Source organism: Pinus tabuliformis, chromosome 3_1 (genome assembly GCF_031772625.1).
Source record: "Pinus tabuliformis cultivar Carrire ecotype Pingquan chromosome 3_1, CPIR1, whole genome shotgun sequence".
Taxonomy (NCBI): Eukaryota; Viridiplantae; Streptophyta; class Pinopsida; order Pinales; family Pinaceae; genus Pinus; species Pinus tabuliformis.
This window is the reverse complement of record NC_142301.1, coordinates 843,858,654-843,930,742: the sequence shown is the minus strand read 5'-3', so window position 1 is coordinate 843,930,742 and position 72,089 is coordinate 843,858,654. Positions and strand designations below refer to the sequence as shown.

The 72,089-nt window shown below is 36.5% G+C and overlaps 2 protein-coding genes across 2 annotated transcripts; both read right to left on the bottom strand.

Moving 5' to 3' along the window:
• Positions 1-63,832: 63,832 nt before the first annotated feature.
• On the bottom strand, positions 63,833-65,659 carry LOC149190167 (uncharacterized). Its single transcript, XM_089410447.1, has 4 exons — positions 65,079-65,659; positions 64,674-64,755; positions 64,115-64,564; positions 63,833-64,033 (listed from the first exon to the last, which is right to left on the bottom strand). Exons 1-4 carry the CDS (start codon positions 65,657-65,659, stop codon positions 63,833-63,835), a joined length of 1,314 nt encoding a protein of 437 aa, XP_089266573.1.
• Positions 65,660-65,695: 36 nt separating this feature from the next.
• LOC149190166 (uncharacterized) lies at positions 65,696-66,982 on the bottom strand. The gene has a single exon (XM_089410446.1). It carries the CDS (start codon positions 66,980-66,982, stop codon positions 65,696-65,698), a length of 1,287 nt encoding a protein of 428 aa, XP_089266572.1.
• Between the last annotated feature and the right edge of the window lie 5,107 nt (positions 66,983-72,089).

Sequence of the window (72,089 nt, the reverse complement as noted above, 5' to 3'; positions counted from 1 at the left end):
AATTACACATGAGAATATTGCAAGTGATACAATCCCATTCATCAACCTACTCTCTTTATTGGCAATCATTCCATTCACCACTGCTACATGGTCCATAAAAGAAAGAGAATTTTCACTTCCACATTTTAAATATAGGGTTGTTTGGGCCTTAAACTAAATGAAATTCATGAGTTCCATGTACAACGTTGCAATTATATGCATGTGATTCATCTACATCAACCACCTCCAAAAACTTTCGTTTCATATGTCCTCCATTTAGTGATTCCTCTCTCCTTCATGTTCCCTTTGTCATCATTATATAACATCATCGGGCTATAATATTTCATATCCAAGGGATTAATTTTGTCATAAAATTCATCTCCTCCCTGCATAGTGCAACTTTGATACACACACATGCACACACACACACACACACACATGCACACACGTGCGCGCACACACACACACACACCATTGTGCTCACCTCCCCCATGCCCATTCTTAGATTAGTTACAAATATGTAGCATAATGATTTTTCGTGTGCAACAAATTCAAGCCTTGAAATACATGGGTAATTTTGAACTATCCCACACAACCATATGATGAAATCCGATGTTAATCCATCTATATATCTCATTTTCCTTCAAGTGATTGTAAAATATTTAAAAGTAAGAAAAAAGAGACCAAGCAACAAAGATTCTCTTGAGGCTCTAGTGCCATGAATGTCTCCTTGAAACAACACATAAGGACCTTCATAATGTATCTTTTACCTATTAGAGGGATGTGAGTGTCACGACGAAACCAAAACATAGGACCTTGCTAAGAATGCATCTTGATCCCACTCCAAGAAAAAATGTTAGGGCCATGGTTTGGGTTCTTAGCCTCCAAATGGGATAATAGTACCATGAGTAGGTTTTGAGAAATGGAAATGGGTCTCAATAGCCAAACATGATTAAGAAGGAAAATAAATGGATTTAGCCCTAAATGAACCTTCTCAAGCTCAAACACCATGGTTATGAGAGAAAAGAACCTAGACCTTGGGCCCTAAATGTAGCTTCTCATGCTTAATCACCATGAACAACACTTACAACCCTGTAGAATCCATCCATGATAAGCTCTCTTATTAGAGTTCAATCTTCTCAGCATATGATTATTGTGGAATGTTATTCAACTTCAATTTGATATCTTTATTTTAATGAGTTCCTTGGCTTAAATTATCACTTTTAGGGAGACTTTCATATATGGAAATTGTGAGCATGGATTCCATGTATTTCTTTAATTTTTCCATCTTTTTATTCTATCTCCTTGTTGATGGTGTTGGACTCGCCAACATTAAGGGGATCTCCCCAATGTGAATTTCTAATTAGACTAAACACCATTTGGTGTAGGAGTCCCATCTAGTATAAAGCCCGATTTTCGAATCCTTAAAGATTTGCCTTGGCTCTAATTGTCATCAAGAGAGAGGGATGAAATGGTGTCTTCAAAAAGAAAGAAGGTGTGCCTGGTGAGTTTTCAATTGTAAATGTGTCAAGGTTATTCTACTGCGAAGAGGGGAGAAAAGTGAGCCTCTAAGTGGGAGGTAATAGTACCACCCAAGAAGAGACACACATGAACTGAAAGGATCCGTCTAACATCCAACAGAATAGTCCACAACGAATGTGATGGTTGTTATAACCAACAAATGAAGAAATATTGTCTAATATCCTATGGAATAGTCCACAAGGATGGGACAAAAATAACAACTATTACAACACATTCTCAATAAGATAAGTAATAAAATAACTGAAATAGTTCAACTATCTTAGCACATGTGAAACAAAACATGAAATAAAAACATCTGCAGAATAGTCTTACAAACATTCATAACCAATGCATGAAGAACATGCTACCCTTGAAGGCTTCTATTATTAAGTAAAAGTTCCAAGACACATGTTTACAATGTACATCACTAGATCTAGTAGTGGAGCATTGGAGCCACTCCTTACTCCTCAAAGAAATAACTGATCTCTCTAAAGCCTTGCAGGAGGATCCAAGGTGAAAATTCCTTTGCTCATACAATGAGGGAGTATATATAACCATGGGTGACTCTTTGAATACCCTCATGAATGTTTGACATTTCGTGACTTGTCAACTTACATGACTCTTTAGATTCCATGTGTGTCCTTTGGACTTCCACTTTACAATACATTTTGAATAAATTATACATGATCCACAATAGTGATGTGGCATATGAACACTCATGACATGACACTATTGACATGGAATTCTTGATTATGTGGCAATGTCAAGCCACTATTGCTACTAAGTTTTGGATGTCTTCTTGAAGATTCTTTCTCTTCACCTTCGCATAGCTTGGTGGTAAGGAAACTTTAACGGTATCAAGCCTTGGATAGTGGTCACAAACTAGTGTCCCTTCGCTTTCTCTTGATTGATCAACTTGTAAGTTTAGGTATAGGAAAGTATTTAAGCATGCTTCCCTCTTTATTCTCTTTCTCCATCATATTTCCACGACATGATACGGTACCTGTTCCTGCAATTCAATCATGACGAGGTGACATTAATCTGAAAATTCCCTAGTCTAAGATGATGCATTCTAATCCACCAACTGAGCCTGAAACAGGCGATAGGTTGGGAAGAGGGTCTTAATGACTGTAGAGTGTGCACTCCCATCAACCATGGTGAAAGCTTGAGCTTTAAGACTATGCAGTGTGTAGCTCAGGCATGTCACAAGGACAATACTGCGTAATTTCTAGAGCCAGTGGGACAGGCTGAGGGAATGGACATTAGGAGAGCCAACTGCATAGTTTTGGGAGTCAAGGGAGGTTGGGCTACTACATAGCTACATAGTTCAAGGGCTTAGGGGATGAGCTTGAGGCTTGAGGATGCGATGTTTAAGCCAGGCTGGGAACATGATTGTGCAATTCTGGAGGTCAAGGGTAGGGCTTGGGCACATAAACTACATAGTGCAACAGTCCTGGGAGGTAGGAAATGTGCATTTCATAGTGCCAAGAATCAAGGTCATAACTAGAGTATTGAGATTTCACAATGCACAACTCAGGAGAGGCTCGGTGAAGCTAGTTTTCTCGGTCGAGAAGTTTTCCTAAAAGTGTCTAAGTGTGGGATCAGTGAGATAAGTGATGAACCTTGACTGTGATCACACACTTAGAATATTTTAATGAAATGACAACATAGATCATCCAAATATCTCAATAAATTATTTCCCTTCGTGTGACAACTTTACAACAAGGTACAACAAGTGTGACACTTAAGATAAACTTTGGGACGACCGTGACAACACTTGTGCGATAGTGATCAGAACTTTGTGCATGAGTATGATAAATGTTTACATAGTTAGAACAACTCATATACACAAAGACATACCTTTGAAACCATTAGAATAGGCTTTAATACATTGTGTGACAACCAAACATGCCAAAAGACAACAATTTACCTAACATGCAAAAGGGAACAAAACACTTCAAGAAATATCATGAAATACGCTTTGATGTTTGCAAAAACAATGTACAATACCAAGGAAGGATCCGAAATTGAGTGTAAGCCAAAATTTTGGAGGGTGTTTTAGTAAATACAACATTTAGCGACACACTGGTTCAACTCCAACTTCTCTATCTCACTTAACTTCTTCTATGCAAGGCGTCAGTTCTTCAAGGAGTATTGATTCATCATGCATATTATGTTGATCTTCCCACTTACCCCACAAATAAACCCGGTCCCCTTTATACCTTCTCGGTTGAACACAACATAAGATTCAACAATATCACAATGTTTTGAGTTGGGAAGGGTAGTGTAGCTCACAAGCTTAAGATTTTTAGAGTATAATTTTTCATCTCTAGTGTTGCTCCGCTGCTAGCAGGCCTGGATAGTACCCCAGTGGAGTCACGCAGGAACACAAACATTGCTCTACTGCCAACGAGCCTAGACAGTACCCTGATAAAGTTTCTTTCTTCACCTCTTTGGGCAGGAAGTGTTTTTGTTCTTTCGCCTTTATTTATTTATTTTAAAGAGAAATGTGCATCGAAACTTATTTATTTTGGGGCGGAAGAGGGATCCTGACTTATTGAGAGCATAAGAGGTTGTTCCTTAAGAGAAGCATATATAGATCTCTGATTTGGGTTTGCCTATTTAGATTTTCCCCCTTCTCCGCTTCTACTAGTTGGATAAGCATGAAGACACCAAAACATAAAGACCGAGTGTAGGCATGAGGTTTCCAGAATAGACATGGGTTCATGGTTGGACCAAAACTCTCCTTATGGATGGATCATATTTTCCATCGGAACTTCATCAGCCAAAAGATATAACCAACACAAGGGAGATGGATAGAAGGTTAGCCAAATGTTGAAGTGTCATAAGACACTTTAGAGTTCGGCCACACACATACTTAGAAGCCACAACAAGTATATGTAACACTTATTCACATTGTGAAAACAAAACAAAACTCAAGCAAACAAGAAAGAAAAGACTATGTACACAGTGTAGGGCACAACCCCAGCTCTTCATTGAAAATAATATTTTCAGTATTGTCCATTGAAAAGGAGAGATTCATTCTTCTTGTCAAGTGATTGAAGACAATAAATGTGTTGGCCAAGCCTTTCGTGTGCTGTGAATGGCCCAATCCACAGGGACTGAAACTTAGTGTGTTTACCTTTTCCCTCGTGGGATTTATCCCACTTCAAAACTAAGTCACCCACACTGAAGTCTATCTTCCCTGCAGACTTCTTGTGAAACCACCTCTTGATACGATTCTAGTGAAGTGAATTTTTTTCTTTTTCTTTCAACCTTTATTCATGTAGCTTGCGAAGGGTGTCCATCCTACGCTGCACTAACAAACATGGCTGGGCTTGGGATTCTTGTGAGAGTTGGAGGGAAAGAAAGTAGATGTTGGGTGTGATGATCACTTCTTTTCTATAAACCAAGAAATAAGGGGAGGTGTTGAGAGAAGGTTTTGGCTTGACTCGGCCATTCCATAAGGAATTTATCAAAGCGGAGTGCTAGTTTCGCTACTCAGAGAATATGGTATTTTTTAATGCGGATTAGGTTCTTATTCGTGGATTCAACAAGACCATTCCCCTGTGGATAATAATTGGTTGAATGTTTCAATATAATACCATTTTCCAATTCAAATTCATAAAGTATTAGCGATGAGAAATATGTTGCATTGTCGAAAACAAATGAAGTAGGAATGTTGGACCTGTAAATGATGTTCTGCTGCAGAAAGATGATGACTTCCTGATCATTCATCTGTTTGAGCAGAACTTCTTGTATCCACCACGTCAAGTAATCTATGGTAATAAGGATGTAATGGTGCTGCTTCGATGAATGTGGAAATATTTTCCCAAAAATATCCAAGCCCCACTGCTGAAAAGGCTCTTCCACGGTAATGGGGCAGCTGACTTATTGTTTCTATTGGCACACCTCTGATAGAATGGACACTTGCGGGCATAAGCATGAGCATCTTTGAATAATGTAGGCCAATAAAATCTAGCCGCATGACCTTATGCATCGTTGTGTTTCCCACAAATTGACCCCCGACTGGTCCGTCATGGATATCACTGGGACCAAATTTGACACCCAAGTTCAGTGCCACATTCTATATATGATCCGAGTACCTAACAGTTTCCTCAACTCTTTTTGAATAAGAGGCTTAAGCATTGGATGTACTTTTCTTAATTTCTGTTGGGATGGCTTGGACCCTTCTTTTATTGGTATCACATGCTGGATGATTCATGTGTCATATGTTTTAATCTCATCGTACGTCCATGGGAACACATATTGGTACTCCTTGAATAGGTGGATAAAGTCTTGCCGCTCTTGTGGTTTACAACAAGTACCAATATTGACATAATTCAGATCATTTTTCGTTCCCAAGTTAATTTGCTCTTGCGACAGTGTGGAACTGTAGGTCTTAGCATTAACATGTCCCCGGAAGAAGTTCTACAACTCATACAACTTTTCCAATGATACCACACCCTTTGGGATGAAGCTTCCTTTACTTGCAATGACTGCATATTGCAATGCCTTTTTGTGCTCGTCCTCATCGATCGCTGTGTCTTTGAACACATCAACGTTCACCATGAAGCACAATATCTGTTGGTCATCATAAAAAACATGTAAATTAGTGATATTATCAGGGATGGATGGCTTATAAAGAATTTCAACAGAAAAATCATCCCTCAATGGTGACAACCTAGTAGCGGCATTTTCTAATGCATCCATAGCTGCATTACACATTCTTGGAACAAAAATGATATTAAAAGCTTGGAAATGTGAAATCAGATGCCATACCTCTTGTTGATAGCTTCTAAGATGAGGTGACACACAATGTATGGTATTGCGTACCTGTCACACCATAATTTCTAAGTCACCTACTACTTTTAGGATGGAAACATTGAGGTCAATGGCTCTTTTCAAGCCCAAGATGAGTGCTTCATATTTTGCAGTGTTGTTAGTGCACTCAAATTCCAAGCGGCTAGAGATAAAATGCTTTCTCTGTAGTGATTTTATTAAAATGCAACCAGCTCTAGAGCCCTCCTATGTTTTGGAACCATCGAAGTACAGAGTCCACATATGATATGTACAAGGGATGGGAACTACACTAGTACTATTATTACTACTGATAACTATACAAATATCATTTTCACCAGTTGGACTAGGAAGGAGCTCCAACTGTGTATTTGGTGGGACTAGGGATGGTTGTGCAAGATAACACCCTAGTTGAGTTTCTAGGTAGGAATTGCCGAAAATTAGTTCTACGAAAGCCACTAGTTCATTCTGTCCATTCAAGGGAATGATAGTGTATTTCATGTATATTTCTGAATTCACTTGGATATGATTATTTCTGCCCTTATACGGAAGCCATAAATGTGACCAGTCTATAGAAAAGTACCCTTGTATCTTGTTGGACTAGTCTCTGCTCAACAACACTCCATATGCTTCCAGAATGTCCATAATCACTATGTTGATACATTGGTGGACTTGCCCATCAGATGATAAATGAATGGTCACATCTCTGAGTTCACTAATTTCATGGAAATGAGTTCTATCCAGTTGAATAATCTATGCATCTACTTTTTTCCATTGTGCGTTGATTTTCTTGGTGATAGATAATGGCATTACGTTCACTAATGCACCAGAATCAACCAAGAAATTGTGTACATTGAAATTAAAAATTTCAAAAGTTAACAGAAAAGGAGGGTAGAGAATATTTGCATCCATTGTTAAAGCATTAATTACATACTCAAGAGAACCAAAATATGTACCATATCCCTTGTTAGAAGATACCTACAGTGGACTACTTGAGTGCACGTAAGAGGATGTCCCGCATGATTGTGATCTTTGTTAACTCAAATATTGAAATGTTCACACGAACCTTCTTCATGTCATCAAATATGTTGTAATCTACATTGAGAAAGACTGCGAAAGTTTTTGGGGACACAACTTGGTTTCTAACTTCTGGAATGTCGGTCTTATCCTTACCACTTACGAAAGCACTTTTCATTATGACTGCTTTCCGAGACTTGCTCTGAGTGTTATGCACCGAGCTGACGGGTGGACTGATCTTTCTTAACTATTTTTCTTTGATTTTCTTATTTGTCATCTTTGGTGTTGTAGAAACCGATCCTTGGCTTCTCAGATTGTATCGATTGGTCTGCTTGTGGGTCGGACCATCACTCAGAGGCTACTTGTTGGAAATACTCTTTTGGGTTGTGAGCATGCAGTTGAACATGTTTACCATGTACCCCACACTCAGAGTGTCTTCGATTGCAACAGCTTCAAGATTTTCTTTTGTAAGCTGAGTTTTCTCTTCAGCCATTACCACATCAACAATATGCGTAGCAAGTATGCTTATGGCCTGATTACACTGTGGGCACATTTTCTCAGAATGACATTTTTGATGATGTGAACAATATTGATATGTGCCCAAGTGTTCAATATTCAACACAACATTGGAGCTCTACACAAACTTAGCGCGTTGGTTGTTTCTAATGTTGGAAATTGCATTCCTTCTAAATAAGTTGAAATTGGGAGGCTTTCTACTCACGGTGGTCTCACTTGAACTTTTTTTTAGCTCTGCCATCTCATTTGACAGAGTCTTGACAAGATAGGTCAAGCTCTCAAGATTAGATGATTATTTCTCTTTTGCCTTGCTCACAGAGGCCTGAGACATTTTACCCGTGTCTTTGGAGTCTTTTGTTGGTTCATCATCCGTGATGACTCCAATTGTGTGCAAGTCCTTCTCAACCATGATAGTCTCTTCATAATTTTCCATTAATGTTTGTTCACAGTTCGCTTCACAAATTGCGCAATACATGTTGACAAGGCATAAGTATAGTAATCTATTGCAATGGTGTCATGAGGTTTCATGTTTTCTAGGAATTTATTCAAGATGTGGTTGAACCTCTGATTGAGATATTTCAATTTATCCTTTTGCTCTATCTTAAGATTACCTAGCTATTTCAATAACATGGCAGGGGTCTTATCATCAACAAATTTTTCAAGGAAGATTTTCTTAAACCCCCTCCAATTCTGGATGGAGTTTGAAGGAAGGATGTGATACTATACAACTAATCTACCATCCAAGGTACATGGAAAATGTCTACATGCAACATCATTGTAGCATACCTCAAGTGTCTACAGATGTAGGTAAAACTTGTCTAGATGGTATTCAACCTTCACTGTTTTATCAGGGTCATACTTCATTAAGAGATTCTTTGAATTATTTGGCATCTTGTGTAAAAAAAACCAGAAGTGCAAGTGGTCCCAGAGTCATCCAATCCAGATCTTGGTTCACCATGTCTTCTTCTTCGCTCTCCTCCTATTCTTTTTCAAAATATGATGAATCTTCTTCCTCTTCCTCTTCTCCGCCTAACCCACATAAATTTGTGTCTTATAGTACAATGTTATCTCCATCACCAGCGTGAAAGAGTGGAGGCTCTTCTGTGTTCTCCACAGAGTCTGCTAATTCTTCAAGGGTGGAAAGAACCAAATATTCAAGAGTAGAAACCACTATCCTTGTGGGGGTGGTTTTGTTCTTCTTCGGAGAATATGGAAGACTGAGTACTCCTGGAATCAATCCAAAAACTTTTGCAAACTGACAGGTTATAAGACAGATGACCCAAATCTAATCGTATGGGACTACACAAGTCTGTTTAGGCTTGGGTTAAGAATAGTCACCGACATAAAAAAAATGAGTAGGGGAGATGCAATGAATGTTGTTGCCTTGACCAGAAGAGGAGATGTTGGGGTCGGTGGGGTTATTATCCATAAAACATTGGCTTCCCTCCTCTAGAGCCAGAAATGTTGATGGTGTTGGACTCGCCAACATTCAGGTGATCTCCCTAATGTGAAGTCTCAATTAGACCTCACACCATTTGGTGTAGGAGTCCCATCTCGTATAAAGGCCTAGTTTCCGAATCCTTAAAGATTTTCCTTGCCTCTAACTATCAGCAAGTGAGAGGGATACAATGATGTATTCGAAAAGAAACAAGGTGTGTCTGGTGAGTGTTCAGTTGTAAATGTGTCAAGGTTATTCTATTGCGGTGAGGGGAGAAAACTGAGAGGTAATAGTACCACCCAAGAGGAGACACACATGAACCGAAAGGATCCATCTAACATCTAACGGAATAGTCCACAGTGGATGCGACGATCGTTACAACCAACAAATGAAGAAAGATCTGTCTAGTATCCTGTGAAATAGTCCACAAGGATGGGACAAAAATAACAACCATTACAACACATTCTCAATAAGATAAGTACTAAAATAACTGAAATGGTTCAACTACCTTAGCACATGTGAAAGCAAACATGAAATACAAACATCTACAGAACAATATTACAAACATTCATAATCTATGCATGAAGAACATGTTGGCCATGAAGGCTTTTACTATTAAGTAAAAGTTCCAAGACACATGTTTACAATGTACATCACTAGCTCCAGTAGTGGAGCATTGGAGCCACTCCTTGCTCCTCAAAGAATTAACTGATCTCTCTAATGCCTTGCGGGAGGAGCCAAGGTGAAAAGTTCTTTGCTCATACAATGAGGGAGTATATGTAACCATGGGTGACTCTTTTATTACCCTCATGACTGTTTGAATTCCTATGACTTTTCAACTTACATGACTCTTTAGATTCCATGTGTTTCCTTTGGACTTCCACTTTACAATACATTTTGAATACAATATACATGATCCACAATATTGATGTGGAATATTACCACTCATGACATGACATTGTTGACATGGACTACTTGATGATGTGGCAATGTCAAGCCATTGTTGCTGTTAAGTGTTGGATGTCTTCTTAAAGATGCTTTCTCTTCACCTCTGCATGGCTTGGTGGTAAGGAATCTTCAATGGTCTCAAGTCTTGGATAGTGGTCAAAAACTAGTGTCCCTTCGCTTTCTCTTGATTGATCAACTTGTAAGTTTAGGTACAAGAAAGTATTTAAGCATGTTTCCCTCCTCCTTCTCCTTATCTATCATCTTTCCATGACATGATAGGGTACCTGTTCCTATAATTCACTCATGACAAGATGACATCAATATGAAAATCCCCTAGTCTAAGATGATGCATTCTGATCCACCAACTGAGCCTAGAACAAGTGATGGTTGGGAAGAGGTGTCAGCACAAAAATGTCATTAGGGAAAGACTAGGGCACAAGGGGCCAACAAGGGTCTGATGTAATCTAGTACAACATCAGCATTTTCACCCTACCCCAAAAGATAAGGAGTCTCACCTGAGGCGTGTCGCGACCGAAAATAAGACAGATTTAGAAGGATATCAAGGATAACCTAGAAATTACTCCCTATATGTCTTAGAACATGCATTCATCATAACATTATATCATTTTAGTTATCAGATTCATACGAGGAAAGACCATCTATATAAAAAAAAATTAGTAGGCCCATAAATCATTACAATACACACACAAGATGCCATACAACTGGTTCATTTTCTCATTTATATTAACCCAACAAAAGATTCATTACAACATATATTCGACATAAATTCGTGATCGGATACATGAAATACCATGGATACAAAATTCCTTAGATCTCAGATCAAGCCCTGCTCTGACCTCTCTGCCACTGCTCCAATCCTCGGATCCTATTCTTCTATGCCTTCTGACTCCTAATAGATGCCAACCCTTTTTGCATGCTATTTTCTCCTTTTATCTACTCCCGTTCTCCTCCTTCTTCACACGACTGTTTCTTCTTACTCTTGACACCTTACCGCAACTGCACTTCGATTGCATGGTCTTTCTTCCTTTCCAAGTTGTCCTCTCTACAACTTGACCATTGCTCCCACCACCTGTTTTTCCCTCTTCATACCTTCAAAACTTTCAAAATTCAAAACAAAGACCCCAACAAGCCCCGACCATATTTCTTTGACTTGTCCGTGAGTTAATCTATCTCAAGTGTTGTGGGTCTTGTTGTTGTTTCTATGGGTATTTCTATTTGTGGTTGCTCCTATCCTTCCCTCTGAGGGGATACTGCTTCATCTGCCATGTGCTGAGGGGATACTGCTTCAGCTACTTCTTATGCAAGTTGCTAGCTTCCTTTTCCAAATGAAGGCCCCAATTCAGGAACAATTGTTGTTGTTTCTTACCTGAAATTGTTGTATTTGTTGAGTGTTGCTTGCCATGCAATCGCTATGGATTCAGCTTGTTTGATGAATTCTTCTGTTGTGTTGGATGTTAGCTAACTTGACCTGCTGCTTTGTAGTTTTTTCCACTATTCTTTGTTGCTGTTGTAGACCTCCTTCAAGGCAAGGACATGTAGGCGGACTAAAAGTCTGAGGTCTCAGATTTTCTTCTTAGTTTTTGCAATTCCTCCTCTATCTGTTCAACTTGTGCCTGAATGGTGGGAATTTCTTCATCAATATTTTGCAATCGAACAGAGTCTGTGCATCTTTTTCTATCGACAATTAAATTTTGGAGTTTTTCTCGCAGAGGATAAACATGCTAATTCTTTAGGGCTAGGCTGCCCGACCAGTCATGCACTTTCTCCATTAGGGCAAACCCATATGCAAGTGATTCTTTTGCGGTGGTGACGGTATTGATCTTCTCATCTATTGACCAGACATATATCTCAACCGGATCGGGAAATGCTGATCTGACTTTTTCTTGATGTCTGCATTCGTGGCTACCAAACTCAAGCACGCTACCTTAGTGTGGTCACAACAGTTGACTAACGTGTAGGATGTAATATCCTCGGGAGCTTCTATGATACCATATGATATTTTCGGCCAAAGTGACCGAAATTTATCTGTACCCTGATCTACTTGAGCCTGTAGATCAAGGTTTACTTGTCTTAGTTGATCCCTTTCTTTTATGACCTCTTGTAACTGTATTTTCTATTGTTCATGTTCATAGACGAGGTCATCATGTAATCTCTCTGCTCTCTACGCAACCTGCTGGATGAATCCAAACAACTGCGTCGATGACCAATGTTGCAGAGTCACTTCCTGCATTGTGTTCAGATCTAGAAAGTTTCTTTGAATGGGTAGGCCGCTGGCAATGGACTTGTTTGAATGGGATGGGGGAGAGTTCATTTTCTGTGAATATAGCATGCACTGAGGGGTAGGTCGAATGATAATTGGGTTTGGGATTAACGGGAAATTTATAGGGAATGTAGTATGGTATTGCTTAGTTCCGGTTGACTGCGGAGTGGACACTGTTGGCTCGTCCCCTGGTAGTGGGACTGACCCTAGAAGTAGGGATATCGGCGAGGATGTGTGAGCGTAGTTGCCTTGGAGAGGCTCACTGTATTGTTGCGTGGATTCCACTTCCATCTCTTCTGTTACCACATGCATACCAGGCAGAATGGATTCGGACAGGGTCATGGAAATGTAGGTTGTATTCGGGGATGGATCCTACGACCCTAGTGAGACTGTGGATGAGGATGGAGAGTTTTCTTCAATGATTGATGATGTAAATATTGACTCACCGGCCTTGCCAGTGAGGTCGACAATTGGGACTGTAGGGGTTATCTTGGGTTTCTTGGTGACCGACTTTTTAGTTCCCCTTTTCTGTTTTGGCCTTGGGATTGTTGGCCTTGATTGTGAATGAGGGACAACATTAGGAATTGCTACAACTAGAGGAGTGGTGATTATCAGATTAAACAAAGTAGAGCCTTGAAAATATATGGATTGTGTTACCTCACTTGAGGATTCAGTGAAGTTCACAATCATTTACTTGAGGGAAGACATTCATTGCTCCATTTGAAGAACCATTGGCTCCAGTTCATCCTCTTTCTATCGCTTCCTGCTACTTTTGTCGTGGACAGTTGTGGCCTCATTCCTTCAAATAAATATTTATATTTTCCCTTGGTGATTTCGCACGCAACCCCTGACCATGAACCAACCTCGGTGTGGAATGATTCTTCTGTTAAGGAAAATTTATGTAGCCTCATTTGAAATGTTTCTGGGTGGACGCATCTCGACCTGAGGTATGTGTGCCCATGGGTAACCCCAAACCAGATATCCTACGAAAACCTGTCCAAAAACTGTCTGGGTATTCTCTTTGCCATCTTGATTGTGATCAACATCATCCCATACCAGTCGCTAAAGGCCACATCATTTATTTCTTTGCTATTGGGGTCCCCTGAAGCTCTCCGTGGATTGTATCTGAGTGCTATAGGCTGATCATCTCTAATTTGAATCATGTCCCTTCCTTTCAGCGGTCACCATTTCCACATTGCTAGCATCATTAGTATGTAGCCAAATATGAAGTTAGTGCTTCTCTTGTAAATTTCCTCACATGCTTCAAAAATTTCATTCAGTACAAAGGCTGACCAGTTAAGCACCTCCCCTTTGTAGCAGTGTTCCACAACCGATATTGCGTCTAGGGTACATTCATTCTTGGAAAAATGTCTCATTGTTTTCCCTGCTATTGTGTAGAAAGTGAATCTTATTTCGTCCTTGGTGATAAGATCAATCTTCACGCCTTTACCCCCATGCTTTGTCTTGTATTTCTCGTAATAATATTTGTCGCCTTCCTTCTTCGCTTGCTTTATTCCTCCTTGGAACGTCGTAGATACTGCATTTCCTCCTGCAGAGAGTCATGTCAGTCACTGGATATCATCGACATGAATCAGGTATTCTTTGTCGAGCCATAGTGATCCCCCATGCATCCCGTTGGCTAGGAGATTTGTGCATTCCATCGCAACCAATTGTGTGTCAAAGACTGGTAGGCTCCTGATATTAATCAACGTTGATCGTTGGAGGCCTCTAAAATCCTCTTTAACCTTTGTTGTCATGCTACCATCTCCTTTTGGGACTTCCTCTGTGTATACTTTCCCATTCAACGCTGGAAATTGGAAACAATCTGAGAGATCATTATCCACTAACGTTGCTTTGTCATACATTCCATACAGATTTTCTAACACTCTAATTCTCTCCTTGAGTTGGTCCTCCGGGGTTGAGATAATAACTTTTGTAATCTTTCTGCAACTCTGGCAGACAATTGTTATCGAAGGTTTATATTTTCTACGCCTCCCTTGCTGTTGGTTCTCAGAGTGAATTTGAAGTTCTTCTGTCACCTGTGTTTGAAATTTTGTAACTCCCTGCATAGCCATGCAAATTAAGTAGATGAAACTTGACACAAATTTTTTGACTGGACTTGGTAACTAATTACTACGACAACTTTCCCTATGCTTCTTAGTTGTGTTATGTCGTCGTCGGCTGACCTGGATCTGACTTGTATGACGTAGCATGGGAAAGGATAGAGTGGGCCGCATGGTTAATAAAGTTTTCATAATGGTGGGTAATTATTAGCTACTTTCTTCCCCAACGGGAAAATATTTTACGGAACTTTGTTTGACAAGTGTATTATTGCTTACTTATTATGGAAAAGATAGGTAGTATGACAGAAAGACTGGTAGAACATGTGACTATCCCCTCCCCGACCACAAGTGGGTTGCAGTGACATGGAATTATTGCCGCAACCCGATTGACACGTGCTATTTATTTTTGGAAAAATGAAAAATACATGGACTGTAAATGAAGATGCTACTGACTCATGCGACTCACTATGCATTTATTATGGACTGATTATGTATTATTGACTAAAATCTACTTGCGGGCTTGTTTCTGAGACCCCTTCAATTTGATGGTGCGATTTTGGACTTGTGGAAAGGCTTCAGGTGTGCGTCGTTCACCCATCCTAGTGACATTATCCCATCTAGTTGTGCTAGCTTCGCCGCCCCAGAATCTTTGATCTCCACAACTATGAACGACCCCAACCAATGCATTTGTAGTTTTTCTGGAAACTTCTGAAATTTACTGTCATACAATAGAACATGATCCCCTACCTTGAAGGCTTTCTTTTTTATGTGTCTATTGTGCCAAGCCTTTTGTCTTCTTTGTTCAACTGATTGGTGGAATTCAACTAAAAACCTCGACTCATCCAACTCCATCAGTTGTTCCATCCTCTCTTTTAGAGATGCATCATATTTCATTTTGGTGGCCTGAAAGATAAATATGCTTGGGACGATGAATTTTGTTCTACTACTGCTTCTCTAACATAGACTAGTTGGAACGATGTTTTCTTGTGTGTCCTTTTTACTGTTGTTCTGTAGGCCCATAATGTTGTTGGCATCCATTCATCCTAGTCGTCTTGGTTTGTTGGTACAATTTTTGTTAGACCCCTCTCGAGTATTTTATTAAAGGCTTCAACTGTTCCATTGGCTTGCGGATGGTACGGGATGCTTTTGTGATGTTGGACCATAAATTTCTTTAGGAGAGAAGTGACAATTTCATTATTAAGCGTCTTGATCACTGGTTAGGCTCTTTGGACATACAAATCTGGATATTATGCACTCAAAGATGAATCTTGTTGTAGTATCAGTTGTACAATCCTTGACTGGCACTGCCTCTGCCCACCGAGTAAGGTACTCTGTAGCGGTTATGATGTATCTGGCATGGGAATGACATGCTGGCGGTGTGATAGGGCCAATGAAATCTACTGCCCATTTCTCAAATATTTGTACCATGTGAACTAGATTCAAAGGTAGTTCATCCCGATGTGATGGCTTCCCGACTCTCTGACAAACATATCAACTATTTGCATACTCCTTAGAATCCCTGTGGATGGTAGGCCACCACAACCCGACCCGTAGAATTTTCCTTGTGGTATATTTTTCCCTGACATGGCCTCCTACAACTCTAGCGTGGCATTCCCATAGCACTTCTTGCCTCTCATGTTAAAGGAGATAATGCCTCAGAACATGTTCAAGGCCCAACTTGTATGTATGTCCTGCAATTAATTGATAATATGTCGATCTCACTATTAGGTGTCTTTTCTGTGTTGACATGTATTCCTCCGAGCATTATCATGTTGTTAGTAACACAACAATCTCCTCTAAGTAGTCCGGAATGACTTCTATTCGGAACAAGTCAGCGTCTAGTAGTTGGTCGTTTAATGGTCCCTCATTCTCTCCTGACTCTAACCTGGACAGATGGCCTGGACCCACATTTAACCTTCCCAGCTTTATGACCACTTCAAATGTGAATTCTTGGAACAATAACAACCATCGAAAAATCCTGCCTTTCAACACTCACTTGTTGACCATATATTTTAAAGTTGCATGGTCCGTGAAGAACTTGAATAATGCTCCGAATAGATAGTGTTTGAATTTTTGTAGGGAGTAAACCATGGCCAATGCTTCTCTTTTTGTTGTTGTGTAGTTCTTATCTATTTTTGACAGTTTCCTACTAGCGAAATAAACTGGGTGATCCTTGTTTATTTCCCCGTGTTGCACTAGTATTGCTCCTGATGCTATTCCTGATGCATCAATATGTACATGAAATTGCTTATTCCAATATGGATATATAAGAATAGGGGCACTTACCAATTTTTCTTTTAATTTGTTTAATGCTTCTTGACAAGCCTCCATCCACCTGAAGGCTTCCATCTTCTTCAGTAGTTTCTCCATAGGAGCCGTAATTGAGGCATAATTTCGGATGAATTGACAGTAATATCCTGTATGGCCCAGTGTTGATCGCAGTTGCTTTACGTTATTTGGGGGCTCCATATTTACAATTTCCGCAACCTTTGTGGGATCTACACACACCCCATCTTTGCAAACAATATGGCCTAGTAAAGTTCCGAATGGAACTGCAAAGATGCATTTCTTGAGATTTAAGGAGATTTGTAACTGCCTACACTACTCAAACATGACCTGTAGAAGACTGGTGTGTTTCTTTAGTAAATTGTACACCGTCCAGTTGTCCATATATACTTCTAAGAACCTGTGAATGTAATCTCTAAAGGTAGCTTTGACAATCGGTGAGAAAACAACTAGTGCCTTCTTTAGACCGAATGAAATTACATGATAGGCATAGGACCCCCGTTCTGTGGTGAACATAATTTTCTTCTTATCTTTTTCCGCTATGCAAACCTGATGATAACCAGAAAATCCATCATTGGAGGAGTAGGATTCATTCCCCGCAACGTTGTCCATAACCTCATCACTAAACAATGTTGGGAATGGATCATGTACACATGCATTGTTTAGGCTCCTTTAATCTACACAGACCTTGATTTCTGTGGCATATTTCTTTTCTATATTACAATCGGGCTAACCCATTCTGCTTCATCCATCAAGAATAAGAGTCCAGCTTCTAACATTTTTTCAATTTATTTCTTGACCCTCTCTTTTACTCTAGGGTTTAGCTTGTATGGTATGTGCTTCACTAGTCGTGCATCTGGTTTCAACATAATCTTCATCTCTCCGATATCCCATTTTTATTCCTTTTAGTTCAGCCACAGAGCCTGGAAATAAATCTTCGTATTCACACAACAGATCGAAAATTTCCTTAGTTGTCTGCTCATCCCAATAATCTCCAATGGATGCCATCTTAGGTTTATTCTCTGAGCCAATATTATGCTTTCGCAACTTCACTAGGAGTAAATGTGTAGCGTCCTCTGAAGGTTTTTCTTGAATATCTCGTTCTCCTTCCATTTCTTGAAATGTCAGGTGTCTAAGTGCCTCTAGATCATCCTCCTCCATATCCGCGTTTACTTTTCCACAAGACATGAATTCTAGATACGTTGCTTCATAGAAATGCTGTAGGAATTTCTCATCAACGCAAACTTCCCATAGTTGTCTGGGAGTAAATATGATCCTTTTAATGGCATACAAGGTTTTAGTCAGGCGTCGATCACTATCTTTGAATGAGAAACTGGTGCTGAATTGGTTAGCCATAACATCCTAGTCTATTGTTTGTCTACGAATTTCCTCCTGTATATACCATGCTTGTGGAATTGTACCCAAGGTATGTATGAATAAATGCACCCAGAGTTCCTTCGGTATTTTCTCCTGTTCCCATTTCTCTGTGAATTTTTCTAAATGTTTTATGGGATTTGAGTTTCCTCTATACTTCAGCTTATCATGCGGTTGGTCTCCTTCTTGTCTAAACCTCTCCCTCATGGCTCACTTGATATTCTCCCATTCACACAAAGTGTTGTGATGCGCTCTCCACCACCTTGCTAGGGTGGCTTGTAACGCAATATCTAATAGCAGGACTTTGTGATCTTCCCTTATGGTTCTGTCCACTTTTTTCAGAAAAGTGTCCACTGATTCGATGCCATGAAAGGTTGGATAATTTCTTACCTTTGCCCTAATCCAGTTTACTCTACATATTTTGGTGCAACATCTTGTATCCTCCTTGTTGCCATGCATCCCAAGTGGCTTCTGAACTTTGTATGCTCCTCCAACTAAATGATCCTCTTGTTATGGGATTTATGTAGTCCTCTCTTTTCCCAACAATTAGTCTATACAGCTGATCCAACATTCCCGATTCATCTCAATCATCCACAAGTTTGGTGAACCTTGGTCCTTGATATGGATCTAGTGGTTGTATTACCCACATCCCTTCTACTTCAAAGATCATCAACTCCTTCTTCAAGTCAATGATGGCGTAGTTATCATATGCCCAGTTGATACCAAGAAGTGTTGGGTAAGGGTCCTTATCACCCATTATATCTATTACTTCAAATTCAGTATAAGTTTTTACCCCTGCCACATCCACTTCTACATCTTCCAACCTACCAATGGGCAAGATGCAATACTAGTTTTCCATCCGTAGTTGTATTGGTGAATATTTAAGTTGTGGCTTCCCCAACGCTTCCCATGTTTTTCTGGGCAGAATATTTACGTCGGACCCCAGATCTAACATTTTATCTTTAATATGAAATCCCGCGACTTGAGCATCAATCCGGAATTCTCTACCGATTCTTTTCTTGTTCCATCGTACCCTTCTCGAGTGTCTTTCAGGCAGGTTTGTCGATATTGTTTCCCCTTTTTCTTCGTCTTCTGGCAACACTACTTTAGAATCCTGCGTAACTCCTTTAACATCTGTTCATTATCAACATTCTGCAAAAATAGCCTAAACCATTCTTCGATTGGTCGAGTGTTACCAGCTATGCCTGAGTCCTGTTTCTTGACTCCTTTTGTATTTATTAACCCATCAAACAACTTGGCCGCTTCTTGATATTATTGTTTTTGTTGGGTGGGGTTGTATGATCGCTTTTGGGATGCCAGCCAAACAATTTTAGGCTAGTCTACCATATCTTGATGATCTCATGTCTTCTTACCTTCTCTGGTAACTATATCTATATTAGTTAATGGAAGCGTGTCAGCAGTTCGTGGTTCTGCATTGATCAAATTATCCCCCCTATGTCTAGTTCTCTCTTCCCATTTTACAATCAACTCGGGACAATCCTCTATGGCATCTGCATCGACCCAACATTGTGAGCACCAAGGCCTTCTTGGAAGCGGAAAATCTCTGGCGACATGTCCCTCCTGATCACAATTGTAGCACCTTACAGGACCTCTACCCCTTGTTCTTCCTCCTCTCATACCTCCTCCTCGTCCCCCACGACCAGATTCATTGATCCTGAATGTGGACTTGTCTAACCGCTCTGTTAAGGCATGTGGTGCATTGTGGATGCACAAATTTCACAGTAGTTGTTGTTAGGTACATTGGAATACTTCTGTAGTATTGGACATACTCACAACAAATGTCCATAGTTTCTACAAACTTCACAGTAGTCTTGCATGTTTCGACCAAGGAAATATCCTTGCGATCCCACCAACTCTTGCTGTTGGTGGGGCCCCTGATGATCCTGTAATTCCCATTGAACTATTTGTGCCTCTCAACCTTTGGCATTCAGTCGCCACATGGCCTTCCACCAGGTAGTGAGTACACCATACATTGGGTCTCACCGGTCGAATTGGTTGTAGGTATTTTAATTTCTCTGTCATAATGGAAATTTGATTTTGGAGGCCCATAATCGATGGGTCTTGCGATCCCATACCTCCTCGACACTCATGTAGGTACCCTTCCATGGATTTTATGTGTGATGCTTACTCTAGGGAATCTTGGAGATTTCCAATATTTTGTTGTGTCAATGGTGTTCTTGTAAGGGGTAGGAGCACTTTAATGAACCAATCCCTCTGATGATTAGGATCTGTGGTATAACTTAGCTTGCCAATAGCATAATATAAACCTCTACATCAATTCCCAAGCAATCTCTCCTTCTTTTTTCTTGATCTCCCATAATTCAGACAATCCCTGTTGATCTATTTGTGGTACCTTGAATTCTTGAACGAAGCCTCTCTTAATGTCATCCACTGAAGGATTTTGGTTTTGTTTTGTCCATTTGATAAACCGCCTTAGAGCTCTTTCTCTTAGTGTGATCTGGAACTCAATCGATTTTACATTATCTGGTGTTTGGCGTGCTCTCCATATAGCTTCACACAGATACCAATGTTGTTCTACGTCTTCATTCCCTCTACCAGCAAACTCAGGATATCTAGTAAAGGACCCTGCCATGTTGATTCGAGTGTGCGCTAAGAGAACAAATCCTTGGTTTCCAGGTTGCTGAGATCATTGTAACCCTAGATTAATAACAATGCTAGGCACACTTCTATTAGATGTATTAAAAATCGCCTTATATTTTTCATGCACACTATGTACTTGTATTAATTTAATCAACTTAGCAACAATTTTGTCAGAGTTTTTGTAAAGCACCAGGGGAAGGTCAGGGTGAATGCTACTTGAACTTTGGGGATTCTGCTGCTAAAATTTATTTGACGTATCATCCTCGACGAACAATCTTCTCATCACATCACACATCTCACCTTCCGTCTCCTCTTCGTAATTGTCATGAGTGCTTCCTTCCGACATCTTACCCGCAACCTGTGAGGGAGAGTCCCTATCATTCCCCTAGCTCCTATCTGGCCAGTCAACAACCCTCTCTTGTTCTGTGTCTTTCTCCATCTCCTTTCCCTCTTTCAGAATCCTTCACATTGCTCCTGCTTGGTGGGGTCCCATACGTCTCTTCTTCAGCGCTTTTACTACTCTTTCTTGCCACTTTTTTGCTAGTAGCACTCTCCTTTGTGCCTTGATATCTCTATCTCTCCATAGTCCTTCTATATCCATTCCTTCAACAGCATATAATTTTTCCCAAATGGTAGCATTCTCCCCTTAAGTCCTTCCCCGAGTACTGGGTTTTTATGCTACCATATTTTCTCTAGGTAAAGGTAACAATCCTTCTTCCACCATCAACATCTTAATCCACAAAGGCACTTCGTTCACTAGTTTCCCTCTCAATCCTGATTTGAACACTGTGTCTGCCTTTGAGAAGGACTGATAGTTCTCTGCTGTGAGTTCAACTACATACCCTTCTATAGTAATTTGTATCTAGAAATCTACTGCTCTCGTCAGCTCACTATCCAAATGTTGAAGCGTTACATGGTCTACATGAACCCCGTCGCGACGAGCTGGCGTAGGTCCTTTTGGCCGACTCTTTACTTTTAGCCTCATCCAGTTACACAAGTCTTCCAGAAACTTACACCAGAAGATCTCGTACTGATCACTCGAAGTCTCTGAGTACAAAATCTCTTTGCTTACCTTAGCAATAGGTTGGCTTCGACATGTAGCCTTCTTTTATACAAACCGATGTACTCAGTTATCCCACCAGTCCTGAATCTCCTTCTTAAATATCCTTGATACCATATGCCAAACCAGTTCTTGTGATTTCAGGTCCCGATAATGGAACCATTTGTTGGCACAAAAATGTCATTAAGGAAAGACCCTGGGTTAAGGAACAAGGGGCCAAAAAGGGTCTACTGTAGTCTAGGACAACGTCGACATTTTCACCCTACCCCAAATGATAAGGAGTCTCACCCGAGGCTTGCTGCGACTGAAACTAAGATGACTTTAGAAGGATATCAAGGATAACCCATATATTACTCCCTATATGTCTTAGAACATGCATTCATCATAACATTAGATCATTATAGTTATCAAATTCATACAAGGAAAGACCATATATTTAAAAAAAATTGAGTAGGCCCATAAATCATCGCAATACACACACAAGATGCCATACAACTGGTTCATTTACTCATTTATATTAACCCAGTAGAAGATTCATTACAACATACATTCGACATAAATTCGTGATCAGATACATGAAATACCATGGCCACATAATTCCTTAGATCTCATACCAAGCCCTACTCTAACCTCTCCGGCACTGCTCCAGTTATCGAATCCTATTCTTCTATGCCTTCTGACTCCTAACAGATACCAACCATTTCTTCATGTTGTCTTTTCCTTTTAGCTACTCCTGCGTTGCTCGAACTGCCAGTTCCGTTCAGTTGTCTTTCCCCTCAGCTAATTCCCGTCCTCCTCCTTGTTCACACAGCTATTTTTGCTTACTCCTGACACCTTGCCGCAACTTCCCTTCGACTATGGTCTTGCTTTCTTTCTCAACTGTCTTCTCTGCAACTTGACCGTTACTCTTGCCACCTGTTTTTCCCTCTCCATACCTTCAAAACTTTCAAAATTCAAAACAAAGGCCCCAAAAAGAGGGACTCAGTGATTGGGCAGTGTGTAGTTCCAGCAGCCAAGGGAAAAGCTTGAGCTCTAAGACGACGCAATACGTAGCTCAGGTAGGTCATAGGGACAAGACTGCACAATTTCTGGAGACAGTGGGACAGGCTGAGGGAATGGACATTGGGAGAGATATATGCATATTTTTGGGAGTCATGGGAGGTTGGTCTACAACGTAGTTCAAGGGCTTAGTGGATCAGCTTGAGCCTTAAGGATGAAAAGTGTGTAGTTTAAGTTGAGATGGCGACATGACTACGTAATTTTGGAGGTATAGGTTGGGGCTTGCGCACAAAAACTGCAGTGCAACAGTACTAGGAGGTAGTAACTGCACGTTGTGTAGTGCCAAGCATCAAGTTCATAGGTAGAGAATTGAGACTACACAGTGTGCAACTCAGGAGAGGCTCGGTGAAGTTAGGTTTCTCGGTCAGAAAGTTTTCCCGAAAGTGGCTAAGTGTGTGATCGATGAGATAGGTGATTAACTATGATGAACCTTGATTGTGATCACACACTTAGAATATTTTAATGACATGAAAACGTAGATCATCCGAACATATGAAAAAATTATTTCCCTCCATGCGACAACTTTATGACAAGGTACAACAAGTGTGACACTTAAGATAAACTTTGGGACGATCGTGACTACACTTGTGCGCCAATGCTCAAAACTTTGTGCATGAGTACAAAAAATGTTTACATAGTTAGAACAACTCATATACATAAATAAAAACCTTTCAAACCATCATAATATGCTTGTATACATTGCGCGACAACCAAACATGCCAAAAGACAACAATTTACCCAAGATGCAAAAGGGAACAAAACACTTCGAGAAATCTCACGAAATAAGCTTTGATGTTTCCGACAACAATGTACAAGACCAAGGAAGGCTCTAAAATTGAGTGTAAGCCAAAATTTTGGAGGGTGTTGCAACAACTACAACACTCTTCTACCCTATATGTTTCATCTCTTTCGTATTATCTTTCAAAATTTTCATTTCCACTTCATTTTCTTCTTAAAAATATGTCAAATTAACCTTCTTCAACACATATTATCAAAGTCCTCAAGTTGACTCCCATGTTTGGAGACTTATTTCCCTAAGATTTCAATTTCTTCATGGGTCATGTATGAGCTTTTTGGATGTTTTTCTATTGTATATTTTTTTACACTACCCCTTTCCATGTGGGGAAAATATAATCTTTACATAAAATTATTCTTTATGTTATCATTTTTACACTTTTTGGATCACCTCTAAATGATCTCACAATAAAAATAGCCCAATATGTCATCTCTTCCATTCCATAAGCCTCACTGTATTCTAATGTGTCAAGAAAAAAGTTGTTATAAACTTCCCCAAACTTGTTGATTTTGGCACCTTTCAAGAGAACAAACTTGTATGTTATGCCATGCATCTAATTTTGTAAATTAGACTCTTAAATTTGGATATGGAATACTTTGTTCTATCTTGTTTCCAATTTCACAAGGGTCACTCAATTTGGATCTCTTTAGATTCATATATAACTATCTTATGGAGAAATCCTATTTGAGACTAGTTTTAGGGCTAGTCGAAAACCTTAACTTGCACAACTTTTAACTCCAAAAGTATAGTGAACCAAAATAGTAAATTTTGACCTAATATAATTATCTATGTTAGATCTACGCCCTAAAGCTAGTAAGATATCTCATTTGAAGGAGTTAAACAAAGGACTATCTCTTTTGAAACCAAATGTTATGTACCAAGTACCCAAATAGCATAAAAATAGAAATAATAAATAATTCCACATCTTAAGAATGATATACAATTAACAAATAATAATCCCCTTTTTAGGGGGTAACCTCTTTTTACAATATATCAAATTCACATGACAATATGTTCATTCTAATGAATGCCCCGTATTTACAAATACAAGATAAATAGGGCATGATGTATTCTACACTCTAGGCTGACCTAACTATTTCAATGTAACAACCCTAGTAAAAATTCATGTAAAAGAAATAAATAAATAAATAAATAAATATATATATATATATATATATATATATATATATATATATATATATATATATATATATATATATATATATATATATATATATATGTAGGCAAAGGCAAAGACAAAGGCATTGAAAAGGAAAAGTGGCATTAATTGGAATTTATTTATGAAAATAAAGGAAATTAGGAGAAAAGGAAGGTGAAAGGTCACAGGTTGCATGTGAGGAGGAAAATAAAGGAAAATAATGGAAAATGAATAAAATAGAGGCCTCATTATTAAAAATGCTTCTAAGGATCAATTCATAGACTTTTGTCAATTCAGTTTTGGATCTCTCTCTCTCACACACTCTTGGACACTTAGATCATTCTTTGAGCACTCTAGAATTGGATCAATGAAAGAAAAGGAATGACCAAGAAGGAAAAAGAAAGCAAAGAAGAGAAGGATCATGTAGCCACAATGGAATTATTTGCAGGTATCGATTTGCATGTGTGATTTCTTGCTAGTTTTGGCATGCATGGATATGCATGTGTGGTATTGGTTCTCTTGCTATCATTGGCATGGGTTTTTCTAGGTATGGCAGTGTTCTTCAGCCTTGCATTTCCATTTTTAGATAGCCTTGGTGTGATGGGGTTCTCATGTTTTGGTTGAGTTGTATTTTTTAATGGATTCGAAACTGAGTGAGGTGGATCTATAAAAGGAAGAACACATGGCCTAGTGATACCTGAACTAGTTGAGGATTTTGATAAAGCCTTGGCCTATTAACCCCTGAACCAGACTGTGGGTTGTGGTAAAGCCAGATTTTTTGCTGCCTCGGTGGGCCTAGGAATCCTTGGATGATGAATGGCAGGATATACGACAAAGTCTGGAGGGTGGAGTCTCTATTATGGCCTAGTGATCCCTAAATCGGACTGTGGATTGCGGTAAAGCCTAGAGACTAGGAAACAATGAAATTCCTCATGGTGTAGGTGGAAAAATTTGGTGGCATCCATGCTTGTTTAGGGCCTAGTGATCTGGTGTGGATTGTAGTAAAGCCTGGTTCTATTGATGAGGGTGAGGTGGTGTAGCCTCGAGAAGCCCTAGTTGAGTTTTGGTTACGAGTCCCACATTCATGCTTAGAATATGGCATGGGGGTGATTGGCTGAAATAAATATTTGGTTCAACCAATCTATGGTACATGGAAGTCCCAAACCTGGTTGGCTTATGAATTCATTAATAAGAATTCCTTCTCCTTCATATTTCATGTGTAAATGTATTATTTCATATGTTGTATTTAGGGCTGTTGTATCCTTGTTATTTATGTTGGTTATATGCTAGTTATGAGCATGTTTTATGACAATGATAATGTATGGATCTCTTCATGTTTTGGTTGATAAATGAATGAACAATAAATATATGACCTAATAGATGATAATTCACATAATGTGATAAGGCATCAATGCTTCCTTACGACTCTTAGATTAGTATGAGACGCCTATGCTCATATTTGTTATTATGGCCTATAGTTTACATGTTCATAATGTGTTCGATGAAATTTATTTCATGGTTAGGCTTGGTTAGATTAAGTACTTGATCAAGTTTTGTGTTAGAGGCTTTGTCTTGGTGTCATTTATTGTCTTGGAAAGTCTCATCAAGTTCTGGGCAGTGTTTTGGAGACTAGGCCTGAAAAATTGGCTTAAAGCTCCCAGTCTCTAGCACAGAACTAACTGAAAATGATTGCAATCTCTCCCTTGCATGCAATGTGGGAGCGATTTGACGGTCCCAGTCTCATGCATTCCCATGCCATGGGAGCGACTAGGGGTTTAATTCATTGAAAGGCTAGGTTAACAAAGGGGTTGGGCACTTGGAGCGGTGGATTAGCTCCCGGGGGTTGTGTAGGAACTGAGGGAGGTCTGTGAAGTTTTGGTTTTTCGGTTCCGCTTCATTAACTGAACTTATGGAGTTGAATCATATCATAGTGACTCTTCGTCACATGTTTACCCCAATGGACCTGTTACCTTTGGTAAATGTGGGAGGAGGGAGCTACATTCAATATAATAATAACGAATAAATTTTGGACCCTACCTATATTTTGACCAAAAAAAATGAGTCAACAAGTTTCTTTAGGGTAAAATATTATGACCATGTTTTTTGTAAGATTTTATTTTGTGAATTCTTGTGGTTGTTTTCATTGATCTAAAAGAACTAAGCTTATGCATTTCAAAATAGTAGAGTATAGCCTCTCTTTATTTTCAATATCATTCTTCGTATAAGAATTGGATCATGAAGATCTATTGTGTTGAGTTGTCTATTGGAATATCTATAATAATTATGAAAGTTTTCATTAGGTTTTTTTGTGGGATCTAGAGATCAACATAAGAAAGGTGAGTTGTTGGCCTTTATATCAACACCAACTTATAAATAATAAAACAACAGAACTACTCTAAATATGTGGGTTGGATTAGAATTGAATAGAAAACTTATGACAACACTTATTTGGGTCAAGAGAATGTGTAGTTTGAAATAAATTTTCGATAATTAATATTTCATTGCCATGGATCAAATCAATATAAAAAAAAACATTGAACATAACAATTCAATGAAGAAATAAATGTACCAAAAAATTATATGATAATCAATCTTAATTATTTATCCACACCTTGAAGGATTCAATTTTTAAAGGGGAAATAAATAGATAACGGGAAGAAAACCCATTGTTGAAAGAGAAAATTAATGTTTCTTAAGAAGAAATTACAAAAAAAAGGAATAGTAATATCAATCACATAATAATAGTGTCTAACTTATTCCTTCCATGACTATTTCTACTTACAGTCGAGGGATCTTCTGAAAATGTCAAATTTGATCAAGCACCCCATATGTTATCTTGTTCAGTAAGGTAAAAAATGATTAACTTAAATACTTTTCATAACTATCTTGATTCTTATGGACATTCATTAGAATGTTGGGGTATGTTTTCACATACAACACCATTTGAACTTGAACCATTTCATAGTCATGGTTATGTCATCGTATTTTTTCAAATTTTATGTGTACCATCAATTCAACTAGTGTTGGTTGTTGTTAGTTGTTCTCTGGTGTTCTCCTAGTTGGTTAATTATTTTTGTTACTTGTATACTAACAAATTTATTTAACATGCATGAGCCCGATCCTTTATTTCATCTATTGCTGACTTTTCTAGTAGTAGAATTGAAGTGTAATTGCTTTATGTCTTAAAGGTTATGATGTATTTTGTCCAAATTTTCATAATCCTTTATAGTGAAAGTGATTTTTTTGGCCCATGTATGCATGTACTTATCATTGCATCCTTTGTTTGACAGTGGAATATTTTTATAACATAAGAATAATGGATGTTATGCCTTGTTGACGACTTGTTTGAAAGCTCTCCCAACTTTAAACATTCATCCCAATATTCATTAGTGAACTATGTGACTTCCATATACCATTGCATAGTATTTACCCATTATAATGTACTAATCATATTTACATGGTAAAACCCCAATTGGGGAAACATCCAAAAAAAGGTAATAACATCTTTATTATCTTCAAAAATATTCAATATTACAAAGAATATCTCCACAAATATTTCACCCCTTACAAAGATATGACTTTGATATTATTTTATTTATTTTATGAGACTCCCTAACCTTTATTATATTCCAAGAGATATGGAAAAGATACGACTTTGATATTTTGTTATTTGTTTCATGAGACTCCCTAACCTCTATTATATTCCAAGAGATATGGAAGAATTACATACCAATAATACACGTGGGATAATGTGATTTCACCTCTTTATATAATAAATTATTACAAGGGTATTTTCTCCATGATGAATGTGGGATATACTTCTTTTACATAAAATTAGAGTTTCTTTTGACATAACCTAGACATTATTACCTTCCAAAGGGATACATTCCAACACTCCTCCTTAATATTACTAGGGATATGGAACACTTATGGATGAATATGATTTTACATCAACACTCCCCCTTGATGAAAACATCCTGCATTTTCATCATATTTCAGTCATATAAGCCACCTCCATCAAGATGTGGTGAAGATATCCAAAAATTTTGAACATTGTCGCAAGAAATGAGTAACACTTTTGAGGAAGTATGAACATTGTCACCAGCAAAGAGAAAAAATTCTAAGTATGAACATTGACACCATTAAAAATCAACACCTATGAGGAATTATAAACAAATAACACTCTTGAAGAAGTCTAAACACTGGCACCAATAACAAGCAATAATTCTGAAGAAGTATGAACACTATCACGAGTAAAAAATCAGCAGTTCTTAGAAAGTCTGAAAAAAAAACCACTCCTAAATAAGTATGAATACTATCACTAACAACAAACAATACTCCTGAATAATTCTAAACATTGTCACCAGTAAGAAGGAAACACTTCTAAGGAAGTCTGAAAAAATAACACTCTTGACGAAGTTTGAACACTGTCACCAACAACAAGCAATACTCCTAAAGAAGTCTAAGCATTGTTACTATCAATCATGATCAAACACAATAATATGCAAAAATATATCTTTCAATATTAGTGGATGATACACAATGATATGAAGTCCTTAAGCATCTATGAAATGCACTCCATGACTATTTATCACTCCAACCATAGTCTATCATGACAGTTAGCACTAGTCCACGACTCTTCCTTTCACGTCTTCGCTGCAAAGATTTAAAATCACAATTTCTATGTTTCCAAGAATTTTGATTCCTCGGTAAATTCCTCTGATTCTTATGAGGATGATGATATGGAATAGCTGTAGGATCATGTTCCAATTTAATAACACGAGTATAATAATCGTGTACATCAATAATACTTCCAAGGAAGTTTGCAACAATATTATCAATCATCTCATCAGGGTGTTCATCATAGTTAATAGAGGGAAACTCTTCCAACAACCTAATTTAAACTCCTCTTGCAACAAATAACACTTGTAGAGATTCATCATGATTAGATGTAGGTAGTGAGGAAGGAGTAGTATTATATCCATGACATGCACTACATGTATGTATCTCAAGGGAAATAGGATTAGCAATGACCCATCCAATATTCCCAAGTCCACCTCTAGTATATCCCATCTTGCTCAATAGTTGGGAGAAAATACCTATAGTGTGATTTTCAAAGTTGGGAGAAAAAAACATAATTAGTGTCCAATAAACCATATGATGAAATAAAAACATCAACATCAACGGTCTTATAATAAATGGAATATAAGAAATATCAATAGTAGATGTATCTAGATGCTCAACATCATAGTCTTCTTCTCTACATTTTGTAGATGACTGGATTCCAAATCTGGTTATGTTTGCAGTCAGACTTGTATCTTTTGAATATTTGCTTCCTTTTTAGTTAGTTGTATCAATAAGGAGTGATGATCTTCCTTTAAAGCTTGATACTAATTTTTTAAGCCTTATTGCTCTACCTACAACTAAGAAACAATAGATTGCAAGGTAAGAAATTCTCCATGAAGCATATCAACGACCTTCATCTCCAAGTAATAGGTAGTAACATCTTCAATCTTGTCATGTAGAAAGTATAAAATTTTCCACACAACAATTGGGTTATCTTCAACTATTATGTGAGCCTACATATTATCTTAGATATTTTTCCCAATTAAATCTCTTTCCTATTTACAATGATCCTCCCATATAGTTAAATATTTGGCATCATTTGGTTTCTTGCTACCACAATGACTATGCAGCAAAGGTTTTTACTGCTAAAAATATCCATTAGCTTCCTCTTCAAAACAAGGTAGTTAGTGCCAATAAAGTTAGGAATTTGAAAAACATCTGAAGTCATGATGAATAAAACAATAAACTAAGAATTCAAGGCAAATAAGTAAAGAGGATCCCAAAAAAATATATTATGATACCCTTGCTTCCACCACCTACAACAAAAATCATCACTACAACAATCACAAAGAAAGGTGTAAAGAAGTACTTGTTCAAAGGTCAATAATAAGTCTAGACAAGACTAATGGTGTTGGAAATAATACTGAGAGGGGGGGTGAATCATTATTATTAGATCAATAATTTAATTTTCAAAACTGATTTGTATACGCTACTTCAGCTTAGTGAACTATCGTGTATACACAACTGTACTTACGCAACCAGTGTATATGCAGAGATCTTTTGATTTACCCAAATTATCATGCATTGAACTTTAACCAGTATATCAGGAATTCATTAGACAATGCAGTAAAAACAAAATAAAGCATCACACATAAGCAACACACATGAACACCAAGATATAAGGTGGAAACCCAATGTGGCTGAAAACCACTTGTCACTGTCGTCTCTGTCTTCTTTTTAATAATAAGAAAATTATGTTTACAATTTTTGTATTGGTGCAGTCTTATACCAGTACGCAAGCTTCTACCTGTAGAAGGCTACAACCTTCTCTCATTCTCCAGTTTCTACTGGAAGGGAACTACAACCCCCTAGCTCTTGTACTAGCTGATATGTTTACTAGTACCTAGGTACTGGCCTACAGAAGGCTACAACCTTCTCTTTTCTTCCAGGGACCACATTTCCTAAATTTTTACACTAGATCCATCAACAACATCATTCAATCATCAAATATATATCTGCATCAACCAATCTCCTTTTGAACCAACCACAACCGAGTCGATCAATCACTTTGACAACCCATCAATCTGATCATTCTGAATGCTGTCACCAGAATACAGTAACCAGAACCCAGAACACTGCAACAGAAAATAGAAGCAACTAAAACATATTTTATAAGGTATATGCCACTTCCGTGTGTCGAACCTGCGTGCATACGTGCTTTCCTCAAAGCGAACCAACGTACAGATCTACAAATCAAATTTATGATGTATACGCTGCTTTGATATGTAGACCCGGTGTGTATATGATACATTTCTAAAGTGAACCTGCGTACATATCTGTAAATGATGATTTAAACATAACAACTATTCCAGACTTCAGTCATACCTAGATCATCATATTTACATACTATAACATGCGCCCGTTATTCAGATACATGATCAAACCACATAAAGATAATTCACTTCAAGCCTTAAGATCTTGATACATCATTAGATCTTATCCTTCATCAAATGCTAAGGTTCATCCTTGGTTCAGATCAAGCACAACACCATAAGCCAATAACCTGCATATTAGATCTCATACTTCATCAGATATTCGATACTTGCACACCTTGGCCTAATGATCTTCTCCTCCTTTTATAGTTTGTAGGCCTTTCTCAATACCATGGACCAAAACCACTTAGGACCAATACCTTGGACCAAATACATAGGGTCAATACCTCGGACCCAATACCTAGGGTCATACCTCGGATCCAATACCTTGGACCAATACCATGGATCAAAATACCATGGACCAAATACTTCGGACCAAACATTTATTTTTTCCAAGGCATACTCGCTTTTCCTTCTGTGAAAGTGCATGTGTACGTATACATGACTTGTATATAGTTAACCTGCATGTATATGTAGCTTGGTTAGTGGTGAACCTGTGTATACCTCTCTTTCTTCATTCTGTGAAGACTGATTTGTAATTCTTTGTTGTTTACCTGCTATACTGTGATCTTTGATCTGAGTGAGTTGCCTTCTGAACTGATTCCTTGAAGTTGCCCTGCATTTCATCACATTTGTAAACACTACTGCCATGCATTTTGTCACATCTGATATCTCTTCTGTAGATTCATCTAGTTCCCATATACACGAGAGTTGTTTTGCTACAAGAGGGTTGCCATCAAGTACAACACATACATCATAATGCCAACATTATCTTAGATAGTTTTCCCAATTAAATCTCTTTCCTATTTACAATGATCCTCCCATATAATTAAATATTTGGCATCATTTGGTTTCTTGCTACCACACTGACTATGCAACAAAGGTTTTTACTCCTGAAAATATCCATTAGCTTCCTCTTCAAAACAAGGTAGTTAGTGCCAATAAAGTTAGGAATTTGAACAACATCTGAAGTCATGATGAATAAAACAATAAACTAAGAATTCAAGGCAAATATGTAAAGAGGATCCCAAAAAAATATATTATGATACCCTTGCTTCCACCACCTACAAGAAAAATCATCACTACAACAATCACAAAGAAAGGTATAAAGAAGTACTTGTTCAAAGGTAAATAATAAGTCTAGACCAGACTAATGGTGTTGGAAATAATGCTGAGAGGGGGGGTGAAACAGTATTATCAGATCAATAATTTAATTTTCAAAACTGATTTGTATACGCTACTTCATCTTAGTGAACTAGCGTGTATACACAACTGTACTTAATGCAACCAGCATATATGTAGAGATCTTTTGATTTACCCAAATTATCATGCATTGAACTTTAACCAGTATATCAGGAATTCATTAGACAATGCAGTAAAAATAGAATAAAGCATCACACATAAGCAACACACATGAACACTAAGATATAAGTTGGAAACCCAATGTGGGTGAAAACCACCTGCTATTGTCGTCTCTGTCTTCTTTTTAATAATAAGAAAATTTTGTTTACAATTTTTGTATTGGGGCAATCTTATACCAGTACGCAGGCTTCTACCTGTAGAAGGCTACAACTCTAGCTTCTACTGGAAGGGAGATACAACCCCCTAGCTCTTGTACTAGCTGATATGTTTACTAGTACCTAGGTGCGGGCCTACAAAAGGCTACAACCTTCCCTTTTCTTCCAGGGACCACGTTTCATAAATTTTCAGACTAGATCCATCAACAACATCATTCAATCATCAAATATATATCTGCATCAACCAATCTCCTTTTGAACCAACCACAACCGAATCGATCAATCACTTTTACAACCCATAAATCTGATCATTCTGAATGTTGTCACTAGAATATAGTAACCAGAACCCAAAACACTGCAACATCAAACAGAAGCAACTAAAACATATTTTATAAGGTACACACTACTTCCGTGTGTCGAACCTGCATGCATATGTGCTTTCCTCAAAGCGAACCAATGTACAGATCTACAAATCAAATTTATGATGTATACGTTGCTTTGATATGCAGAACCAACGTGTATACGCTACTTTTCTAAAGGGAACCTACGTATAGATCTGTAAATGATGATTTAAACATAACAAATTCCAGACTTCAGTCATACCCAGATAATCATATTTACAGACTATAACATGTGCCAGTTATTCAGATACATGATCAAACCACATAAAGATAATTCACTTCAAGTCTTAAGATCCCGATACATCATTAGATCTTATCCTTCATCAAATGTTAAGGTTCATCCTTGGTTCAGATCAAGCACAACACCATAAGCCAATAACCTGCATATTAGATCTCATACTTCATCAGATATTCGATACTTGCACACCTTGGCCTAATGATATTCTCCTCCTTTTATAGTTTGTAGGCCTTTCTCAATACCATGGACCAAAACCACTTAGGACCAATACCTTGGACCAAATACCTAAGGTCAATACCTCGGACCCGATACCTTGGACCAATACCATGGACCAAATACTTCGGACCAAACATTTATTTTTTCCAAGGTATACGCGCTTTTCTTTTTGTGAAAGCGTGTGTACGTATACGCGACTTGTATACAGTGAACTTGCATGTATACGCAACTTGGTCAGTGGTGAACGTGTGTATACCTCTCTTTCTTCATTTTGTGAACACTGATTTGTAATTCTTTGTTGTTTACCTGCTATATTGTGATCTTTCATCTGAGTGAGTTGCCTTATGAACTGATTCCTTGAAGTTGCCCTGCATTTCATCACATCTATAAACACTACTGCCAAGCATTTTGTCACATCTGATATCTCTTCTGTAGATTCATCTAGTTCCCATATACACGAGAGTTGTTCTGCTACAAGAGGGTTGACATCAAGTACAACACATACATCATAATGCCAACATTATCTTAGATAGTTTTCCCAATTAAATCTCTTTCCTATTTACAATGATCCTCCCATATAGTTAAATATTTGGCATCATTTGGTTTCTTGCTACCACATTGACTATGCAGCAAAGGTTTTTATTGTTGTAAATATCCATTAGCTTCCTCTTCAAAACAAGGTAGTTAGTGCCAATAAAGTTAGGAATTTGAACAACATCTAAAGTCATGATGAATAAAACAATAAACTAAGAATTCAAGGCAAATAAGTAAAGAGGATCCAAAAAAAAAATATTATGATACCCTTGCTTCCACCACCTGCAACAAAAATCATCACTACAACAATCACAAATAAAGGTGTAAAGAAGTACTTGTTCAAAGGTCAATAATAAGTCTAGACAAGACTGATGGTGTTGGAAATAATATTGAGGGGGTGGGGGGGGTTGAATCAGTATTATCAGATCAATAATTTAATTTTCAAAACTGATTTTTATACGCTACTTCAGCTTAGTGAACTAGCGTGTATACACAACTATACTTAATGCAACCTGCGTATATGCAGAGATCTTTTGATTTACCCAAATTATCATGCATTGAACTTTAACCAGTATATCAGGAATTCATTAGACAGTGCAGTAAAAAAAGAATAAAGCATCACACATAAGCAACACACATGAACACCAAGATATAAGGTGGAAACCCAATGTGGGTGAAAACCACCTGCTACTATCATCTCTGTCTTCTTTTTAATAATAAGAAAATTCTATTTACAATTTTTGTACTGGTGCAGTCTTATACCAATACGCAGGCTTCTACCTGTAGAAGGCTCCAACCTTCTCTTGTTCTCCAGCTTCTACTGGAAGGGAACTACAACCCCCTAGCTCTTGTACTAGCTGATATTTTTACTAATACATAGGTGCCAGCCTACAAAAGGCTACAACCTTCTCTTTTCTTCCAGGGACCACGTTTCATAAATTTTTAGACTGGATTCATCAACAACATCATTCAATCATTAAATATATATCGGCATCAACCAATCTCCTTTTGAACCAACCACAACCAAATCGATCAATCACTTTGACAACCCATCAATCTAATCATTCTGAATGTTGTCACCAGAATACAGTAACCAGAACCCAAAACACTGCAACAAAAAACAAAAGCAACTAAAACATATTTTATAAGGTATACGCTACTTCCGTGTGTCGAACCTGCGTGCATACATGCTTTCCTCAAAGCGAACCAATGTACAAATCTACAAATCAAATTTATGATGTATACGTTGCTTTGATATGCAGAACTAGCGTGTATACGCTACTTTTCTAAAGTGAACCTGTGTACAGATCTGTAAATGATGATTTAAACATAACAACTATTCCAGACTTTAGTCATACCCAGATAATCATATTTACAGACTATAACATGCGCCAGTTATTCAGATACATGATCAAACCACATAAAGATAATTGACTTCAAGCCTTAAGATCCTGATACATCATTAGATCTTATCCTTCATCAAATGCTAAGGTTCATCCTTGGTTCAGGTCAAGCACAACACCATAAGCCAATAACCTGCATATTAGATCTCATACTTCATCAGATATTCGATACTTGCACACCTTGGCCTAATGATCTTCTCCTCCTTTTATAGTTTGTAGGCCTTTCTCAATACCATGGACCAAAACCACTTAGGACCAATAGCTTGGACCAAATACCTAGGGCAATACCTCGGACCCGATACCTTGGACCAATACCATGGATCAAAATACCATGGACCAAATACTTCGGACTAAACATTTATTTTTTCCAAGGTATACGCGCTTTCCTTCTTTGAAAGTGCATGTGTACATATACGTGACTTGTATACAGTGAACCTACATGTATACGCAGCTTGGTCAGTGGTGAACCGGCATATACCTCTCTTTCTTCATTCTGTGAAGACTGATTTGTAGTTCTTTGTTGTTTACCTGTTATACTGTGATCTTTCATCTGAGTGAGTTGCCTTCTGAATTGATTCCTTGAAGCTGCCCTACATTTCGTCACATCTGTAAACACTACTGCCATTCATTTTGTCACATTTGATATCTCTTCTGTAGATTCATCTAGTTCCCATATACACAAGAGTTGTTCTGCTACAAGAGGGTTGCCATCAAGTACAACACATACATCATAATGCCAACATTATCTTAGATAGTTTTCCCAATTAAATCTCTTTCCTATTTACAATGATCCTCCCATATAGTTAAATATTTGGCATCATTTGGTTTCTTTCTACCAGACTGACTATGCAGCAAAGGTTTTTATTGCTGAAAATATCCATTAGCTTCCTCTTCAAAACAAGATAGTTAGTGCCAATAAAGTTAGGAATTTGAACAACAACTGAAGTCATGATGAATAAAACAATAAACTAAGAATTCAAGGCAAATAAGTAAAGAGGATCCCAAAAAAATATATTATGATACCCTTGCTTCCACCAACTGCAACAAAAATCATCACTACAATGATCACAAAGAAAGGTGTAAAGAAGTACTTGTTCAAAGGTCAATAATAAGTCTAGACAAGACTAATGGTTCCACTCCTTTTCATCATGTTAATGCTTGCTACACGTATTGGAGTAGTTCCAAGTGGCAAAAATAAGTTATTGTATTTTGCAATAACTACAACATATACCCATTTCATTGGTTGCACATACATTTAACACAATGCTTTGGATGTAACCAAATGATTACAATGTTGGAAAGGTTAAGGGTGCTCAGAGGAGCATAAAAAAATATCCCAACAAAGATCATGCTTCCATAGTGTGTAGATACACTCCAGGGAAAACACTCGAGGCTGACCTCCTCTATGTTACATGGCAGTGATATATAGAAAGGAATTGTGTAGCAAATGGATGAATAATAAAATAAAACCATGGGACTACTCTGGTTTCATGTGCAGGCATTACCCCAACAATTACTCCTTCAAGTGAGCACAAGGGAAACAAACCACATTGATAGGCATAGAAGTTGGATGTAGAGAGATTGAACGATACCCAACTCATCATTTTTTCTTACATCTTCTTGTTTTTAGTAGAGATTAGCTTTGCAACATAAACCTATTAGCAACCTCAAATGAAAAATAAATCATCTAGAGGATTAAAATTATTAGATATGAAGTTTCCCATTTAAAAGAATTTGCAACAAACACTTCTATGAGAATGTACAACTTTCATATAAGATTGTACGATGTATATAGAGGTGAGCGAGAAGACTGAATAACTAGATCATTGAAAAACAAACTCCTGCAATAAAAGATATCAGTTTCAAAAGAATTTGTTAGGGTCGGTGAAAAACACTGGATTGGTAAACAAATTAGTCCTGGTAAATACCAAGCCTAAAAAAGTGCCTAAAAAAATTTTGTTTAAAAGAAAAATTAACCAAAGCTAGGTTAGGAAAACTAATTAAAAAAATGAGCAAACCAAAGCTAAATTTAATAGACCAATATTTGTTCATAGCTGGTTTCATTGTTTTAGAGCCAACAATGAAGTAATTTTTTTGAAAAAATACAATATCGTAGTGAAGATTCCTAGATCTAAAGAGGAGCCTTAATGGGCACTAGATCTTATTGTAAATCTACAAAATAATAAGTGCTCAAATTGAAAAAAATATTGTTATAATTTTTTTACCAAGGGAGGTAGAAAATAGTAGCCCATTGTGATACCATGTTAGAACACTGAGAATATGAAATAATCATACAACAATACAAAACATCACAAAACCCTACTAATCTAACCTCTTATGAATAATAACAACACTTAATTAATAAAAGAAAGGAGACAAGAGACAAAAGAACAAACACACTAGATTTACGTGGTAAAACCCCAATTGGGGAAACATCCATGGAAAGTTAATAAAGTCTTTTTTTTTATATTTAGAAATCTCCAATCTTATAAAGAACACTTCCATAACTTCCATAAATACTTCACTTGTTAGAAAGATAAGACTTTGATATTTTTTGTGTGTTTCATGGGACTCTCTAACCTCTATTATATACCAAGATATTTGGAAAAATTACATCACAATAATACATGTGAGATAATGTAATCTCACCTATTTATATAATAAATTATTACAAGGATAATTACTCCATGATGAATGTGGGATATACCTCTTTTATATAAAATTAGAGTTTCTTTTGATATAAACTAGAAATTATTACCTTCCAAAGGGACACATTCCAACACCTTTATGGTTGACATCATCATCTTGATTCATTACACTGATAGGCATTTTTATTATGAGGTTCTATTTACTGACATTGTAGAGATTCATTGTCGTCCACCACTGTAGAGATTCAGATGATGTTATGCAAGGTTGTTGTCATGATTCAGGTCATCATGGATTACACAACCAAGTTAAAAGATGATTCTGTAATTATTAGGACACTTATTTTATCTCTCTTTTGAATATTTGGCTCTACCTCTACCTGCTCTGCATTTCCTCTAACTTCTTCCTACCCCCTTCAACAAATATAACAATAATATCTCGCCCAAGAAGAATCTATCTATCCATATCATATCTTTCTTATGTTGTGTCTCTGCATAGGACAAAGCAAATAATCAATTAGCAGGGTCGAACTAAAATAAAATGATCATAAAATCTGGAAACTCACTTGGATTCAACATCTAGAATCTAACATAGCTCTCACTGCAAATTTGATTACTGAGAAACCTGGAGAAGGTTATGAATTTTCAAATGATATTATTGAATTCTTCTCTCTTTCTCTACTCGAATAGATTTTAAGAACCGTGACTATATGGAACTGGAAACTAGAAAATAAATCTCACGAAATCAATTAAATTGATAAAATTAACTGCAAAACCCCTAGAATGTACATTCAAGAGCATAATATATGCACTCTCAACGCATTTCCAAACGAGAAAAGATGAAATTCAAAGTACAAGACAACTATATCAGAAACAAAAAGGATTGATGTTCTTGTATGATTTCTAAACAATAAAACACAAATGGAAAAAAAATCATTCAAACATTTCAAGAGAATAGGAAGTTCTTGAGCACTTACTTTCTAAAGAAAAAACAATCATGGAATCAAACAGAAGATAACGTGAGAAAACTATGCTAATCATGGGAAGCTTGAGTCAACCAACAAAGAGATGAAAGTGTTCAGACACAAGCCAACATATATTGTTAGATAATTCGAGGCCATGGCATTCAAGGCAGATAACACATTCACCATTCTTCGCCTCTTCCTTCCTTAGATCCCTTTACCATAAGCGGGGAACTCTCCTCTCCAAGATTAGCGAGTGCTCAAGAATGACGGTCTCGACCTGGAAATAATGGTATGCCCCAACCACTGCCACGAACACCCCAGCGTGATAACTCAAAGCTGGCCCCATGATACTTGGCAAATAAAATTCCTTACATTGATTTGAGTATCTCATTGAAAACGTAAGGGAGTACTTAAATGGCCATGTTAGGCCAGCAAACTATATCACATACAATTCCTTTCGTCTGATGCTTTTTATTGATAATATAAAGGTACTAATGTCAATAATATCATGCGTGTGACCTTTTTGATTTTGTGAATTTACTTAAAAAAACATTTCTTGTCTTTATGGGAATGGCAGATAAAAGATGTTGATGTTAATATGGTATAATATGGTAATGGTAATATGTGTAGTTGATGATGTTGCATGTTTTTTTAATTAAGTGAAACAATTATTGCATGATTTCTTTAATGGAAAGGATCTGTGCAAGAGTATCAATCCCGATGAAGTTGTTGCTTATGGTGTTGCGGTTTAAGCTACAATTGTTAGTGAAGAAGGAAATGAGAAGGTTCAAGACTTTTTGCTTCTTGATGTCATTCCACTGTCACTTGGATTGGAGACTGCCAAAAGAGTGATGATTTTTTTGATCCAGTGGAACACAACGATTTTGACGAAGAAAGAACAAGTCTTGTTCACATACTCTAACAATCAGCCTGGTGTTTGCCTCCAAGTGTTTGAAGGTGAAAGAGCGAGAATGAAGGACAATAATATTTTGGGTAAGTTTGAGTTGTTTGGTATTCATCCTTCCCAAGGGGTGTACCTCGTATCACTATTTGCTTTGACATTGATGTCAATGGTATCTTGAACGTCTCTGTCAAGGGTAAAACAACTCGGCAGAAGAACAAGGTTACCATTACCAATGATAAGGGCATGCTAAGTAAGGAAGAGAGAGAAAAGATGGTTCAGGGTGTAGAGAAATACCAGGCTGAGGATGAAGAACTAAAATTGAAGGTAGAAGCCAAGGAATCACTATGCATACAACATGAGGAATACCATCAGTGATGATAAGAGTGCAGGGAAGTTGGATCCGGCTAACAAGAAGAAAATTGAGGATGCATTTGATGGAATTATCATCTGGTTGAATGGAAACTAGTTGGTTGAGAAGGAAGAGTATGAGCGCAAGTTGAAAGAGCTAGAGTCCACTTGCAATGATATCATTGCAAAAATGTAATAAGGTGAAGGTGGAGCTTCTAGAGTTGGCGACGAGGGCACAAGTGGCCTTGGTCCCAAGATCAAGGAAGTGGATTAGAAATATTTCTTCACCACCTTTTATGTGTTTTTGTTATTTCATTTGAATTGCTCGAATGGAATTTTTGAAATTTAAAATATGGCCATTTTTGTGAGACTCAGGGTTGTTTTTTTTGGAGTATGTAGTATATTGAACTCTTTCATGCAAAAAATTGTTAAACCTTGTATTTTAACTATTTTTTTGTCATTTCAAAATATCTTTATTAAATTTTCAGAAGAACCGTTCAATCTTTAATTAAATGGAAACTTTATTCTACTTGTACCAGTTTCCTTTGTCCCATATTCATTCAATGGATAGGATAAAACCCAATTAAACTAAATGTGTGTGCTTCAATCAAAATTATTATATATAACAATCATGCCTATCATGTTATATATACATTTTTATACTTATTATTCATTTTTATACTTATTAACTCTTAATAAAAGAGAAAATATAGGATTACACAATCAATTTAATAATACAAATGTTGTGAGCATGTATAAATGTTTTGAACATGTTCTTTCAAAGATTACATTAACCAGAGCAATGACTTACAAAGGTAATTGAGAAGAGAGAAGGGAAAACTTAAGGGAGATTGTTAAGTTTGGAGGGGACAAGATGAATATATATAGTTTGGCTCTATGATATATTATTATAATTATGATTAAAAAAAAATACGAGTGTAGTTTTTGGATTTGACAAGTCCACACGCTAATAATATATATTCCAAACTATTTCTTATATGCAATAAAGGATTTGTGAGAGTGAGCGTGCAATTGAATGCAGTGATGTCTGTTCCACGCATCTTTGAGAAGTGCAGTTACGTTGCAGAGGTCTTCATTTGTTATATCGTTGGCATTGCGACGCCCAAGTAACAGATGTCTAGAAACTTAAAAGCTGAGAATATTAAAAGTCTTGACGCAGCGTCGAAGAACATATTCGGTGCAATCGTCATACATTCGAAAGTTCAACATATTCGATGCCATCATCGTACATTCAAAGGTTAAATTTCACAGCGGACACTTAATGAATTACAGGTGCATAAGTCACACATTAAAACATAACATTTAATGTTATGGGTTAATGCTAACTTAAAACTTAGCGTTAGTTTCATGTAGATGAGAAAAACCAATTTGGCATAATTTTAACCAAACTTTATATGCATCCCAAAAAACGAACTTTGGTTATTTTACTTTGAATACATTGAAAAATGAAAAAACCGCAATAAGACTTCAAATCTGATTATCCAATCAAATTAAAATTAAATAATTTTAAATATATTTTTTTAACAAAAACTTTGTTTAATTGTGCAAAATAAGATGTATTTTAAGAAGTCAACTCAAATTAATAGGGAATCAACGCTCTTGCTAACGCTATAGTCCCTCAGGCAGGGACTAATAAGGGAGGTCTTAAATTAAGAAAGGAAAAAAGAAGTCTTTTAAATTATGGAAGGAAATATAAAATATTGAAATTAGTGATAAAACAAAATAAGTATGGATTAAAATAATTAAGAATGAGTAATAGAAATGGTATGAGAAAGTTTATTTAGGTCTATTATTTACAGGTGCTATATAAAAGTTATGTATGTTTATTTGAAATTGTTAATGTATATTTGTTTAGAAATTGTGTATGTTAATTCTTTAATTTTGGATTTACCAAGTGTCAAGAGGGATTAAGTCTCTTACGAGACAAACTTTTTTTGAGTGCAAAAATTGTGAAAAGGTTTGTACCTCTAGATATCTAATTCTTTTTTATTCTTCTCGGCCTTTGATAGATCCTAAGTTAAGATGGATTTAGATTAGTTATTAATAATAAATAGGTAATATTCATTTTACGATAAATGTATTGTTAATTTTCTTCAATTTGTTATAACATGCTATGTAAACTAGCCTATATCGATATGGGATTTATATCTCAATGAAAATATTACATTTAATTCTATATTCAAATATAAATACACTTTAAGGCATTCATTGAGATGGGTGCACATGACCTCACCAAAGTTTTCATCAAGACTACAGTTGGGGTTGCCACAACACCAACTAGGGAGAAAATTGAACATTCCATGACACTCCCCACTTATATCAAGCATGGCATGTCATATTGGTTGTGTGAGTAAGTGAGGTGACATTTCCATGCATGAACTGCATGGACGACTCATGAGGAGGATTTGGAACACTTTGTTAGTTGAGTGGGTGTCTTGGTTAGTATATGAGCATTTGGATAGGCACATGGTACACATGGATGTGTTGAATTTTGTGGATGGCATGCACAATAAGTGCAACAAGCCCATCACATCATGGTTGTCAGCAACTCACAGGTTGCATGACATTGACACATTTTTGAGGTGGTTGGGTTGGTTTTGTGGGCTAGAGTGAATGTAAAATAAATGAACACAACATATCATGGGTACGTTAGAAAAGTAGGAGCACACAATGGAAAGTTGACTCAATACATATCAAAAGAGATTGGGCAAGGGCACACATTTGCAAGATGTTGGATAGGGAAGCCCACAAAAAACTAGGGTTTCCTCATAAAGAGGCATGATGAAATGGGTTGATCTGAGTTTGAACAAGGAGACATAACCAATCATTAAGAAGATGGAGTGCACCTATAAATATACCACACCATGAGTCAAATAAGGGGAGAAAATCACAAGCAACAAACAAATAAGAGCAATTCATAAGGAGCAAGTGAACAAGAGCAAAGGAAAGACATAACGTGATATGAGTGTAGACTATACCACAAGGGATAATGTAGGTCGTAGCAAGTAGTGGATCACATGAATAACCAAAATAAATGGGAGATACATTGTATGATGGTTTTATGTGGTATACATTTCCCAAGTCATGTGAATTGGGACAGTGTGTGCATAGGGAGTTGCATGACTTCGTCCTTTGGGACGATCATGTAGACCATTTCCTCATTGTATTTCTTGTATTGTTACACCTAGGGTTGTAAACACCTTGTAACTATTGTATATGGGTGTTGGATTAAGTTTCATCACCCACACAAAAGCTACTTGTGTTCAATGTGTTTTGTTGGACACTTTGCATTGGCATGATTAATTGATTAAGTGTAAAATTATTGCAAACAATGCTTACTTTAATAACAAAAGTAAATAAGTAGGCATAATACAAGCAAAGTATAGTCGAGTTTCTCACACCACTAAGATGAAAGGTGTTAGTGTTGCATGCCAAAGGTCAATAGAGCACACATATTTGTATGGGTCCTCTAGCATTATGAGAGGTGGTATTAGAGCACGTTTGACAAAAGATTATTTGATGCTCTTCACCACTATGTCCCTATGCCATGTGGTAACATAACACTTTGGTAGGATGTAGAGTGGTATAAGAGTAAAAAATAAGGTTTGAAAGTGAGACACTCTTTATTATTGTCACTCCATGATAGATGGTATTAGACCAAGATTGCAAGTGATAGTACTACAATTGTCATGATACCTAGAATCAAAGGTTGGATCACTTTTCACTAGTTACATCGAAGGTGTCTCTTTACGGGGTTGGCCTGGTTAGAAACTATTCATCCCAACCAATAAGATTCATCCATTTTCATCTTCCTCCATCAAACCATTTTTTATCACGTGACACTCTGAACAGTGTTAAGGTACCAAATTAGGTAACATGTGGGTATTGCTATTGTTATTATACTCATTCTGTAATGTGTAGGCTCTCTTTAGTATGAGAGCATTTGCATTTATATAATTGATGCAATTAATTTCCTAAAGCATTAAGTGAATGAAACTTTTGATGCAAAGTTCAAGTAGTTATGTTTTTTCCTGGAAATGGAAATTTATGGTCTGGAAAGACAACCACTCCCCCATCTCAAAGCCCAACAATTTCAATATCAGTGGCAACCAATGGTCATGCTAGTTAAGGCACAACTATTGGCCCAAGACTATCAAATGCACCATCTCCAACAAATCCACAAGGACATTCCCAAAACTCACAGGCAAATTTTCAGACTAGCCAACCTACTCCAGCAATGTCAAGTGTTGTGTAGGTTTTAACCCCATATAGAAATTACCTGCATACAAATTCTAAAAAATAGAAAATAAACAATGGCGAGAGCATAAAACATAAAACAAATATACACAAATATTTTCCCTTGGATCCCAAAACCAAGACTACCAAATTGATTTTTCATTACATTCCTTTCAATGTTACAATACATATGTATGCATGCCGAAGCATCCATAAACCTCAATCCATTAACCTTGGATTAGAACATAACCGTAGTTCCCTTGACCAGATCTAAAAAATACCATGGAGAGAAAACCATCATGCTCAAAACCATGTGTGAAATCCATGCACAAAACCATAGGTAGGTCCACCCACCTAATATAGGGTCAACAAAAAAAAAAATTCTCGAGGCGTTGCCCCGGACCCCGTGTAGGGGGACTATGCCCCACCTGTGACCACCCCACACACCGGGTAGTCATGGAAAAAATATAACACACACCCAAAATGTTGGAGATTCACAGACAAACCAAAATAATGGGGCTTCTAGCAATCTAAACAAAACTCCAAAGGTGATTGTTGCATTGTCTATTCCAGCTCCAATTATGCCAATAAGTACATAATGAGTTCCAGGTACCGATATATACCGAAGAGGGATCACTTTTTTTGTGATGAAGTGGTTTACAAGAACATTAAAGCTTAAGGTCATCATTGATTTACATACATGCACCTCCATTGTTTCCTTGATTTCTTAAAAGGTGTGCCAGACTTAGTTGTCTTGATCACATAACTTTTGACAAGTATTTTCACAACATTCATGGTACAACTATTCTATCTGTAATCCATTTTTTGCTCATCTTCACAACAACTTACTGATAAAAGTTGTTTCTCCCAAGTGCCAGTGATATCTTTAGTTGATAGATACCTCATAGTTTCCATGTTTAGAATTTATTCCATGTTTTTTTTTAAACTGTAAAGAAATTGAACTCCTTTGCTATGTACCTTATGTTTGCAAGGATTTCCATGGCTCTGGGACATTTATGTTACTGTAACTTTTTTCTTAAATTTAACCTCCTACTACATTCTTTAGAAGATATATAGAAACTAAAATTTTGATTGTATTTCATTGTCCATCTATTTCGCTTGATTATTTCCTTTCACAATACCCCACTCCTCCAATTGATGTTCCTTTGCACCTTTCGGTGTAATTGCTAGTATAGATTTTTTTAAAGTTGACCTCGATAACACATTTTTTGTTTTAGGGCTCATTTTGACCTCAAAATTTCTCTAATTCCTTCTCCTTTTATTTTTGTCATATTATTACTTCCCTTGCTACTTATACTTCGCCTCCTCTATGGATTTATGCTCCTTATTAGATTCCTCTTTGGGTTTGTGCTCCTTTTTTTGTCTACTTTAGATTTTTGTCCCTTGTTAGGATCTTCTTCTCCCTTCTATTTTTGTGTCTTCTTTAGCTTCTCACTCATTTTCAACATGTTACTTGGCTTTGCACTCTTTATCAACCTCTTCTTTGACCTGATGTTCCTTGATAATTTCCTGTATGACTTTGTGCTCTTTTTCAACCTTTTCATTTCCCTATCTTCTTGAGTTCCTCCACTTTCTTCTTCTTTTATTCTAGAGTGCATGGGTATGAGTTCAAAGTTTGGATTTGTACTTCCTCTTCAAATGTGCCATATTACTTATGCCAATTTTTTCTTTGTTGGTTGTTCTTTGTGTCCTTATGTTTGTGTCTTTATCTAGGATGTTCATGACATTTTTATTAGCCAAGTCCAACAAAATTTTATATATTAACTAGCTATGTGATCGTTAGAGGACCCAAACTATGATCAAAGGTCCTAGTAATTCTTTTGTTATTAGACTTCCCTATGTCCCACTTCTACCTTTTGGGTTCTTAGAACCATCATTGGCATCCCATTTATCTCTTTGTTGTCTTATTATCATAAATCTATGGTGCCAAGGATAAAAACCCCTCACTGAGATCAAATGTACACTTTTTATGAACAAGGGAATATCAAAGGGATCTTTCTAAGATGTTGGATTAACCTAAGAAAGTCAATGGAATGTGTGTGTGTGTGTACGTTAGTTTTTTATAGTTTTTTATGTTATATGACTATATGAGAAGGAAGATGATATTTTTCTATACTATTAAAATTGGAAGAACTTATAAGGGTTTATATTGAAATACAATTGACTAAATTGAGATAAGTTATATTATCATTGAGAGTGAGTTTTTCCCTCATCTTGAGGTTTTCCCACCACAATTTTTTCTATCAATGATTTGGATGTGTTTGTTTTCTACTTAAATGAATTTCACTTAACGCATTAATTTTATTTTTGTAATTCATATGAAAAAATATATTTTGTTATGTGGATAATAAGCTCAATTTATGGTAAAATGGGGACTATGACTATATTGATAACCAACATTTAGGGAGCATTCCCTTCCCAATTTGAAATCCTATCACAACCAAGAGAATTGTAACACTAGACACTAATCATGTGAACTATGAGTAAGTTACAGGGGAAATCCCATTATAAATATACCAGGGTGGTAACACATTACTAAATGGAGCAAGGATATCTTTTCACAACACTGTAAATTTTAGTTGACTTAGATCCTAAAGATTATAATATTTTATTAGGCTTGGTAATCCATTTTATTCTATATTCATGGATATATGATCACAAAAAAAGATATAACATATCAACTGTGCCTTACCCTAGATAGGATGTAAAAGGTAATTGAACCAAATATGGTGCTAGTTAGGAAGTGACCTTAGTCCATGATAAACAAAAGTACATGTCATTATGGAATCTAGTAATTAATAACCACCAATTCTACAGAATATCAAGTGATCATCCCACTATTTTAATACAATTCCCCAAGGTGGTTAAACTGAATCTATAATACCCAAAGGTGTGTGTGTGTGTTTCCTTATTTGGTTGATTACATGTTTAATAATAACTGTATTAACCAATATGAGTTTGAAAAAATAGAATAACTAATCCACAATATGATTAAAACTAGCTATTGGAACAACTACATAATTCTAATAACATTTTTTTCTCTATCTTATTCGTTTTATATAATTCAAGTGTAGCATGAAAAAAGATAACTAGTAGTAAATATGATACATAAGAAATCAAGCAAATAATAACTCAAAGATGAGATAAAACCTCTTTGTTGTCTATTTTGATTTTGTCTTTAATCGGCCTCTTTCATCAAGTAATATTTTTCATGCAATGTCTATTTTAAGGTTTTATTTTATATATTGTTTGAAATTTATTTCACTTTGACCATCAAATCACCTTCCACCAAGGTTATTGGACCTTTCTTTTCTTGTGGTCTTTTATGGCTCTTCGAGGTCTATTTCCAATGTCTATCATGGATTTTCTTGATAAACCGTTGGGTCACCTTCTTTAAGAGTTATTGGACCTTCCCTTGCCCCATTGTTTCCTATGGTTCATTCATGCATATTTACAATGTCTTTGATGCTTTATTTGATTGGACATTAGATCACCTTCCATCCAAATTGTTAGTCAGTTTCTTATCCTGCTATCTTTAATGTTCTTCTAGGGGACAATTATTTTAGGCACTAAAGGACCTTGACACCCTCATGAGATACAATATGACCCCAATATCCCAATTTTTGAATGCTAAAGGCATGTTTCGAAGTGTTTTCATATAGTTGTTTTTCCTCCAATTTTTTTAAGGCCATACCAACATGTTGCACATTCTCTTCCTAACATTCATTGTAAATTATAATATCATAAAAAAAGAGACAATATTTTTTAGGACTAAGGGTTTCAAAATAACATCCATCAAGATTTGAAATGTGGAAGGTGCATTAGTAAGCCCAGAAGGCATTGATAAAAACTCATAATGACATTCATGAGTTTTAAAAGTATTTTTTAGGATGTCTTCTTCTCTCATTCTACTAAGACAATATCTTGAATATTGGAGATCCAAATTATTAAAGTAAACAACTCCCCATGATTCAACTTAAAATTCATCAATTATAGGAATAAAAAGTTATTTTAATTGTTATATGGTTGAGTTTTCTATAATTTGGATATAGATTTCATGAAGAATTTTTTTTTAAACCATCATCATCAGTGAAGAGAAATCATGTTGGCTAGGTCAAATGATGCTAACCTCTAGCATTTTCTTAAACAATACACTCAATCTCACTTTTATGGGCATAGGTGTCTTTTTAATTGTTTTATTTTGGTTACCATATTTAGGATGTCAAACTTTCTTGCCATTATACATTCTATGCTCTTTATTGGCTCTTTCAAATTGGACACCTTATATCCAACTTCTTGACTCTTATTCTGTATTAAGGATGAGCCTTCAAAATCCTTTACAGGTGTCACACTTGGCTTATTAAGTCTAGACACGATGTGCTTAAGATTTTGCAAGGTCTACTCTACTAGTTGACATTGAACCTAGTATAACCTCACCAAATCTATTCCTATTTTGATAAAATGTTTAGAAGATGTAACATAATATTTATTGTCAAGGATTGCATTGATCACATGCAATTTGGATATTCTAAGATTAAAGTTAGGATGAAATCACAAGAACTTGTTTCCCCCTATTTTCAAAGAGAAAAATTGTATATACCACAAATTCATAAGTTTTTCCTAACACATATGAAATTTGGACTTGAAAGACCTGAATTTTTCTTCTATCCAATGCTATCACTAACACTCAATTTTGAGCTTATAAACCTAAGATATAATCGTTCTACCAAAACCACTTATTTAATCCTAGTTTGAGGCCCAGATGAAAAAACCTAACTTACATAGCTTATAACTTTGAAAATATAGTAAACTAAACTATAATTTTTTTATCCAATGTAATTTGATATGTTCCCTATTGAACTTGAAAGTTTACTCCAATTATAATTATCAAAAAATAGTTGGAGCAAAAATGGTAAAATGACTCATGTGAAGTAGCTAAACCAAGAATTGTCTACTTAGATACTAAATGTTATGGATAACTAAACAATCACAAAAATGACCAAATTCAAGAATGCCATGACTAAATCAAGTGAAAAACTAACTTAAAAGAAACCTCTTTGGGGAAAGCCATGTTTACAATACATCAAATATGCAAAGTAAGATGATTATTCAAATGAATTTGCTTGTTGTATATATAAGAAAAAAAGAGAGCTAGAATGAAATAATAGTAAGTTAACGTAACTATAATTAATGTAAATATGATGAATCAAAGTTATGTATAAGAACTTAGTAGGAGTTCTATAACATAATGTGACCCGCAATTTAATTATGAAACTAATTAGTGAAGGACAAAAAAACTAGGCCATAGACTACTGCTAAAAATTATTAATTGAATTGCCATATGAAGAGCTAATTTCAAAATTAGTGTAAAAACCTCTATATTTATCAAATTGAGTAGGCTCATGCTTAAAAACACAAAACCACAACTATAATAAAATGACCAATAATACAACTTAATTATAAAAATAACTAGTAAAAAAACACATAATCAAACTATAAATTACTAAAAAATTGTTAATTAAATAATCATGTAAAAATAAACTTAACAAAATAAAAAATAAAAACTACATAATCATATTAAATTAAAGTATACAAACCATATAATCATCAAACTAAATAAACCCATACCTCTAAACTAAATATATAATTATACTACCATTACAATAATAATAATATATATATAACTTGATTACAAAACAAACTGATATATATATATAAAACTTAATTACGAAACAAACTGGTAAAAATGAGAGATCTCACTAAACCTTTGTGTAAAAAAAAACAAACAAACAAAACTCTACCCGCTATAATGCAAAACACAATTTTGTTATGAAACAACTGAAACAAATTAGTGAAATAACGCATCCCACTAAACCCTTGGTGCATATAATTGATATTGAACCTAAGTAACATTTGGCTTGGATATCAACATGATTTACAACCTAATTATAAAAATAACTAGTAAAAAAACACATAATCATATTAAATTAAAGTATACAAACCATATAATCATCAAACTAAATGAACCCATACCTCTAAACCAAATATGTAACTATACTACCATTACAATAATAATAATAATATATATATATATATATAACTTGATTACAAAACAAACATATATATATATATATATATTTACTACCATTACAATAATAATAATATATATATAACTTGGTTACAAAACAGACTTTTATATATATATATATAACTTAATTACTAAACAAATTGGTAAAAGTGAGAGATCTCACTAAACCTTAGTGTATAAAAAAAAAAAAAAACAAAACAAAATTGTACACGCTATAATATAAAACACAATTTTGTTATAAAACAAATTAGTGAAATAACGCATCCCACTAAACCCTTGGTGCATATAATTGATATTGAACCTAAGTAACATTTGGCCTGGACATTAACATGATTTATATATATTTTTAAACAAAAATAAATTTCACTAATAATATTTAAACAAAAAAAATTATAAACCTAATAAAAAGAATTAAGTATCCATTTGAACAAATAAACCTAATAAAAAGAATTAATTATCCATTTGATTGTTCAAATAAAGGATGGAGTCCAAAATAAAGTGCTCACTTTGTTTGGTTTGAATAAAGTGCTCACTTTGTTCGAATAAAGTATAAGCAGTCAAAGAACTGATATTTTATGTTTATATTTGTTTGTTATTAAATAAAATTTGAAATAGTTAATAGTTGTGAGGGTTAGTTTAATTGGTCAAGATTTTGTGGTTAAAGCATTTTTATTATTTAGAGGTTACAAGTTTAATTCTCTCAAGATTTTTGGGTTAGGTTTTGTGATTAAGCCGACAGTGAATAATTTTGGGTAGATTTATTTGGTACAAATATTTTATGGATATAGTGGTACAAATATTTTATGGATGTAGTGATCACCATGTTATGTACCTAGGGGGGATAATATGGGGTACCAAGGGTGGTACCCAAGGTAATAATGTAATAATGGGATGGGCCATAGTAATAAATAAGGTGGTTAACCCATGTCATGTAAGGGACCACAAGTAGTTAATAATAATGTAAGGGGCCCATGGTATTAGTTGATGGTATAAGGAAACCATGGTAATGGTACATGGTATTGTATGTATGAGGCCTATATAAAGGCTAGAGACTCCACGATGAAGATGAAGAGAAGTATTATTGTATGAACAGGCATATGGCTTGTGGAGTGTTCTCCTTCCTTAAGGAGTGAATGTATGGTGTTGCCCTACCATAAGGGTTTGACCAATAAAGTATCATTTCATATTATCTTTGGGTTTATTTTCATTGTCTTGTATTTTCATATCAGATCTATAATATTCTGGGTTAGATCTACAACAAGTGGTATCAGATCTATAATATTCTGGGTTTGGTACCCCATATTATCCCCCCTAGGTACATAACACACCATCCGAGTCCTTGAATCACAAAGAATTCTCATTTTATTTCAATGTTTCACTTCATTTCATTTAGTTTTGTGTGTAAAATCAAAATTATATTTAAGTGAAATTTTAATATATAAGTTATTGAACATTTAAGTGAAATTCTAGTTTAAGAGTGATATATATTTAATGAAACTTTAGTTTAAGTGTGATATTATTTATATAATTTTAAATTTATTTAATTTTTAAGTGAAATAAAGTAAGAGTGATGTGAATTATAAATGTCTTTATGATTTCAAATGTATCTTAATAATATTTTAAAAACTCTCAAATTTTAATTTTCAAAAATAATAATACTTAAAAGATAATGAAATGATTATTACATCAGTATCATTATAAGTAAAAGAATAATGTTGTTAATTAGGGTCAATAATTTAGCCACTTTACCATCCATAAAATGTGTGGAAGTACTCCTAAAATTTTCATGCTTTCATTCCAAGTATATGTATGTATGTATGTATGTATGTATGTATGTATATATATATATATATATATATATATATATATATATATATATATATATATATATATATATATATATAATTTTGAACAATCAATGTTGATAATTGGAAAAAAACTTCCTCGACCTTGTAGTGAATTCTTTCCATTAAGATATTAAGACATTCAAAACCCTCATCACAACTACAAACAAGTGACACACCAACCATCTCCTTCCGATTGAAGTTTGTAAACAAATTGAAGGAGATCCTATTGCTTCACCCACTCTCTTATGGAAATAAAATATTTGGCATACCACAAAACTATTTTGATAACAAATTTGTATGCCTATGGTTCTCCTTAAGTCATTGCAAATATATGGTTTGACATCTGCTAGGGAATTTGAACATGTGGATGCATTAAAATACATATCTTTTTGGAAGAGGCTACTTTGGTTTTTCAGTCTGAAGTGAAGGAGGATACTGATATAATCTTTAGGGGTGACTTGTACTTGAGGGATGTTCCTCAATCCAAAATTCAATATCTTTTTAGTTGTTTCTATATGGGTTTGCCTTCCACAATATTAGTTGATTTTTTGGGATGAAAAATTAATAGTATACTTGAGAAACAAGTTTGGTCAACAAATGGAAAGATCATCTCCCAACAATGGATTTCACGTATTGGAAGGATTTGTATGGAAGTGAAACTCTCAAAAGAAAACCTATAAATGGTAAGATTCAACCTCTATAATTGGTTGTAAATCTACGTATTGTTGGTTTTAAACCTATATAAAAAAAATATTATAATATGTGTGGCGACACATATTATATATTATCATTATAATCTGTGTGGCGACACATATTATATATTATCTATGCATTTAATATGTGTCACCACACAAATGAGGAGTACAAGGTTTGAACAACTTATGCCACCAAGGAGTACTTGCGACTTTCTCTATCTTTCCTAATTTGCAGATATAAACAAACTGCTCCAATATTAGACAGTAAAACATTTTTATCAGACAATTTAAGGGATGGGATCCCAGCCTTCGTCTCCGTCTCTTAGAAGAACTCCGAGAGGGAGAAGAACTGCTTTATTGGCTTTGGCATCGGCTTCTTTGTTGTTGTCTCTCTTTACGTGAAGGAATTCCAGACTCTGAAAGGAGTTTGTCAAGGAATTAATTCTGCTTAGCAATCTTGATAGTCTTAAATCCGAAGGAGAGGAATTGTCCACAATGACCTTTATAATAGTCTGGGAATCCCCAAATACAACTGCATCTTTGATACCCAGGAACTTGAGCATCTTGAGCCCCTGGAGAAGAGCTAGTGCTTCAGCTTGAATGCTGGTGTTAAAGCCCACTCCCAAGCGTATCTAGTTTCAATTCTACCCTCTGCGCTTTTAATAACACCACCTGCTCCGGAAATACCTGGATTGTCTTTTGTTGCACCGTCAAAACAGAGAACTTTTTTGCCTTCTTGATGCAAAACTCAGCAAATTTTGTATCCTCAAGATGGATTTGCCAATGTTTTAGCGGAGGGGGGATCCTAACTCTATCAGTGAATTGGAGATCAAGAGAGGCGCCCCATACAATTTCTTGTTCACTGAGATCTGTCCTATCTAGCTGGTTACCCAAACAGTCTTTTAGATGGCTTTTAACGCTTTTAATTTTTACCCAGGTTATCTTGGGATCACTCTTCTTGTCCCTAAATATCCTTTGGTTTCTTTCCAGCCATATGTGCCAGCAGATTAATTTGGGAAGGGCGAGCCAGGCTTCTTTGATATGGGGATTCTGAGCAGTGCCACCAGGGTACATACGCTGCCAATTTGAGAACAATTCTGAGCAGTGATTAGGGGGAGCGAAGTCAATGCTCCATGGGCTTAAATCCTCCTTCCAAAGGTCTGCAGCAAATTTACAGTAGAGCATCATATGGGAGGCATTTCCTTCATGATCCCCACACAACGAGCATCGAGAGGGTCCTATAAAGCCTCTTTTCCGGAGCCTATCCTCTGTCAAGATTCTGTGGTGGCAAAGAAGCCAACAAAAGGAGTCGATCTTAGGGAGCATTGTCTGTAACCAGAACCCCTGCTAGTGTTGGAAATAATACTGAGAGGGGGGGGTGAATCAGTATTATCAAATTCTTATCAATCTATCTTCCTTATTTATACTTTGAATAATTCTTCAAATATTGATCATTACTTTGTATGTCAGTATCATAAAATAATGAGTAGGAACAAGAAAAGCAAATAGTCACACAAAAGAACACCAGATATAAGGTGGAAACCCAATGTGGGTGAAAACCACCTGCTGCAATATGTCTCTATCTTCTTTCAATTAGAAACTCGTTTTACAATGATTTTGTACTGGTGCAGTCCTTTACCAGTACGCAGGCTACAACCTGCAGAGAGCTACAACCCTCTTAGCTCTTGTACTAGCCAAGATACTAGTACGTAGGTGCTGGCCTACTGAAGGCTACAACCTTCTCTTTCTTCCAGGGACCACGTTTCATAAATTTTCAGACTGGATCCATGAACATAAAAAATTGCTGCTTCAACCAACCGAACAAAAACTGAATCACAATAAACACTTCTCTGATAGCTGTACCCAGAACACAGTGACAGTAACCATATACCAAATTCTGAACCCAGAACACTGCAGCAACAAACAGAGGCAGCTAGATCATAATTTAAAGATATACGCTACTTCAACAACCTGAAACTTGCGTGCAGATCTATAAAGGATAATTTCTTCTTTCAAAAATTCAGACACTAATTAACCCAGATTGTCAGATTTATTGATCAAGCATGCGCCTCATATAACAGATCAAAATCATGCAAAGATACTATTATTCAAGCATAAATATTATGACCCATCAAAAGAACTTATCCTTCTTTATGCGCTAAGGTTCCTCCTTCATTCAGATCCAGATCTGCACCATAACCCAATCACAAATATTTCAGATCTAGCACTTATTAGATATTCAATTCATTCGATGATACTTTGCCAAATGATCTCCTTCCTCTTTTATAGACTTAGGCCTTCCACAATACCACGGTCCAAAACCATAGGATCAAAAAACTGTTGGACTAATACCATGAACCAACCATGAAAGTGCGTGAGATCAACACTTTTGGATGCAATACCACGAACCAAAACCATAGGATAAAAAACTGTCGGACTAATACCATGAGCCAACCATGAAAGTGCGTGAGATCAACACTTTTGGATGCAATACCACGGACCAAAACCATAGGATCAAAAACTGTCGGACTAATACCATGAGCCAACCATGAAAGTGCGTGAAATTTTCTCTTCATGAAAGGAACTTTTCTCTGCATGAAAGTGCGTGAACTTTTTCTCTACATGAAATAAACTTTTCTCTGCATAAAAGTGCGTGAACTTTTCTCTACATGAAATAAACTTTTCTCTGCATAAAAGTGCGTGAACTTTTCTCTACATGAAATAAACTTTTCTCTGCATAAAAGTGCGTGAACGTTTCTCTACATGAAATAAACTTTTCTCTGCATAAAAGTGCGTGAACTTTTCTCTACATGAAATAAACTTTTCTCTGCATATAAGTGCGTGAACTTTTCTGCACTATAATTTATCATCTGAGATGAGTGGGTTGCCATCAAGTACAACATATGTATCATAATGCCAACAATCTCCCCCTTTGGACTTGATGGCAACAACAACCAATCACTCTCCCCCTTTGACATCAAGGGCAAAGGGTTATGATCCCCCTAAGAACATGCTCCCCCTGACTATAAACCAGATCTGCAAAGAAGAACCATAATCCATCAAACACCATAAATGACCATGAAAGAGATAGAGACGTATTGCAGCAATATTCAGACCAGCATCCTCTGATACCATTGCAGCAATATTCAGACCAGCATCCATGATCTCCTTCTGTACTTCCTCCATAATGCCAACAATGCATGATATGCTTCCCCTGAACCTGTGCCATTCGATCTTTGACCAATCCGCAACCCAGCACATGTATGCATATACTTCAGATGAACCTTGCGTACAATCAACAATCAGAAGAGATTCAACAACAAGATGATGCATCAACAACCCCCAGCTTTTGCCTGAGGTATTCAAAGGTCTCCCTAGGCAATGGTTTGGTGAGTATATCAGCAACCTGTTCCTTAGAAGGAACATACTCCAACTTGACCTTTTGTTCAAGCACTTGTTCCCGGAGAAAGTGATACTTGATTGGTATGTGCTTGGTTTTTGAATGCATGACTGCGTTCTTTGAAATGCTGATTGCACTTGTATTATCACATAAGATGGAGATGGGTGGTGTATAAGTGATTTGAAAATCCTGCAAGGTCTGCATCATCCAAAGGAGTTGAGTGTAGCAAGATGCAGCAGCAACATATTCTGCTTCAGCTGTAGACAAGGCAATCGAACTCTGTTTCTTGCTGAACCAAGATACTAATCTGGAACCCATAAAGAATGCACCACCACTTGTGCTCTTCCTGTCATCCACGCTTCCGGCCCAATCTGCATCAGTATAAGCATGAAGTGTGAGATCTGTATCTCTAGGATACCATAAGCCATAATTTTGAGTCCCTTGAAGATATTTGAAGATTCTCTTTACTGCCTGAAGATGAGTTTCCTTTGGATTTGCCTGAAATCTTCCAACTATTCCCACTGCATGCATGATGTCTGGTCGGGTACCTGTCAAATAAAGTAGACTTCCAATCATAGATCTGTAGGTTGGTTGATGTACTGCTGCTGATTCATCATTTGCACTGAGGCTACATCCTGTGACCATGGGTGTACATACTAGTTTTGCATCTTCCATGCCATATTTCTTCAAAATCTGCTTGAGATACTTGGTTTGAGACAAGAAGATCCCTTCTTCCTTTTGTTGGATTTGCAAGCCAAGAAAATATGTCAATTCTCCAAGCAAGGACATTTCGAATTCTTTCTGCATCACCAAGGCAAAGCTTTGACTCATAGATTCTTCATTGCTGCCAAAGATAATGTCATCTACATACACAACAAGTATTAGCAATTTGTCATTTTCAATTTTTATATAAAGATTTCTATCTGCTGATCCTTTTGAAAAACCTTGTTGATGAAGATATTTGTCCAAACGATAGTACCAAGCCCTTGGAGCTTGTTTAAGACCATAGAGAGCCTTTTTCAGTCTGCATACAAGATTTGGATCATTTCCAAGAATGAAACCATCTGGCTGTTAAATGTATACTTCTTCTTCTAAGTCTCCATTCAGAAAGGCTGATTTCACGTCCATTTGAAATACTTTGAACTTTTGAAAGCTTGAGAGAGCAAGGAACATTCGGATGGCCTCAAGTCTTGCAACAGGAGCAAAATTTTCCTCAAAATCTATTCCTTCTTGCTGCGCATACCCTTTACAAACAAGTCTTGCCTTGTTTCTAATTACTTTCCCATTTTCATTCAACTTATTTTTGAAGACCCATTTTGTCCCTATAACATTCTTATCCTTTGGTCTAGGAACCAAATCCCAAGTGTTGTTCTTTTCGATCTGCTCAAGTTCTTCATCCATTGCTTTGACCCAACATTCATCTTTGCATGCCTCTTTTACATTTTGTGGTTCAGTGGAGGAGAGTAATGCCAAATAGCTTGAAGCTTCTGCAATTGTTCTTCTTGTTTGTACACCTGCTTCTTTCTGCCCCAAAATCTGAGATTCTGGATGATTCTTCTGAACGTACCGGGATGGAGTCTTCTCTTCTATCCTTATCTGTTCCTCTGGTGCTTCTTGAGGTTCTTCTTCTTCATCATTCTGTCTTTGAGGGTAGTCTTCATCTTCTTCGATATTTTCATGATTTACTTGCCTAGGAATGTATCCCTTTTCATCAACCACTACATCAATGCTGTCAACAATTCTTCCAAGTCTTTTATTGTAGCACTTATATGCTTTGCTGTGTGGAGAATAACCAAGAAGAATGCCTTCATCTGCTCTACGTTCAAGTTTGCCAAGTTGCTCATCAGTATTCTTAATATAGCATTTTCTCCCAAAGATTTTGAAGTGCTTTACCGAAGGAGTCTCACCATACCAGAGCTCATGAGGAGTTTGAGTGCTGTTCACTCGGACATTTGTTTTGTTGAGAATAACAACCGCAGCATATGCGGCTTCACCCCAGAAAGTTGCAGGAGTTCCAGACTCATCCAGCATAGCACGAGCCATTTGTTGGACTGTTCTGTTCATCCTTTCCACCACTCCATTTTGCTGAGGAGTTCTAGCTGTAGAGAATTCTCTTCTTATCCCATGTTCTTCACAGAAATCGAAAAATTCATTTGAGGTAAACTCCCCACCTCTGTTAGACCTGAGGCACTTAATTTTGTAACCTGATTCATTTTCAACCAAGGCTTTGAAGGATTTGAATTTCTCGAATGCTTCGTCTTTGTGCTTCATAAGTCCTAACCAAACAAACCTGGAGAAATCGTCAATGAATAATATCAAGTATTCTTCTCCTCGAGGTGTCCTTTTCCTAAATGGACCACATACATCTGTATGGACTAGCTCAAGAGGCATGCTAGCTGATCCTTCCTTCTCTGGAAAGTTAGTTCTGGTTTGCTTTCCAAACTGACATGATTTGCATATGGTGTTGTCTGGAATTTTGATATCTGGAAGACCACGAACTGCCTGATATTTGCATGTTTTCCTTATTTGTGAAAAACTTAGATGCCCCAACCTCCGGTGCCATAACCAGTGTTCATCATCCTTGCTCAAATAGCATTGTTGTTGTCCTTATTCAAATATGTATAGATTATTTGGAGTTCTTCTACCTTTGATCACTGTTTCACCTGTATCAAGATCACAAACACGACATCCGTTTGATCTAAATATCACCTCGGTTCCTTGATCACACATCTGGCTGACACTTAGAAGATTATGCTTCAATCCATCAACATACAAAACATTTCCAACTTTGACCTTTTCTTTTAACTGAGCAGTGCCTTTTCCTTTTATAGCTGCAGGAGTATCATTTCCAAAAGAGACTTTCTTTCCCTTTTCTAAAGCAGAATATGATTCAAGTTTTTCTTTATCACCTGTCATATGTTTCGAACATCCACTGTCAATGTACCATAGATTTTCTTGTCCTTCTGCATAAAATGCTATCCCACATCTTTCTGTTTGTGGTTCCTTTATTCTCCATGTTCTGGTGCTTGAGGCTTGTTCCTTTGTCTGCTGAAACCTGCTCCTGCATTCAGAATCTTCATGACCAAAGTTATTGCAAATAGAACATTCAACTTCATTTTCAAGAGTCGAAAAGTTGTTATAGGTCCTTTTTGTAATCCCGATCATACTTCTTTGTTTTTGAGCTTCTCTAGTCATGATTGTTTTATATGCAACACATTGAGCTGCTTTGTGACCAAAGTTATGGCAAGAGAAACATTGCCCATTGAAGAAACTTCTGCGATTATCAAATCTACCGGCCAAATGATTGTAATTTCTATTGTCATCCATTCTTGAAGCAAATTGAGAAGATTTTACCTGTGGCTGGTTGTAGCTTTTTTTCATCCTTAAGACAGATTGCCCCTGGTTTACCTGATAGTCTTTGTTCGTTCTTGATGTAATTCGTCCCTGCTTTACCTGGTGATCTCCATTGTGCTTTTTCTCATTCCTTCTTGCTGCATCAAGATAACTCTTTGAGGTGGATGCTTGAGATGTTTCTCCATTATACCCTAGACCTGTCTTGTTTAGCGGAGAACGCTGTACATTGATGATCTCATCCAGAGTTTCAGATCCTTTGACAAACTTAAGATTAATAGCCTTTGTTTTCTCAATTTCTTTTCTAAGGCCAACAATTTCACCTTCTAACTTTTCAAGATATTTTTCTTTTTCATCAATTTGAAATTGTAGAGTATCAATGATCATATTCTTTTCTTCTATACATGTCTTAAGTCTAGAAATCTCTTCATAAAAACTATCCACATCTATAGCATCCATGTAATCATCATCTTCAAATGCCATTAAAAGTTTATAGTCATTACCTCGTTCATCTTCATCACTATTTGATAGACCATCACTGTCTTCATGAGTGTAGTAGCTTTTCTTATTTGCATTTTGTTTCTTGTTCCATCTGGCAGGTTCCTTTCCTTTGTCAATCTTGTTCCTTTCCTTTGTCAATCTTATCCTTATGAGGACATTTGGTAGCATAATTACCTACTCTTCCACAAACAAAACATTTAAAAGGTAGCTTACCTCTGAACCTTCCAGTACCCCGTTGAAGATTTCTGACAAAATTTGATTCTTCTTCTTCTTCTGGCACGTGACTTGATTCATAGTAGTCTCCTTTGCCTGAAGCCTTAAAAGCAGCTTCTCTCCTGTCTGATGGACCTCCTTTTCTCATTTCATAAGCAGTTAGAATTCCGTGTAGCTGAGACATAGTAAGAGTTCGTAGATTTTCCTTTTCTTATATTGCAGACACTTTAGATTCAAACTTGGGGGACAATGATCTTAGGACTTTTGCAACCACAACAGCCTCTTTTATTTCTTCACCCAAGTTTTTCATACAATTAACAATCTCATCTACCCGAAGGAAATAGTTAGCCACACTTTCATCATTATACATTCTGAGACTCTCATACTGAATCCTGAGGGTTTGAAGTTTTGCACGTTTTACCTGTTCATCTCCTTCGTAGCTCAAAACAATCTTGTCCCATATTTCTTTTGCGGATTTATATTGCATAACCTTCACGAATTTAGATTGAGATAGACATCCTAGAAGAGTATTAACCACCTTTGCATTTGTTTCATATTTCTTCTTCTCAGCTGAATCTGTAGGAGTAGCTGATGGAAAAGTATACCCTGTTTCTATAATGTCCCATACTTCTGTACCCAAAGATTGAAGATAGGCAGTAACTCTTACCTTCCAATATACGAAGTTTGTTCCATCAAAAATCGGTGGCCTGATTGATGCTTCCCTCTCGTAGTTGCTCATGATATTAGATCTTCCTTCAAGCGATCAAGCTTCTTCAAAAGGACCTGCTCTAATACCAATTGTTGGAAATAATACTGAGAGGGGGGGGTGAATCAGTATTATCAAATTCTTATCAATCTATCTTCCTTATTTATACTTTGAATAATTCTTCAAATATTGATCATTACTTTGTATGTCAGTATCATAAAATAATGAGCAGGAACAAGAAAAACAAATAGTCACACAAAAGAACACCAGATATAAGGTGGAAACCCAATGTGGGTGAAAACCACCTGCTGCAATATGTCTCTATCTTCTTTCAATTAGAAACTCGTTTTACAATGATTTTGTACTGGTGCAGTCCTTTACCAGTACGCAGGCTACAACCTGCAGAGAGCTACAACCCTCTTAGCTCTTGTACTAGCCAAGATACTAGTATGTAGGTGCTGGCCTACTGAAGGCTACAACCTTCTCTTTCTTCCAGGGACCACGTTTCATAAATTTTCAGACTGGATCCATGAACATAAAAAATTGCTGCTTCAACCAACCGAACAAAAACTGAATCACAATAAACACTTATCTGATAGCTGTACCCAGAACACAGTGACAGTAACCATATACCAAATTCTGAACCCAAAACACTGCAGCAACAAACAGAGGCAGCTAGATCATAATTTAAAGATATACGCTACTTCAACAACCTGAAACCTGCGTGCAGATCTATAAAGGATAATTCCTTCTTTCAAAAATTCAGACACTAATTAACCCAGATTGTCAGATTTATTGATCAAGCATGCGCCTCATATAACAGATCAAAATCATGCAAAGATACTATTATTCAAGCATAAAGATTATGACCCATCAAAAGAACTTATCCTTCTTTATGCGCTAAGGTTCCTCCTTCATTCAGATCCAGATCTGCACCATAACCCAATCACAAATATTTCAGATCTAGCACTTATTAGATATTCAATTCATTCGATGATACTTTGCCAAATGATCTCCTTCCTCTTTTATAGTCTTAGGCCTTCCACAATACCACGGTCCAAAACCATAGGATCAAAAAACTATTGGACTAATACCATGAACCAACCATGAAAGTGCGTGAGATCAACACTTTTGGATGCAATACCACGAACCAAAACCATAGGATCAAAAACTGTCGGACTAATATCATGAGCCAACCATGAAAGTGCGTGAGATCAACACTTTTGGATGCAATACCATGGACCAAAACCATAGGATCAAAAACTGTCGGACTAATACCATGAGCCAACCATGAAAGTGCGTGAAATTTTCTCTTCATGAAAGGAACTTTTCTCTGCATGAAAGTGCGTGAACTTTTTCTCTACATGAAATAAACTTTTCTCTGCATAAAAGTGCGTGAACTTTTCTCTACATGAAATAAACTTTTCTCTGCATAAAAGTGCATGAAATTTTCTCTACATGAAATAAAATTTTCTCTGCATAAAAGTGCGTGAACTTTTCTCTACATGAAATAAACTTTTCTCTGCATAAAAGTGCGTGAACTTTTCTCTACATGAAATAAACTTTTCTCTGCATATAAGTGCGTGAACTTTTCTGCACTATAATTTATCGTCTGAGATGAGTGGGTTGCCATCAAGTACAACATATGTATCATAATGCCAACAGCTAGGGCTTCGGATCAGGTGGGACATTAGGATGCCGAGAGAGCTGTCTATAGCCCTGCAAAACAGTATAACTCCCAGGGATCGGACCCCATCCCCGAATGTCTGCTTTCCTGCTATTCAAAGGGGCTTTGCCTTTTAGATGGGAGAGGAATATAGCATAATCATTGGCAATATTCAACAGCACCTCTAAATTTTTCCATCTCTGCCAGTCATCATTCTCTCAGTGTGATAAATCCCACAGCATTTTAATACCGGCTCTGTCCATCCACTCTTTCAATAAGACCAGAGAGCGATCATCAGCGAGGGGGTCACTGCCCATAATGTGATCCTCCCAAATTTGGATGCGCTTTCCGTTTCCAGGAATCCAGTGCGCATGTAGATTAATTAAGGCGGAGGTTCTTTCACACAGTTTGTGTATCAACGTTCCAGAGATTATCTTAGGTTTGTCCAAGCAGCGTGCTCTCTGCCCTCGGTAGTATTTTTTCCATAGTGCTAGCTGCGGCCAACCCGGCTTTGGGGCGATTATCCTCCATAACAATTTCACACCCATAGCCATATTTTGTTTGCTGAGATTCTTAAAATTCAATCCGCCTTCCATTCTGGGTAATGAGATTATGTCCCAGCTTAATAAGGGGATTCTCTTCTCATTAGCTTTGCCACATTTCCAGAAAAAGTTTCTTATATAATCCTCCATTTTCCTCGTGATGCCAATAGGAGCCATCATAACTGCTGCCTGATATATGGGAAGACTGTTCAAGACCGCTTTTATTAGCACTGTCTTACCTGCTAGATTGAGCCAGTTGTATCCCTAGGATTGAATTTTAGATTTGAATTTTTCCAACAGAGGCAGCCAGTCTCTGCTGAGAGCCCTTTTTTGGAAGACAGGGAGCCCCAGATACTTGAATGAAGACCAGGAAGAGGAGGCTGCAAAACCAAAACAGTTAGAAATGGCTTGGAGTGATCTGGCTGAGGCATTCCAGCAGAAGACAAAGACATGGCATTTGCCTTTATTGAGGCTGCTTCCTGATTCTTCACAATAGACATCCACCACATCTTTAAATCTTTTAGCCAAGGCCAAGGAGGCAGCACCCAGCAAGAGAGAGTCATCCGCGAAGAGCGCATGATTTATGCTTTTGACACCTCTTGCGATGTTCAATCCCATTATTTCTTGTTCTGACTACTTTTTATTCAAGAGGAAGCTGAGAACTGAAGCTTGGAGGACAAAGAGCAAGGGGGAGAGAGGGCACCTTTGCCTCAGCCCTCTAGAGGCTTTGAAGAAATCAATGGCCCTCCCGTTCACCAAAGGGGCAATCCAAGGCTCACTGATACAAGCCTTGATCCATTTGATAAATTTGAGGCCAAACCCAAATTTGTGCAGGACATCCAACAGAAATCTATGTCTCACCCTGCCAAAGGCGCTTTCAAGATCTAATTTGACGACCATTCCTTTCTCTTTCCGAGCCAAGCTTGAGTGAATCACCTCTTGGACCAGAATAAAGTTGTCCACTATCTGTCTTCCCTGAATAAAACCCCCCTGATTCTCAGGGATAATGTCTGGAAGGATAGTTTTCAGCCTGTTTGCGATCACTTTTGTTATCAGTTTGTAGCCTATATTGCAAAGAGAGATAGGACGAAATCTGGAGATTGAGTTGGCGCCTTTTTCCTTTGGGATAAGGGCTAGGAAAGTCAAGTTGGTGCTTCCCCCAATTTTTTGACAATCTTGAGATTTCCGGACCATTCTGCATAAATCTTTTCCCACTATCTGCCAGCAGTTCTGTAAGAATCTGGCAGTAAAGCCATCTGGGCCTGGGGCCTTATCAGGCTCCATAGCAAAGAGGGCGGTTTTGATTTCATTGTTAGTGACTTATGCTTCCAAAAACTGGTTCTTTCTGGGAGAAATCAGAGTGGGAACCTCATTTATTGAAGTTGAAGTATGCTCCTGACCCTCTTTTTCACTATACAGATTTTTGAAATGAAGGAAGGCGGCATTTTTTATACTTTGAATATCTCTGTGGATGATGTTCTCTACCTTGATTTCGGAGATGGAATTGAAATTTTTCCAAGCTTGGGCTTGCTTATGAAAGAAGGATGAGTTCCTATCTCCTGCCTTGAGCCAAAGCCTACGAGATTTGGTCCTCCAGTACTCTTCCTCAACCGAGCTTGCTTTAAGAAGTTTTTTCTGTAGGTCCGCCTCCTTTTCGAGAACTTCTTTTGTGATCTCTTCATTTTCCGAGTTCAGTTGGTGGATCTCGAGACATTCTTGTAACTTTTTCCTTTCCATTGCTGGGTTGGGAAGAGTTTTTACCCAGTTTTTCAATGCAGCTTTCAATCTCCTGAGCTTTTCCTCCCAGACAAAGAAGGCAGAGCCATTGACTGGTTGCTTCCAAGTATCTTTTACTAATTGCATAAAGGATTGTTCCTTGACCCAAAGGGGGCTGAATTTAAAAGGAATGGGGCCTTGATCCATGTGAGCCAAAAGATCAAGTTTGATGGGCCTGTGATCAGATACACTACAAGGGAGAATATGCATTCTAGATTCTAAACCAAGTAAAAGAAAAGTACTTTGAACAAGAAATCTGTCTAACCTTGCAGCAATATGACCCGGACCGAGTCTTTTATTGGACCAAGTATACTTGCCCGACGAAGGTTTGATGTCGATCATGTCCCAATCCTGGAGCAGATCCTCAACCCATTCTCGCGTTGGATCCCTTACAATGCTTCCTCCACGTTTTTCAACCAAAGTTGATGTGAGATTTAGATCCCCGGTAATGATGATGTTTGCTAAATCTTCTGAGTCTGCCAAACCTCTAATAGAATCCCAACAAATCTGTTTTTCTCCTGCGCTGACTGGAGCATACATGTTAAAGAGACAGAGGGTCTCATCTGAGTCAACGTGTTTCAGCTTTGAGAACAACCAATGAGTGTTGGTGATCTCTTTAACCCTTGAAAATTTGTTTGCATTCCAGAGGGTGCCCAGGCCTCCTGAGGCACCCCAGGCTGAGACAGCTTGCCCTTCACTTCTCTTCCACATATTTTTGCCGATATGGAGGAAGGCCTTGTCCTCCATTTTAGTCTCCTGGATGAGGAGTATGTCAGGAGATTCGGATCTTATCAGACTTTTGACGGCTTCTTCTTTTATTTTGCTCCCCATACCCCTACAGTTCCAGGAGATGATCTTCATCACTTGCATTTGGAGTGGAGAGCTCCTTTAGAGCTCTGGGGCTGGTTTCTAGTCATCTTCGGAGTTTTAGCCAAGAGTTTCTCAAGGGTAGGTTGGCTTCCTTGCAGTTTGTCTTTATAGGTCTCCTGCTCTCTTTTTTCACGGGCAGATTTTCGGCCTCTCAATGATCTTCTGGCCGAGGTTTGCGATTCTCCTATTTCGCCTTCTTCTTCTGAGTCCTCCGAGCCTTGCACTTCCTCAGCCTCTTCTGAGGGTATCTCTTCTATTTTGTCTGCATTACTTTCGGCTTGCTTTGGTCCGGGGGGGGGGCTCTTTTTTGGGTGATCCTTCATTTTGTATCTCCATTTCTTGGGTATCTTCTAATGCTGAGCTTAACTGTATAAATTTATTTCCTTGCTCTTCCATGTGAGGAGTTTGAAGCCCTGAGCCTGTTTGGGTAGCTTTACCATTGATATTTCTAGTTCTAGGGGCTTTGCTTTTGGTCCTTCTAACCTGCGTCCATCCTTCCTCCTTGCCTTTCTCCGCTTCAGTATTTTTTGGGCATCCTCTAGCAAAGTGGCCGTAGACCTGGCACTTCCTGCACTTGAATGGTAGCTGCTCGTAATCCAGCTTTTGAACATGCGTCCAGCTTCCAACCCTAATCTTTATTGCCTCACGTAGACCGACCTCTAGGTCAACTTCAACACAGATTCTAGCGCAATCATATTGATCTTTACTTTTTGCTCAATCAATGAATTTACCCAAGGTGTTTCCAATGTGCTTAAGGGACTCCTAGTTCCAACAATGCATTGGTAGATTGGGCAATCTAACCCACACAAGGACGGCTGTGGGAACGTCAACTGCTGGATCAAGTTCAGGCATCCACTTATTGAGATACAGTCCCTGAGGGCCCATGAAATAGGGTCCATTACAGAATATCAGATCCTTATCTTCCTTTTCAGAGAATTCAAACAGGAAGAATCCCTTCCCTAGAAAATACGAAGTGACTTTGCCTTTTATCAGCGGCGCCCAGTTCCTTGCGACCCAGCTCTCTGTGGTTTTGGGGGAGGGCCAGAGTCCGGTGAACTGTCCCACTAGAGCGCGCTCAACCAAAGAAAGGGCGACCTAAATCAGTTTCTCAGGAGGAAGCAAGATCTCTGGGATATCATCCAAGCGTTTCACAAATTTCGCAGCCTTGGTTGTTTTCTTTTTTGGAAGAGTGTTCAGAAGTTTGGTAAAGGCCTCGGCTTCAGAGAGGGGGGGCGTTGATGACTCCATTGAAGAAGCCTTAGCTCGATCGGATCGAGCTCACCCAAACCCCGACGGGCATAGTCCTTCCAGTCTACTCGGAGAAGCTGACTCTGGAGATCCGAAAGTTAGCAGAGAGCACCGCAAGGAAAACGCCTCGCAGGTCAAAGCACCTCGCAGGAGAAAGACCTCCGGAACGGCCACAGGGCCCAGGCGACGGCCTCAGGCGCAGCGGATCAGCTGCAGAGCGACGTTCAAGCGCGATCAAAAATCAACAAAACACTATCCTCTATTGTTAAAGACAACTTTGTTTATTATTATTATTATTATTATATATTCAATTTTTTAAATATTATTTTATTTTATATTTTTTAATTTTATTTTAAACTTGTCTCCCAATTTAAATCAATTACAGTATACATATAAATCATTTTAATACTACATAATAAAATAAACCCAAATTCTCAATTTATTATTTTCTAGCAAAACCACATTAATAAATGTGGTTGATTGATAGACCCATATCTAGCACATATATCAATTATCAATAATCTTAAGTTTTTTCAAAATTTGCATTTAAAAAAAATTACACAAGAATAAATTATATCACTCTAAAAACTTCTTAGATTTGTGATTAAAATATATTTATATTGATCTTTAAAGAAAAAACTAATAAGATCAGTTTGCAATTTGAAAATTTGTTATTAAATGATTGCTAATTAATCTTAGAGCACAAATTCATTCATGTTATTTTACCTAATTCTACTAGTAATCCTACATACATTTGTATTTGAAAAGGAAAACAATCTTCCATAGAGCACTCCTTTAAATCATTAACATGTGAACCATAATCATTACTAAATTTATAGCTAACACATAATTGACCATGGAGATTTGTGCCATAAGTTGGTCAAACCTTGTACTCCTCATTTTTGTGGGGACACATTTTCGTCTTGAGAGTTAAGTTGGTCAGACCTTATACTCCTCATTTGTCCGGGGACACATATTCCTCTCGAGAGTTAAGGGCTTGTAAGTCAACGTCGTGATCCAATATCAAATGCCCAACCCAAACTTCTCATAGAGGTTTATTAGACACACCTGTGGCAACATACAAATATATGTATGTTCAGATACTAGTAAAACAAACAAGGAATTAAATTGTTGCCATGATTATAGGAAAATACTTTGTTATATATGGTATGGAAAACTTTTTTATTAATTGAAGAAAAAGTAGCATTCACAACTTGTAGCCCACATTCTTCTAGCATGAGCAGAAGATTGGAGTACACAATCCGATCTTCGAACACGTTGAGGGAGATCTTAACACCAAAATGAATGGAATTTATTTCCACCTTAGTGAAGACTTAGAAAAATGCCTTATATATTTTCTTATATATATATATATGAATGTTATAAATAATAATGAGGAGCTTATTAGAATTGGAATAATCTCAAATCCAAATTGGTGGGTGGGGAGCCACCTAACACGAGTCTAATTTTTTAAATTTATTAAAAGTAATGAGCCATTTTTCTAAATAAAATTTTCTTATATGTAAATGAATGTTATAAATAATAATGAGGAACTTATCATGGAGGAACTTATTAGAATTAGAATAATCTCAAATCCCTAGGAAATTGGTGGGCAGAGAGCCACGTGACATGAATATAATTTTTTTAATTTATTAAAAGTCAATACAACCTAACAAACTTTGTGATACACTACAACCTTTAATAAACATTAAGACTAAACATATTCCCTTAAGAATCAATCTAGACCCTCAATTAACAAAAAAAAAAAAAACATATTTTTTTTTTTTTAAATTCTCATGTTTCTTTCACCATTCTAATTATTCTTCTATACACCAAACCAAAACACCATTCTAATTATTCTTCCATACACCAAAATGGAAACAAAAATAGAATAATTACATCCTTCCAAAAGGCTTATTATTCTTCTATAACTAAATTATGCCCCTTTACGAATTTGATTATAAAATTAAAATAATTATTAATTAAAATTATTCTTACTTTACTTAATAAAATAATTATTAATTGTTATTTAAATTCTTTATAATAAATAATAAAAATAAGATTAAAATAAATATTAATAATAAAATAACAAATCATCAATAAATATAATACATTAAATCAATAATAAATTTACTAATTTTTATCAAATTATTTTATTAATTTAAACTTATATTCACATTCTTATTTTTTTTTTTTTTTCCTTAACACTTATTCTTATTCCCATTTATTTCATATCTTTCTTCTTTAACACTTTATTCAAATTTTTATTTGCTTCTCATCTTTTTTCTTTAATAATTTATTCTTATTCTCATTTGTTTTTTTATCTATAATAACAAAATAAATCAACACTTTATTCAAATTATTATTATTATTTTATTATCTTTAATACTTTATTCTTATTTCCATTTGTTTTTTGATTTATAATAACCAAATAAATTAAATATATGAATATACTAAAATGACCCAAATAAGCTATAAACAAAATGTAAAACACAATTTAATTATAAAACAGTAGTGAAATGGCACATCCCACTGACCTTTGGTGCATACAAAAAAAGCACAACTTTGTTATGCAACAAACTATGAAATGACACATCCCACTAACCCTTAGTGCATATAATCGATATTAAACCTAAGTAAAATTTGGGCTAAACATTAACATGATTTATAAATGCTTATACAATTTTAAACCCAAAAATTATGTTAATAATATTTCCAAAACTTAAAATTTAAACCAAACATAATAAAAAATTACGCATATAATTATACATTATACATTACTCACTTTGTTCGAATAAAGTTTGAGGCCCTCAAATAATCGATACTTTAATTTTATGTTCTTCTTTGTCGGAATAAAGTTCGAAAGGTTAACACTAGATGAGTTCTTTCAATGTTTTAATTGGTTTCACTTAGGTTCGTGTCTAAAAATCAATGCTGCATTTAAGTGGAATTTTAGTTTAGGAGTGATATTACTTATATAATCTTAAAAATTTATTGAACATTTAAGTGAAATACTAGTTGAAGAGTGATATAAGTTATAAATGCTTACATTTTTAATTTATTTTAATGGTATTATATATATATATATATTTTATATATTTTTATTTTTATGTTTAAGCATATTAATATTTAGAAAATAATAAAATAGTTATTACATTATTATAAGTAGAGTAATAATAGTAATTTGAGAGAAAAGTGAGTAGAGTAATAATAGTAATTAGAGAGAAGAGTGAGTGAAGGTTTAGAATTTTGAGTAATTGATGTTAATGATTAAAAAATAAGCTTCTTTGACCTTGTTGTAAACTATTTTGATTAGGAGATTAGAGCTTTAAAGGCCTTATCCCAACGATAAGAAAGTGACACATCCACTATTTCCTTCCAATTGAAGTTTGTAAACAAATTGGAGATATTATTGGTCACCTTTACCCATTTTTTGAGGGGAATAAATATTTGACATACAATGAAACAATTTTGATAACAAATTTATATGGCTTTGGTCCTCCCTAGAATCATTGCAAATATGGGTTGACATCTATAGGGAATTTGAACATGGAGAGGCATTAAAATATATTTATTGGAAATTGCTACTTTGGATTTCAATTTGAACTGAAGGAGGATAGTGCTCTAATCTTTAGGGGTGGCTTATACTTTTAGGCCTTGGGAGGGATGTTCATCTATCCAAAATTCAATACCCGTTCAGTTGTTCCTATATGGGCATGCCTTCCACACCATTGGGTTTTTGAAATAACAAATTGTAACAACCCCTGGTTGATTTCCTATGTAAATAAAAAATAAATTAATACCAAGGTCATGGGACACA

Bases quoted from the DNA above. Each gene is read 5' to 3' on its own strand.
- LOC149190167 (XM_089410447.1), bottom strand. From the start codon at position 65,659: ATGGAGCCTGATAAGGCCCCAGGCCCAGATGGCTTTACTGCCAGATTC. The intron at 64,756-65,078 runs GTGCCCTCTCTC...TTGGTTTTGCAG, and splicing joins TCTAGAGGGCTGAGGCAAAG to CCTCCTCTTCCTGGTCTTCA. The intron at 64,565-64,673 runs GTTGGAAAAATT...CCCATATATCAG, and splicing joins AGCAGAGACTGGCTGCCTCT to GCAGCAGTTATGATGGCTCC.
- LOC149190166 (XM_089410446.1), bottom strand. From the start codon at position 66,982: ATGGGGAGCAAAATAAAAGAAGAAGCCGTCAAAAGTCTGATAAGATCC.